This window comes from Tachypleus tridentatus, unplaced genomic scaffold, assembly GCF_004210375.1.
Source record: "Tachypleus tridentatus isolate NWPU-2018 unplaced genomic scaffold, ASM421037v1 Hic_cluster_2, whole genome shotgun sequence".
Lineage (NCBI taxonomy): Eukaryota > Metazoa > Arthropoda > Merostomata > Xiphosura > Limulidae > Tachypleus > Tachypleus tridentatus.
Genome location: NW_027467782.1, coordinates 18821842 through 18893930, shown reverse-complemented (window position 1 = coordinate 18893930; position 72089 = coordinate 18821842). Strand labels below are relative to the sequence as shown.

At 34.1% G+C, this 72089-nt stretch overlaps 2 protein-coding genes and 3 long non-coding RNA genes across 12 annotated transcripts; 3 read left to right on the top strand and 2 right to left on the bottom strand.

Annotated features, from left to right (window-relative positions):
* The first annotated feature begins 280 nt into the window (after positions 1 to 280).
* On the top strand, positions 281 to 3122 carry LOC143242920 (uncharacterized). Its single transcript, XR_013023461.1, has 2 exons — positions 281 to 1453; positions 2023 to 3122. It is a non-coding gene; the product is annotated as an uncharacterized LOC143242920 (long non-coding RNA).
* A 14034-nt stretch (positions 3123 to 17156) lies between these two features.
* LOC143242756 (uncharacterized) lies at positions 17157 to 29959 on the bottom strand. 2 transcript variants are annotated; one of them, XM_076486240.1, is made up of 6 exons: positions 29601 to 29959; positions 22581 to 22646; positions 22335 to 22388; positions 21151 to 21226; positions 20063 to 20276; positions 17157 to 17677 (listed from the first exon to the last, which is right to left on the bottom strand). In XM_076486240.1, the coding sequence occupies exons 1-6, from the start codon at positions 29635 to 29637 to the stop codon at positions 17360 to 17362; spliced, it is 765 nt and encodes a 254-aa protein (XP_076342355.1). In that variant the 5' UTR covers positions 29638 to 29959; the 3' UTR covers positions 17157 to 17359. The 2 variants fall into 2 exon arrangements, with proteins under 2 accessions (XP_076342355.1, XP_076342356.1); XM_076486241.1 differs by lacking the exon at positions 22581 to 22646.
* LOC143242757 (exocyst complex component 6-like) lies at positions 25291 to 69074 on the top strand. Of its 6 annotated transcripts, XR_013023201.1 has the most exons (4): positions 25332 to 25858; positions 28891 to 28964; positions 32879 to 33037; positions 33812 to 34456. XR_013023201.1 is itself a non-coding variant. In XM_076486244.1 (3 exons), the coding sequence occupies exons 1-3, from the start codon at positions 25790 to 25792 to the stop codon at positions 68801 to 68803; spliced, it is 177 nt and encodes a 58-aa protein (XP_076342359.1). In that variant the 5' UTR covers positions 25332 to 25789; the 3' UTR covers positions 68804 to 69074. The 6 variants fall into 6 exon arrangements, 3 of the variants coding, with proteins under 3 accessions (XP_076342359.1, XP_076342357.1, XP_076342358.1); XR_013023202.1 differs by having other exon boundaries at positions 25291 to 25447; positions 32879 to 34456; XR_013023203.1 differs by lacking the exons at positions 32879 to 33037; positions 33812 to 34456 and adding an exon at positions 68770 to 69074 and having other exon boundaries at positions 25292 to 25447.
* On the top strand, positions 39264 to 53061 carry LOC143242759 (uncharacterized). 2 transcript variants are annotated; one of them, XR_013023206.1, is made up of 4 exons: positions 39264 to 41291; positions 44494 to 44559; positions 51341 to 51422; positions 52760 to 53061. It is a non-coding gene; the product is annotated as an uncharacterized LOC143242759 (long non-coding RNA). The 2 variants fall into 2 exon arrangements; XR_013023205.1 differs by having other exon boundaries at positions 39268 to 44559.
* On the bottom strand, positions 44564 to 55343 carry LOC143242758 (uncharacterized). Its single transcript, XR_013023204.1, has 2 exons — positions 55117 to 55343; positions 44564 to 52087 (listed from the first exon to the last, which is right to left on the bottom strand). It is a non-coding gene; the product is annotated as an uncharacterized LOC143242758 (long non-coding RNA).
* Positions 69075 to 72089: the final 3015 nt, after the last annotated feature.

Sequence of the window (72089 nt, the reverse complement as noted above, 5' to 3'; positions counted from 1 at the left end):
TGCGCGAAATTCAAAAACAAACAAACAAAGTAAATGAAGTATCAGTTTCATCTGATATTAGAAGTTTTTTTTCAATTCTTCTCACATCAACATGAGAAAAAAATTCATCAGCTCAGCAACGATGGATATATTTAATGTTGTTGTTTTTTCATATTAACGTCAGCGTAAGAAATAGGAGAAATTAATATTTTGTGGGGAAATATAAGTACTTGTAATTTTATTTGTTTATAATACATTTTACCCTGCCTGCGCGGTACACACAAGAAAACTGGTTGTTGTACCTAATAAAATCTTATCTGCGCTTCTACTGTACAGTTTCAGTTATAATCGGATTACGAATTTCATTTTTTTTGTTGCTCTACGTTTGTTCTACCTCACTAGATTAATTCGGATACGATCCAATTTTTTCTTGGGATGTACTTGTAGAGGGATGGGTGTGGGGGGAACAGAGTGATTAGTTAGTGTCTCAGGCAACATAAGAAACAACACGAAATAGCTGGAGATAAAAGAGAAAGAACGACCCAAGATGGCTGCCACCTGTAAAGTATCCTCTGTCTGATCAATACGACAACGTTACACTCAGATCAGTAGAATGTTCTTGAATGTTTCTACTCATAACAAGAGAAATCTAACATTTAAGTACCGTCATATGCTCTCACTCGACCCATATGAGGTTTATAAGGTTAAAATTATAGTTCCAGTCCCCTCGATGAACACAGAATAGATAGCCTATTGTATAGCTCTGCAATTACCAAGAAATCACTACAATAGTAACAATAATAATACCACTATAATATATTCACGTGTTAACATGAATTTCTGGGTTACAGATTTCTCGTTTTAGTTGGTGCGACCTCTACGCCAAAGTATTTTTTATTGTATTGTTGATATGCGTCTCAGAATAAAGGTCTTGGAGCCTAGTTGTAGTTAGGAGTGAATCATCACAATGGACAATATGCCAAGAGTTACTTTAGTGCCAGAAAAATATCCATAAACATCAGTATATATAAACTATTTTAAACAATCGTATTGTTGAGAACTCAGATTTTGAACGAATTCCCTCAGCTTCAAGTAGGTGGCGCCAGTAAACACATCACGAAGCTTTTCTGTGGGGTAGGTGTATATATATCAGGCTTAGAAGGTGCGAGAAAGACTGTCGAATTGAGAATAACTTTGCACAAACGTCATTACAAGGGTAGGAAATCTGGTGTTCTGTGTCCACCACAACAGGTGATACACGAGTGAGGTTTATTATCAGGTTTATTAATCTCATGGCCTGGCCTGGCATAAATTTTTAAACAAATGATCTTCTTAAATGTTAAGTAACTCCCCTAGTGGCTGTAAGGGTTAGTATATTTGGTGCGACGGGGGATTTGAACCCGTGGTTTACGAGTCGAACGTCTTAACCCACCTGACCATGCCGGACCTTATAGAGATTTTCTTTTCAACTAAAGTAAGTTGATATAAGCCAGTAAGTTTCGTTTGAAAACATTTAGTTAAGTATAATGGTGAAAGTGGAAGAAAGTTTCTTATTCTTGTCATGAATTTGTACTTCGTGTTTTATAACTAATTTATGACTCCACTGTTATCATGCAATACACACCAGTACATGTAAAATGACTCTTTGACATCACATTTGTTTGGAACGAAAATTCACAAGTTGCTACTTGTGGCATAGTTTATCAGGTTACGGAAGATATTTCTTAGCGTAACAATGATTTTGAAGCAAAATGACCACTTACTAGACTTGTTCATTGAGGAAACCAGTCTTCCCAGTAGCACGGTGGTATGTCTCAGGACTTACAATGCTTGAAAACAAGTTTAGATACTTAATGTACGCTAAACACAAATAGCCCCTTTCCGTAGCTTCTCAGTCAATAAGAAGAACAAATTGAACTGTTTTCCCTCTAGTGGCAGTTAACGAAAGTACTAAAATACCAATTTCAACAAGAATAAATTTTATCGTACTTTTAACACATGAGTCTAATAAATAAAATACACGTTTTTTTTTTCTACTTTTAGAATATTTGGAAACCAGCGAAGGTGGAATGGTTTCTCCTGGACGGTATAAATACCCCGTAGCGATGAACGAACGTTAAGGGGACATTTCGAGAACCCACGCTCTCCGCCTTCACCCCAAACTCACTGTGTGTGTTTACAATTGATGACCACATAGCAAAGTCATACAATTAAAAGGAAAGACACTAAACAGATCCTAGGCCATAAAGTATAGGACCACGCATACCTACACAGGTGTTGAGTTCGATCCCACTGAAAACGTTAATTAAAAGAACATCTTAATATATGATTTGCTACTAAAGAACACAGTGGTGTTAACTAAATTTATAGGCCAATTCCTGTTTCACAAACCGTTTTAATTGTCTAAAGTTTCAGGTTATTTGATAAAAATCATTTTAGTTGTTTTATTATTTACTTCTTGTTATTAAAGTCAAGTTGTACATAAATTATTTATCTATTGAAAACACTATATGGGTTACATCATACATCTAAACTGCCCTGACATCCAGTGAAATGTGAATTACAGTCAGTAAATAAGAATAGTAATTATTAGAACATGAGCTGTCAAATTATTGTGTGCACATTTGTTATTTATTTTATTTCTACAAATAACATTAATAATATGATAAAAGTATAATGTTATTATATTTTAATTACAATTTAATGTTTATTTGTCTTTCTGAATTATTTACTATAATATATGAAATATGCTATTAAGCGCAATCTACATTACATAAACTAATTGTGTAAAATCTTACTGATTGAAGTATAATATTTATAATTGGTTAAAAATGTAATACTGAAGACATTTTACAATGTTCTTCATTGTGACCAACACTTGTTTTGAAAAGTACAGTTTTCTTTCATTGTTTCATGTTTAACTATATGGTGTAAGGAAGCAACATTGACCACGATATAATATTTCACATTGTTCGTATGTCACTTGAATAAATGATTAGAGAAACATAGTGTTCTAATAAGTAGTTTTAAAATATAAAACACATTATTATACTTGTATTGTGAATTGTTTGTATATTTCTTTTATCAGCCAGTAATTAAAATTCCACTGGCCTTGTTATTTGAACAATAAACAGAGATGCGCGGAACGTGAGAAAAGTATTACCTCTTGTCTATTGTTGACTTTGTTCTTTCGAGGACTAGCCTGCAATGTGAGAAAGCAGATGAACTGTGCAAAGAGATGGGTCGATATGCAAACAATCAAACGTATTAAAAGATAGAAATAAATACAGTTTCATAATATGTTATTATAAATGGAGCTGAAAGCTCATTCTCAATCCCATATCTAAAGGTTTTCTTGATAATTTGTATGGTAAAACTACTTACACTCATGAAATACTATTCAGTAGTGGTATAGATATGTCTCGTATACAATAATTTTTTAAAGATAAATTTAAGTATGGGATTTGATATAATTAGATTATGAGACATTAAAGTTCTTAATATAATTGTAAAATGATAAAATGGTCCCGGGTGCGTAACAAAAATATTCATCCCTGGATATTAATTACTAAAACAGTGATTTGTTTTGTTGTTGTTTTTTAAATTTTGCGCAAAGCTACATAATGATTATCTGCGCTTGCCGTAGATCAGCGATGTTATCTCTTATGTAACATTTAAGTTATGTCGTAGTAAGTGATGCCATCTCTTGTGTAACATCCAAAGTTATGTCGTAGATAAGTTATGTCATCTCTTGTGTAACATTCAAAGCTACGTCGTAGATAAGTGACGTCATATCTTGTTTAACATTTAAAGTTATGTCGTAGATAAGTAATGTTATCTTTTATGTAACATTTAAAGTTATATGTAATACTTCATATTGTGTAATAACCCTAATGCCTGCTGCTTACATAAGACATATATGGAATAAATTGTTGGAACATTTCCTATAGATAAGCAAGATATAAATGAAAGTACAATGTGTAATGTCGTATTTGTGAAAATATAATATACAAATTTGTTAAAAATATAATATATAATGTCGTTGAAACTTAAAACATGTAAAGTCATTGAAAACATAACGTATTTCTCAGTCTACGAAGTGTATAAACATAGTTTTATGCATATATATGCTTGCTGTCATAGGAGAATATATACCCATTGTTATAATATTTACAAAGTTAAAAATACAAGAGGCTTAGACTGATACAAAAGGTTAATAATTTTCTCGTATCTACCTTTGTTGTAGACACCATAATTTTCCTAATGTTGAATAAAACCTTTAAGGTTTTTTCTCCATTGTATTTTTTAAATTAAAAAATAACTTACCTTATAAGGATCGAAACGAGAAACAACGTTACGGAGACTCGTGACCGCGAGGAACTGCTCAGAAACTCAAATTCGATCTTATATTTCACCAAGAAGAAAGGTGGGAATACTGAAACCTCGTCCAATCGCAGCCCCTGTTGGCAGCTTTCTAGCATTACAGCAGTGTTGCGGGTGATTGTGAGCATCTTGTGACTCTACCCATCATGGTATCAAATTGTACTAAATCTGCCACTCGTGTGATCGAGTCTTCAGTAGAATGATGGTCATAATTATAATTGTATTCATAAACTCAAATAAATATAAAGAACATCTCATGAATCTATATAATTCTTGTATATCATGGAATTATTTTATTGAATATTTTCGCAGATAGCCCTCTCATAGCTTTGCGTGAACTTCATAACAAACAAATCCTTTGAGATCGTATAGCAGGATCTGACTGTCACTCTTATAATACATCCAAAGTTCAAAAGTGCGGAGCGTGTTTTTTATTTTGATTTTGATAATAACTGAACGTGAGCCACGGAACCTCCAATCTAGCACATTAATCTCAGGTCCAAGCTTGACCCATGAACTTAAGTAAAACACGTGTATTGTAAAGCAGTAACTGCAGAAAGTGGGAACATGTGTCACAGAAGCAATTGCCTTTTTTGTGTGTGTGTGTGTGAATTTAATGAACATTTAAGTGGAATATGGCGAGTTTTATTCACCAATAGAAGTTGTCAAGGATGATCTATATTTATTTCCTCCTGATAAAGAAACGTGAAAAGAGTCATAGAAAGTTTCACAAGTAAATAACTGGTGAGAAAAATAATTTCGTGAGTTCACAAGAATCTTTGTTCATAATTACATAAAAATAACACATGGTGGATAAAATGTCGTTCACGGTTCGAATTTAGTTTGTTCTGAATTTCGCGCAATGCTACACGAGGACTATCTACGCCAGCCTCCCTAATTTAGTAGTGTAAGACTAGAAGGAAGGCAGCTTGTTATCATTACCCGCCGCCAACTCTTTGGCTACTCTTTTCCCAACGAATAGAGGGATTTAACGTCACATTATAACGCCTCAATGGCTAAACATGTTTGGTGTGACGGTGATTGGAACCCGCAACCCTCGGATTGCGAGTCGAATATCTTAACCACATAGTCATGCCGGGCCACACGGTTCAAGTATCTTGATCGTATTAATTAATTTGTCTTTGTACTCAACCAATCATCAACATCTAAATAAATACGCGCGTGTCTAGAACTTGATACTGATGTTAAATAGCACTAAAACATAAATATATTAGTATTTATTATTTCAAATAATGGAGTCAGGAAAAAGAACCAGAAGAAAAAAAGTTAATTCGATAAAAAATACAACATTTCAAAGTCATCTTTCTCTATTAATAACCATACTGGGTGTCAAACATCAATAATTATTTTGTCCTTCGCTGGTACAGCAGTAAGTCTACGGATTCACAACGCTAAAATCAGGGTTCGATTTCCCTCGGTGGACTCAGCAGATAGCCCGATGTGGCTTTACCATAAGAAAACACACACACATAATTATTTTTTACTCACTATCCCGTGTCTCCGTTTATGAAGCTGATGGCAGGATATTTATTTATTCCGTTAGACCACGAGAATACATCTGAGGGGATCATAAATTTACATAATCTTCCGCAATATTGATAATATTTGTATGTCGTTGCTGGGGAAGCTGGTATCAGTTTCATAATTCCTACATATTTACCCAAAATAGACGTGATCACCTAGAAGATGAATTAGTGTTTTATTGTAACTAACTATTTGTAGCTACACTAAACGATTGTTTTGTTTGTTTTGGAATTTCGCACAAAGCAACTCGAGGGCTATCTGTGCTAGCCGTCCCTAATTTAGCAGTGTAAGACTAGAGGGAATGCAGCTAGTCATCACCACCCACCGCCAACTCTTGGGCTACTCTTTTACCAACGAATAGTGACATTGACCGTCACATTATAACGCCCCCACGGCTGAATTTTATTTTGGGTTTAAGTTGTTGTATAAGTAAGGTTTCTTTAATTTTGCGTTTGTTTATGTTTGTTTCTTTATTTAGTATTTGAGTGTTTTCTATGGTTATGTTGTGTTTATTTGACTTGCAGTGTTCGAAAACGTGTGAAGGTGACTTTTTATTTTCTTTGAATCTGGTTTCCATTTTTCTACTTGTTTCTCCAATATAGAAGTCGTGGCAGTTATCACATTGTATTTTATAAATAATGTTGATATGGTGTTTGTCAGTGTAAAGGAACGCCATTATACCTATATTAATATAGATATAATTGTATTCAAACATCGTTGTTTTTTGTTTTTGGAATTTCGCACAAAGCTACTCGAGGGCTATCTGTGCTAGCCGTCCCTAATTTAGCAGTGTAAGACTAGAGGGAAGGCAGCTAGTCATCACCACCCACCGCCAACTCTTGGGCTACTCTTTTACCAACGAATAGTGGGATTGACCGTCACATTATAACGCCCCACGGCTGGGAGGGCGAGCATGTTTTGCACGACTCGTGCGCGAACCCACGACCATCAGATTACGAAGCGCACGCCTTAACGCGCTAGGCCATGCCAGGCCTGCACACTAAACGATAGAAGGAATAATATATGAAGTAAACACAACTGGAACAAAAATTCTATAATTCATTGTGTTTGTGATTGCCTAATAACGTTATTATGGACAGAACATAAAAAATGATTTTGTTTTATTTTAAATTGGCCCTCTACGTTTTGCTGATTAAATTTCTGTGATTTACGATAATTTGATATAGTTTATTCATATTTAAATTAGGTGTTTTGAAGTAACTCAAAATTAATTCCCTCATCGTGAACCTTCGAAAAAATATCCAGTTCCAAATGAGATAGAAGATTTACTATTCTTTGTAAGTTTGTAAAACTTTTCTATATAAGTCATCATTTGTAATAACCGTTATTGTAAATTGTATTAATGTCTGAAATTTAAAATATATGTGTTTTGAAAAAGAAAATTGTGTGTATCAATCTTGTCAGCAAATACCGAAATTTGGATACGTATCGACATTTATTTAACGTCTAAATATAAATTATAAATTAATTCAGGTTTAGGCCTATTTGAAATTGTAACACCACACATTTTCAATGATCATAACGAAACGTAAGCGAGGAAAGCAATTGATAAAAATGAAATGGGACACTGATGTTATAGACCCCAAGAAATGATTTGCCACATGTATAAACTGAAACCAACCCAAATTTCTTTGAGGTGTAATTTGATTGTTGTTAAGGTGAAAACTACACAATAGACTATCTGTATTATGCCAATCACAGGTATCGAAACAAAAAGTTAACCTTATAAGCTTGCAAACTTACCGGTGAAAAACTGGCGTTATTTCTGAGATCAAAAGCCAACAAAATCTCATAACTTTAGAAATATACACAAATATGTTGTTTCTAAAGGAAGATTATAAACTTATGAGGTTCGTAACGTTGATTATATCCACAGATAATATAACTATTATTGTTATTATTTGTTTGATTTTTTACATTTTGTTAGGTCCAGTATATTTCATAGAATAGAACTTATGAACTCATTTATACAGATTTCAAAGCATCAGAGTTTTTGTTTTAGGTTCAGTATTTTGTTATCGAATATCATGTAGGTCAGGTTATAAAGCTAACCAAAATTTCAGGTTCATCATGTCGCTCCACTGATAACGTGAAGTTCGCCAAATGTGTTCGCTCTTTCTGCTATGGGGACGTTATAAACCTTCAATCAATCCCACTATTTTCTGGTAAAAGAATAGCTCAAGAGTTGGTGGCGGGTGGTAATGATTAGCTACCTTTCTTCTAGTCTTACATTGCTAAATTAAAGAGGGCTAGCGCAGATAGCCCTCGTGTAGCTTTGCGCACAAATTTAGACCTTGTACTCAGTAACTTTATTACATCATTGAACAGAATATATAAATATATATATGTTTTAAAAAATAACTTTAATGGTAGTCCAGTGGCACAGCGATATGTCTGTAGACTTACAACGTTATAATCTATATTTCGATACCCGTAGTGGTCAGATCATCTGTAGCTTTGTGCTTAACTTCAAACATATAGCGTGTCTATGGAGCGCTAACAAAGGCTGTTTTTTATACTATTTCACAATCATGCTAGAATGGCTTTAAATTTAATGATTCTGAAAACACATTCATTGTCAAGCTAGCGTTCACGTTTTTGTGAAATTGTAATCGTTAATTCATCAGAACGCACCCGATCGTCGGGCTGCGACGATTACAGACTTTTGTAACCGGTTAATCGTACTATATTGCCCAGCCCTCAAAAGTTCGCTCCTGTCTTGGAAAAAGAACGATTTTCTGACACCAACAGAAGAGGAGAGACCCGGATGATCACCCCACCGGAAGTTTCCTGTGTGTTATGCGAAATTGCGAACTGCAGATCCATGAACTTTTTTTGCTGGACTGACCTCAGTGTCCTCACCAGGTGGCAGACTACCGGCAGGTGGTCATTGAAAGCTGTTATTCATGTTCGAAATGATAATACAACAACTATTCAAAAAACACAACATATTTTATTAAAAAACACGATATTCATTATTGCACAATTATATCAACCAAATGAACCAATATGAATTATTTTCAGAAAACTAATGTAGACCTTGTACGGCTGGGAGGGCGAGCATGTTTGGTGCGACCGGGATGCGAACCCGCGACCCTCAGATTACGAGTCGCACGCCTTGAGGCTTGAGGACCTCTACTGCTCCTTCCATCACACTCCACATGGCATCGTCAAACACCAAGCTGGCACGATCTTTTGCTTTTGTTATGCTTTCATCGTGTGGCACTGCCATAACAGACACACGGAGGTGAAGAAGTCGCGTTAACATCTGATATGTGGAATTCCATCTTGTGGCAACTTCTTGTATGAGCATACGAGGTTCAACGCCGATTTTTTTTTTTGTTTGGTGGTCATGCAAGGCTTGGGTAGCTACAGTGGACCGGTTGAAGTGGCTCACACAACGTCTGGCTGGAGCAAGAACTTTGGCGATGTTGGGTTGCTTAAGAGCATCAGTGATAGCCAGCTGTAAGCTATGTGAGAAACAAAACATATGTTCTAATTTGGCCTCCTTCGCAGCGACTTTCATGTTGGACGCATTGTCCGTGACTAGGGCAGAGATAGCATCAAGCCCAAACTCCGCAGCAATATCTGTGACATGTTGTGCTATGTTCACCCTGTATGGCGGTCATCTATTGCCCGAGTAGCAACAACTTTGGTCTTGAGTTCCCACTCCGCAGTCAAAAAATGGCAAGTAAGTGTAATGAACGACTTCATCTTCAAGTTGGTCTACAGGTCAGTTGTTATAGCAACTGTTTTCCCTGACATTTCTTCCACAACTTCTGCTTTGCACTCTTGATATGCTGAGGCTAAGTAGCTATTTCCTGTCGGCATACGAATGTATGCTAGCCTTTTAAAGACGTTTGTCGTTTTCCAACCACAGGCCCATCTTTTTCACTCAAATCTAAATCTGTCAAGTCAAAATGATCCCAGATAATAAATCTCCGACCACTTTCTAAGCCAGATGACATCGTGCGTTCATTAGCCGTTCAAGTAATCAGATATCAAAACAGGAATTTGCGCTTGACGGCCGCACCAAACGTTAACAAAACTCTAAAGGTCAACAACAACAACAACGAAAATTCAACCAAACAAAAAGGCAAGCAGTTCGTAAAATCACGATAGGCAAACATACCGATGTCAAGGTCAAATAATGGAATATTTACATGTCGACAATCGTATTGTTTTCCCTCGTTTATTTTTCTCGGAAAAAAATCTTAGATTAATCGGTTAGGAAATCCGTAACCGGTTAAGAGCAGTAACCGAACCGTAACCGATTAATCGTGTAATCGTCACGGCCCTACCTTTCAGCCGTGGAGGCGTTATAATGCGACGGTCAATTCCACTATTTGTTGGTAAAAGAGTAGCCCAAAAGTTGGCTGTGGGTCGTGATGACCAGCTGCCTTCCCTCTAGTCTTACACTGCTAAATCAGGGACGACTGGCGCAGATAGCCCTCGAGTAGCTTTGTGCGAAATTCAAAAACAAACAAACAAGCATGAGTATTTTTAGTTATTAATAAGTTCATTTAAACAACTTCGACCTACTTTTATGCGGATGAACACACTGTCATCTACAAATGATTGTTTAGTGTGTGCTTTTCTTATAGCAAAATTACATCAGGCTATTTGCTGAGCTCACCGAGGAGAAACAAACCGCTGATTTTAACCTTGTAAATTCACAGACTTACCGCTGTACTAGCGGTGGCGCTCCATTATAGTATGAAAATTGATAGTTACAGTAGATGGAAGCCCGGCATGGCAAGTGTGCTGAGGCGTTCGACACGTAATCCGAGGATCGGGGGTTCGAATCCCGGTCGCACCAAACATGCTCGCCCTCCCAGCCGTGGGGCGTTATAATGTACGGTCAATCCCATTATTCGTTGGTAAAAGAGTAGCCCAAGAGTTGGCAGTGGATGGTGATGACTAGCTACCTTCCCTCTAGTCTTACACTGCTAAATTACGGACGGCTAGCACAGATAGCTCTCGAGTAGATTTGTGCGATATTCAAAACAAACAAACAATACAGTGGATGGTGGTTCAGAGTTATATTAGTTATTTTGAATAACTGGTTGGGTCCCTTCACTCTGATATTACTTGTCTGCTAGGCTACTAATTATTTCCTTACCTTCATATTTGGGGCTGGAATGCCAATTTCATGAGGTAAGTTTATCTTACTTACTCCATATGGTGATATGTTATTATTTTGATTTTTTTTCTTCTTTACTTTGGAGAGCAGTGACTTGCCCACAATTGTTTGCTGGTAGTAAAGGGTGATATAGATGTGGGTCGTTATGGGCTCGAACACCCACATCTCGCTGTCCTAATTTCAACTGATTTTGATTATTTTATTGCTCTTGAATTTCTTCATGTGAGACTGGAGAGTGGAGGTTAAAACTGACACTCAGTGTTTCCAACCACAATGTAGGTTCTACGTCATCAGTCACCTTCAAAATCTAGAGTATAATCACAGTTTATACAGTGGAGCCCCTCACTAACGATCCCCTTACTAACGACTTCCTCTGTCATACGACCGGAAAAATTTTGACGGTACCCTGTTTGCATTAAATTGACCCCTCGTGGACGACTTCCCCTCAAACGCGACTAACGACCTACCAAATTGAACAATTTTGATTATTTTACCTCTCACTAACGACTAAGTGACATTATTATGTGGCATATTCTGTGAAGTTACATAGCGGTCTGCCTTCTCATTTATGGCATATTACAAAGGAGTTTAATTATTCCGTAGTTAAACAGTATTACGTAATCTACTTCAACAATAAATCTATTTCCAGTGCGTCGAATCGAAAAGAAGATTAATTTTCATTGGTAAATTAATCTTATTCTCAATGCGCTCAGTGCGCTTATTCTATAGTACATAATGAATTAGGAACACTAAATCGGATTATTTAACAGACAGGATTAGTGTGCATAATATGAAGATTCCTCATAACACAGACTCATGTTTCACCAGAATGTCGAAGAGAAAGTTGCTTAACTCAGAAGAGAGAGTTTCCGTCATTAAACGACACGACAAAGGGGAAACTGCAATAAAAATCGCCACGGATCTTGGAGTTGGTAAAACCCAAATTCAGACAATCATTAAAGAGAAAGAAACAATTTTGAAAAAGTGGGAAACAGGCGAAAATCCAGAAAAAAGCAGAACAAGAGAAGATGCCTATACGACGAGTTGGATGAGAAGGTGTGGCAGTGGTTTGTGAATACAAGATCCAGGAATCTACCAATTACCGGGAAACTAATTCAAGAAAAAGCATTAACATTGGCGTCTCAGCTTGGCAATGAAGGCTTCTCTGCTAGCAATGGATGGTTAGATAGATTCGTAAAAAGGCATAATATCAAAGCAGCTATTCACTGTGGTGAAAGTGCTGAAGTTTCTCAAGAAGCAGTTGAAGTTTGGACTAATCGTCTCCCATCCATCTGTGAAGGCTATTCCACTAATGACATATTTAACGCTGATGAGACTGGGATACAATACAGATCACTTCCAACGAAATCAATGGTCAAGAAGGGAGAAACGACATCCGGTGTAAAAGTTTCGAAAGAAAGAGTTACAGTAATGCTTTGCTGTAGCATGTCGGGAGAGAAAGTTCGGCCATTTGTTATTGGTCATAGTGCTAAGCCGCGTTGCTTTCGTAATTCTGATATGAATTCAATGGTGTAGATTATTATCACAACCGAAAAGCCTGAATGACAATTACCATATTTACCGAATGGGTAACAAAAATTAACAACAAAATGAAACTTCAGAAACGCAATGTTCTGCTTTTTATCGACAACTGCACTGCTCATGTTGCAATCCCTCTATCTAATGTAAAAATCGTTTTCCTTCCTCCTAATGCAACTTCTAAGCTACAGCCTTGTGACGCCGGAGTTATACAGACCGTCAAACGGCTGTATCGCAAAACATTCTTGAGACAACTTTTGTTTCACATGGATAACGACCAGACGGCTACAGGTCCCGAGTTGTGCAAAAAATCACTCTTCTGAACGCAATTGTGTGGTTACGCGTCGCTTGGCTTCGAGCTAAGACTTCCACAATTAAAAAGTGTTTCTTGAAATGCGGCTTTAACTTCTGTTTAGGCGAAGTGTCAAACGAAAGTGAAGACAATGTTTCAGAAAACCAATCTGACCCCGACTTTAGGCCTGTCTTGAATGTTGTAACTCTTGGCGAATATGTCAACTTCGACAACGAACTCCAGTTTGTGATGATTCAGTTTCTGACAATATTATCGCATGTCCTGAAGAAATCGAGAGTGATGATGGTGAAGAATGTGACGACACAACAGTAGAGTCTTTCGAGCCAATTGACTGTGCCACTGCAATGTCATATGCAGAAAAACTTCTTACAGTTTGGTCTCAAACACGGCAAAATGGACATTGTAGATTGCATGGTAGCAGTGAGCAAAGACATTGAAACTGTACAATTTTCGAAGAAAAACAAACAAAATTAGTGATTTCTTTAAGAAAATGTAGTTTCTTATCGTATTTTAAGTCTGTATTTGATCATTTTTGTGCGTGTGTAGCATTTCTTCTACAGTGATTTCTTTATAAAAATGTATTTTATCATCGCATTTTAAGTCTGCATAAGCATTAGTGATTTAAGAAAATGTCTTTTATGATCGTATTTTAAGTCTGCATGAACATTAGTGATTTCTTTAGTTTACAAACGTATATACAGTCAGTATTTGAACACTTTGCCTATTATAAAAACGTACATAATTTAAATCTTGGTAACGAATTGGGTATCCACCCTCACTAACGACTCCCCTCATTAACGACCTTTTGTCGAGGTATTTTTGAAGTCGTTAGTGAGGGGCTCCACTGTATATCACATTATAGCCTCTATCCTGGGGATCCTTTTAATTGGTGCAGCGTCTTTGATTTTGTTCGGATTTATTTTTGTGTTTATTACAAACATATGTTATGCAATATATTAATTAGAGAAATGTAAACTAATTTGTTATCGATAAGTGTTATACCTATGAAACGTTATAAATGCAAAACTATGCCATGCAAATTAAATGTAGAACTGTTTGTTTATTTTTGTTTAAAGTTAGCTACACAAATACACAATGGGCTATCTGTGGCTGCCCATCACGCTTACCTAAACTTATTTTCTAGCATTATAAGTCCACAGAAATATAGAAGTGAAAGCCATTGAGTCATTGTTTAAGTAACACATATTAACACATACCTGCATAAAAGATAGTGGAGTTTTCATAAGTAAAAAAAAATAACGTATTTAAAATGTAAAATATGCCATATATCTGAAGTCTTATTTTACAATGGAGTAAAACTACATTTACTAAAATCATAGTGTGTTGTTGTTTTCAATCATAAGATACTTTTAAAGTGACTCTAAAAGCGAAAACTATAAATCTAGTGTTATAATATGAAAAGATCAATGTTGACACTTCGTCTTGTGGTGATGGCATCACTTCTAGCAGCTCGCCCTCTGACACTAGTGACATGATCATATTATGCTGCCTGATAACATCTTCGTTTTTGGAAAAACATGGGTTTTCATATTAAGTATTTGAAAAAAAATTGATATTAAATTTGGTTATTACTCCAAGTTGTATATTAATTAATTTAATTTTGCATATCACATGCATATCCATCACCTAATTAATTTATTAATATTTAATTAAATAAAGTATTACTCAGATATTAATTGAGAATTTGCACTTCACCATATATTAATCACATTATTAATTAATCTTTAATCAATAAATGTCCCCCAGTAACACCTCAACCACCCTCCCTCCTGGTATTGTCCTTTGGCAGATTGTACATGGCCGGCAAGATCTGCTCACATGATTCCTGAGCAATGGACATAACTAGTGGATCTATCTGCTATCTTCTTTGCTCTTAGGTGTCCTTGCACAGTCAACTCGTGAATTTGTTCCATCAGGTGAGTCCTGTATTCTGTTGTTATGATTTGCTACACTTTCCCAGTATAATTTCTCTGTTTGATTTGGTACAGCAATTCCTTCTAATACTCTGCTCTATAAGTGCTTTACCCCTTTGTCTTCTGCTCGATTTTTCCCCATATATTGTCACAAAGATGGTGCAGTGAAAAGTGTTTCTTTTACGCTTCCTTCAATTCCTGCAAACCTACATTCGTGATATCATCTTTTGACCTTAGTAAGATCTTCGTGTTTTTTTTAGCTCTTATTTTCTTGAGTTCTGTTTGTGACTTGCCTATACTTCTTCGTTTATATATTTATATGTTTTCATACATATAGTCTTTGGTAGGTCTGATATAGCACTTCCTTTTGTTTCTCTATTCTGTTGGTACCATCTCGTTTGTCTTCTGTTAAATTTTCTCCCAGGTATTGTCCCAACGTTTCTGCAATGGAGGAACTTTCTTTTATGAATTCTTTCAGTTTCTACAAACCTACATTCGGGATGTCATTTTTTTCACACTTGTAAGGTTTTGATGTCTTGCTTGCTCTTCTTTACTTGACCACTAGTGGTGACCACCAATGGTTCATCAATCTTCTTTCGGTCTGGTATCTGAGTTTCTACTAACTGGTATGTTTTAAACAATTTGGTCAAATATGGATGTTTTATACTGTTGTCTCCAGGTCTCCCACATAATATAATGCATTTATCTTTATTTTCTTATGGGACACTTTCTCATTGTCCCATCAATAAGTACACACACACACTCACATGTGCAGTTTGCCTCTCATTTGGTCATAATATAGCAGACTGGTTCTCACTACTGCAAACAATTTCTTGTAGGCAATTCACTCTTTTGTCCCCAACATATTCTTCACTCGCTGGCATGTTGTGATTTGCTGGTACTTCTGAATATCTGTAACACGCTCCAATCACTATTGGCACTGTTGATCCATTTGTTAACTTTAGTTGATTGTTAGTCGTGTACTGATTAACCATGGAAATGGAACTTCCTTCTCATAATAAATCTGGCACCTTTTATTGATTCTCTTTTTTTTGGCAGCAGCTTCTATGCTGACAGTCAAACTTTCTAGTTTGTTAACAACACCATCTATAGAAGTTGCTATACCAAGTTTATACTGAGATTTCTGCTGTTGCTTGTTAGTAATGGACTTCCATTCCTTCGCAACGTTACATATTTTATAAATAATATTTCTTTACCCATTTGTCTGTTAACCCCATGTAACCTTTGGTGGACTCCTGTTTCTAGTCAACTACCAGTTTTTGTTTTAAATAATAATATCTTCAAAATAAGACAAACGTATGTACAAAAATTATTTACACCATGAAATATCACAGTTGTATCCACAACTCTAAATAATTAATCTTTATTTTCAAATATCCACTTGGGCTGATTCAATTACTTAAGACTATAATTGACAATATAAACTATTTTTCACACAGTACTTACTTTTACTCACAGTACTATTAGTAAATTATTTACTCAGTAAGTAACCCATGGGTTACAAGAGTTGTATCATAACTTTAAAAATTGTCTACTTCTCATCAAAATCCACAGAGAATGGTTCAATTAATATAGATCCCCCTTTTACAATACAAATTATTATATTTATTAAACTTTGAAACTAACTTTATCATATCGCCAGATATGGTTAATTATTCTCACACCAGCTAACTTCACGTTTTTTCTCATTGACTAATTTTCTGAGAAAATTCGTAATCCGAGGGTCGCGGGTTCGCATCCCCGTCGCGCCAAATATTCTCGCCCTTTCAGCCGTGGGGCGATATAATATGACGATCAATCCCACTATTCATTGGTAAAAGAGTAGCCCAAGAGTTGGCGGTGATGACTAGCTGCCTTCCCTCTCGTCTTACACTACTATATTAGGGACGGCTAGCACAAAGCTACTCGAGGGCTATCAACGTGGTAAGTTTGTTTGTATAACGTGGTAAGTTTGTTTGTTTGCCACGTCATACAACTGAACTTAATTAATCACTATTATTTTTTTAAATCATTAAATATTAACTCACCAAATAAATTGAATAATAACTCTTAAACTAAACAGTTTTGTATATCCAAAAATATTAATTACTAATTTGAAATCATTCTTTCCCCAACTTGTGTGTCTACAGTGAAGTTATAATTTATAAAGCTTCTGTAATAAATAATCATTTTCTTTGAAACAAACATGGATTTTTAAAGCGATAAAACAGGCAATTTTAAAATACTCTATAACTTTTATTTTCTATTTACATACATTTTATTTTAATTTTTTTATCGATGTGAAGTTTGTGAAAGTCCGGGACAAGAAAACATAAATCGAGAGTCATTGTCTCTTATTAGTGAAGAAAATCGTCCGATCATAGAAGTTATTCTGTTGTTGTCTTGCATCTGGCTTTCTAATTCGGTTAAACACTAGTCAAAAAATTCTTGTGGATCTAACAATGTATCAGGAGCTTACGTTTCTCAATTTGTCTGTCGACTCTAGTCCTCAGAACCCTCTGACTCTGATGATTTCCTTTCGTTAAACAAATCTCGCAGTTCTTTGAAGTAGAGAGGTCTCATTGATTTGTATTTCGTAAATTTGTTGTGACGTCTACAAGGTGAAGGTACCTTCTTCCTTTCAGTTAACGGAGTTTCTGATATATATGAGATAATTGGTTTATATTTATGAGGCTGTCTTGTTATAAAATATTTGGCATGTGATCCTTCAAGACTTGTGATAATGTTTGTTATTTCACTTGAGTCATTGCTATTTTGGATGTCCTTCCTATTGGTGAAAACATTCGCCTTTGTTTCTTTCTAAAAATAACAAGAATCAGGATAGGTTGATGTTAGTTATCATTATATAGAAATTACCTCTTGAAAATTAATACAATGAAACTACCGATAACTTGGCTATATAAATTTAGTGGACATTAATTCAAATACGTTTTCGAACAACACTTTTATTGAAATATCCAAATTCTGAGCAAACTAATTGACTCTATAAATTGATTTCTAATAAGTAAAAAGGGAAGGGAATGTTTATCTTGTGCATGTCGAAATATTTACAACTTTACTTCTGGGAAAAACTCTGTAGGAAGTACGATATGTCTCCAGTACTAAACAGAACAAACTGTAAACAATTACTAACAAGCGTTATTAGAAATTTGAGAACTTCAAAAATAATCAAACTAAAAAAGAAATTGAAATAAAAAACGTTGGTACCAACAACTATACTTTTAAGAATGATAAATTGCGTGATGTATATTTTAATTTAGTTGTTGCAATTATCGAGAATTTTACTCTACGTTGTTTTTGTTGGTTTTTTTTATCAGAAAACTTCAAAACGGACAATCTGTGTCTGCTCACCAAGAGCATTAATACCAGACTTTTAGAGATATTAGTGTTCGGTCCTATTACTGGGCTACACCAGATGTCCTTAATCTATGGATGCCTTTGTATTTAAAATTCGAATATTTTAATATTTGTTTGGAAACAGTTTAACATCGAGATGGCGCTGCGAAATTCATCAATATCGATATGAACTAAAGCGCAAAAAGAATACAAACACGACAATAATAATGCTTCATAAAAAGTAAAATAAAATACATTTTTAACTCTATGTGGTGCGTAAATGAGTCCAGTGTTTTTAATGAGAAAGTTTCTAGCTAGCATAAATGTAAACTTGTTAGAGAATTTCTACTGTTTAAAATTTTGGCATGACGAAAGGGGTGTTTGAACATCAGATAAGATACATCAAAGTTCTACAGTTATCCAAGCAAAGAGAATTTGGCAAATGCCGGTTTGTTAAACAGGAAAAGAAAATAAGCAAATATAAATGTCCCGGCATGGCCTGGTGGTTAAGGCGCTCGGCTCGTAATTCGAAGGTCGTGCGTTCGAATCCTCGTCACACCGAACATGCTCGCCCTTTCAGCCGTGGGAGCATTATAATGTGACGATCAATCCCACTATTCGTTGGCAAAAGAATAGCTCAAGAGTTGGCGGTGGGTGGTGATGACTAGCTGCTGCCTTCCCTCTAGTCTTACACAACTAAATTAGCAGTTGTAGTATATGAAGGATGGAAGTCCTCACATTATACATTATACGTATATATGTCTCTCTACTACTAAATGGAATGAGTACAACCCAACTTTACGAGGTAATGACTCATAAACAGAGTCATGCAGTACAAATCTATAGAATAAACATTTATTAAAGGTTTGGAGACGGCTTGAATGGTAATGAAGAATATAATGGTATTATATATAATGAATATAATAGGATATAATGGTATTATATACTAGCGCAAGTGCTAGTCCCTTGGACGGAATTTACGTAACTTCATAATTAATGAAAAGTTATCTAACGACATGAATAATTGTCTCCCTTATATGTGACCAGATCAATGAAAACCATGAGATAAAATACTGATAAAACGCCTTCCTTTCCCCGTAGCGGGCTTAGAACCATAATTTGAAACAGCTTCTATCCAAGTGGAACCGTTTTAAAATGTTCATATTAGAAGCATCTTTCATATATCTTCCCAAATGTTAATACAGTAGAAAATATGTAATTTTTACAGTTTTGTTGTTCATACATTTCACTTTATACTTTGAGTACACAGATTAACAAGAATATCAGGTTATACTTTTGTTGCTAAGCGACATGGCATAAAGTTGTTGTTGTATACCTATACCAAGTTAAGATTCATCTGTAACTGTGTCAATAACTGTGAAAACACATGACTCATAAACAGAGTCAATAGAGTACAACAATTTCCAAAATGTTTTGAGATGGCTGCAATGATAAAGAAGAAACCTGTATTACATGTATATATCTACACACAACGTCTCTAGAAGCTTGTTATCAAGTATCCATTTAAACCGACTGCAATTTCCTTCTAAAAATCGATACCATTAAATTTAAACGTTTCTTATAAGGTGGAAGATTGGAGTGTGAAGTTTATAGCCTTAATACATTATATTTATAACGGTGTCTAAACTTCACGCAGAACACCAGCATAAAATGTATAGAAAGTAAGTAAATATATGTGACTGAAGGTATATTACATTCTTCTTATGTTCGTCTATTTGTGCTCTACCCACCACGACTATCGATAGCCGGTTTCTAGCGTTGTAAGTCCCAAACACTCAGTATGAAATAGTGAAATGTGATGACATTTCCCGTTATCACAATACTTACTTCAGGAAGATGAAAATTCTGAACGTTTTCGGCCCTCTTCTCTTTTACACTTTTACATTTTCTCTTCTCGTTTGTATTAACAGACTGATCTTCATCTTTTTGTGGTACAAGTGAATATTTATTTTTTTTTCTATCATCTTTATTTGTATGGTCTTCTGTGTTAGCTGATTTTACTCTTTTACATCTACAACAATTGCACTTCCAAATAATGACACTACAAAAGAAAAGCGCTAATAAATAACATGGATGATTTAATTTGACTCTTATTTGTACATCAGTGTTATGTCAATTAAAAATGGAATATAATTATAATCTAGAAATAATAATATTTAACAACGACAGCCACAGGGACGTTCTCTCCCAGTGGAACGTTAGTAAGTATATGAACATATAACACTAAAATAGGCGGGTTCAGTTCCCCACGGTGGACATAGCAAGTTGACCCCTGCTGCATCTCTTTAAAATAAAGTTAACAAATGTAAAAAGGAATAAAATGTTATAGCTTAAGAGGGATAATTGAATAATTATTATACTCGCTGATAAATTTCAATTTTAAGACCATATTGAAATAAACTGAAAATCATTAATTAGTTAAAAAACTTTTTTGAATGAAAATGCCTTTTATATTTATCTCAAGTACTCGAATTGTAATAATTTAGCTTACCCATATTTTACACGTTTCAATTTCAAGTATTTTTACTGACACGCACAGTACCTTATTGTATTTACATATGAAAAACAGGTTGAACAATAACATATTTACAAGGAATGTTTTTCATTAGAAGAACTTGTAATATTGTAAAAAGTGATCCACACTTTAAGCTTTAAGTGAATCTCCACACATAAAATACACTTTATTGTAAACTAATGATGCTAATTTCCCCCTTATATATTTCTTTTTAATGCAAGCGTTTGTATCCTTTTGATTATTTATCATTCTAATTAAAAGAAAGTAACTAATATTTTTTATTTCTCAGTCCCTTTAAATTCATTATTAAGTATATACACACATGGTTCAACTATTAATAACACAGAAATTATATTAAGATCTATCCAACAAAACATAAAAAATACTGTTTTGTTCTTACCTTAGAAAAATTAACAAAAGTGGTATTCCTACTGCAGCAGTTACCAATGGAATCGTATGTTCTGACATGGATGGTGCTGAAATGGAAAAATACAAGTTAAAAAGAAAGTTAGTTAGTCAAGTGCAATTTGTTTTTGTTATATGATAGTATTGGAGGAGGCTACGTTTTATTTGGTATACTTACAGTGAAAATAACAAGATAACCACAGCGTTCTGAGTTACTGGAATCGAAGAAGTTCCACTCTTTATTCAAACACGTATAAGTTTAATGCACATGGATAAAACAGTACAGGTAAAGAAGTGTAAAGTATCACTTTAGATTTACTTTCTTCCTTGATAATCCAAGTAAAGATATTTACTTATCATATCTTATGACAACCAAATACACTGACTGTGTTTTCATATCAAATCAGGATGATCATTTGATACATCACGTGACTGACCACCATTACAGCTGATATATATATTCGTAAGAAGACAAAAGGCAAAAGTAACAAGTTCTCAGACTTCCAAGGATGTATGATTGTCAACACTGACGTACTAGCAATTTGTAAACTGAATACTGTTTATATGTTTCACTATTCAAAGAAATCTGTAATTAGTGTCTGAATGAACTACAAACGAAAGAGAATATATTGGAAAACTATCGGTAACAATTCAAAGGGAAAGTACATGGACTGTCTTTTGTTGTAAACTAATGTAAAACTCTGTTCGAGTCAACCAGTTTTTATAAAATAGTCAAGGTTTAAATAATACAACAATACTAGGAGGAGGAAAATACTTATGGCATACAATTACTGGTCCAAAAACTTACTTCAGACAACAGAAAATCTCAAACTGTGAACAGTGAATTAGTGGGAATGATAGACGTGGTTTGGTGAATCGTGTTTTACCTGAGTTGCTATGAGTGGTGAAATGGTAAGATATTTATTATTTAGAATAGAAAATAATGTCCACAATGTACTGGAATATTATAAGAGATCGGGTCTTCACACATTACTACATTTTTTACCTTCATGAATAAGGGATTGAAGAAATTTAATGGGAAGAAAGAACAACACTCGTCAACACAAACATCGTCACAGTAATATTTTTCCATCACGACATTTTGTCAACAACCTTTCCACACATATTATTTTACGTTAAAGGTACGTTTTACGTAATCTTATATGTAGCATAACTTACTTTTCCTTGGAGAAGGAACGTATGTTTCTTCCTCCGTTCCTGGTTGACTTGGATCTAAGAAAAAGCTTGAAATGTTTACAATGTTAACTTTGACAATTAAAAATAAAATAATAGATGAAGTATATAATAACTAATTTATTGCTTAGTTTGTTGGAAACAGTTTTTCCTTTTTTCGATTTATTTAAAAATTAGAATTCACAAATACTGATCACACATATAAACGCTTTGAAGGAAAGCACAACTTACAACACAGGTTATGTCTCAGTGTGAGTCCTTCAGGACATTGGTAGTTTTCATTAGGTTGTACGCATGCTAAAATAAGGTATAAGATGGTTTGTAGTTCAAGTATTGTTGACATAAGAAATAATATTTTGCACTATTTATTTGTAATTTAGCACAACACTACATCATGGGGTATCTATGCTCTGCCCATCACGGATATCGAAACCCGGTTTCTTGCATTGGAATCACGCAGACAGTTTGCTGGGCCACTAGAGTAATTTTTGACCTGATATGACACTTTAGGCTCATAACAAATTATTAACTACTTTTCTTCGTGAAAGCTCATACATTGGAAATCCTGTAAGGTATAAACAAAATCTAACAAATATAGCTTATCTTGTTCTTTATCTATTGTATCGTAGGTCACAGGAGGTTTCAACTCAATGTATTTTCATAATTAATAATAAATAAGGATTTACAATGGTAAAGTTAAGGGTTCGATTTCCCCTCGGTTGGTACAGTGGATATCCCGTTGTAGCTTTGCTATATGAAAAACGCAAATTTTGGTAATTAAAGGCCCGGAATAGCCAGATGTGTTAAGGCATTCGACGTGTAATCTGAGGGTCGCAGGTTCGAATCCCCATCACACCAAACATGTTCGCCCTTTCAGCCGTGGGGGGCATTATAACGTGACGGTCAATCCCACTATTCGTTGGTAAAAGAGTAGCCCAAGAGTTGGCGGTGGGTGGTGATGACTAGCTGCCTTCCCTCTAGTCTTACACCCAGATCAGAATTAAAGATATGCTCAGTAACAGATACAGTTAATCAAATAAGCTCTTCAAACTTTCTTATTTCAAATGATAAGAATGTATCGTTTCATCGCTTGGATGTGAAAAGTGGCTAAACAATGTCTCTGAATACCAGAACTTACTGTGTGTTTGTAACAAAAGAAACATTTTTCTGCTATAACACTGTAGCATTTTGTAATTTCAATATTTTCACAGACGCTTAAAGAAATCATTCAACACTTTTGATTTTTTAAAATTATTTGTTCTATGACTTGTAAAGAAAACAACAAAACCTTTCTAATTTCTAACATAAGGTTATCTCGTTTTCTGACTTCACGGAATGTCTAATTTCATTAATTGTGTAATGCTATTGATTAAATTTATTCATATCTATGTATGTATTTAGTTATTGTATATAATAATAATAAATCAAAAATTATTTCGTAATGATAAATTTATATCTGCAGACAAAAAATTTGATTTTCAACATTTTAACACTGCAGGCTTAACGCGGAAACAATGGCGGTGAGCTGTATGTTGGTAGTTGGAAAGGTGATTTCATGGATTTTGGAAAATTAATGTACAATCATTAAATATATATCGAACTTATAACACTTTACATAAATTGTAGTAAAAATGGATGGAATCCGATCCATAATTTAAAGTTTTTTTTTACTTCTAAACACTACCAAAATCGATTCTTATAAGCATTTACCTTCCAAGAAATGAGTGATGAAAATTGTTTTTTGTGCTTTTATCTCCCAGTTTCTTGTGTATTCAATAACGCACTTATACACACCGGTATCAGAAAAATCAAATTTATAAATCATCAAATCTCCCGTGGCTTTGTTTACCCGAATTTTATTATCGTCTGTTGATATTCCACCGTAGGGGCCAAACCAATAATACTGGAAAACATCAGAGGTATATCTATTGATTCCAATGCTATCAGGGACACACGGAATCACCTGTGGGGCGCCAAGTACAATATTTTCAGGCTTAAGTTTGATGTGTGCAGGCATTGCTATTATTAGAGCATAGAATGCCATAAAAAATCAATGTTTTGAAAAAGAACTTCACCATCTCTATATCTTAAAGTCTGCTTGCAGTAGTAGATTGAATGTTTTACAAAATGTCTCCCAATTATCTGTGTTGCTAAGATACCGTTTCATTGTTAATATTATAAATATTGTAAGCACGTAACAACAAACAATATGATATAAAAGTTACGGAGTTCCGGATTAAACACTAAAAGCTGATAAAAGTTACGGAGTTACGGATTAAACGCTAAAAGCTGACAAAGTACAGAAACTAAAAGGTGTGAAATTTATGATGAGGCTACAGAAACCACAATTCCATCTTTACACAGCTTTGATTTGAATTTAAAATATATAAATTCAAAAATGTGTGAAAAAAACGTCTAGTGGTTACGTTATTTTTATCACAAAATAAGATATTGTTGTTTCACATCATGCTTAGAGGCAACAAAGAAACACCACAACAATATATCATAAAAGTTACGGAGTTCGGGATTAAACACTAAAGCTGATAAAAGTTACGGAGTAACGGATTAAACGCTAAAAGCTGACAAATTACAGAAACTAAAAGGTGTGAAATTTATGATGAGGCAACAGAAACCACAGTTCCATTTTTAAAGAGCTTTGATTTGAAGTTAAAATATACAAATTGATATATGTGTGAAAAAACATCTAATGTTTACGTTATTTTATTACAAAATAAGACATTGTTGTTTCACAATAATACTTGCTAAATAATCACAATTATTGTTGTGAAAATAGTTCAAACAACTCGCCTGGTAGGTAAATTACATATACGGAATTTAAAAAGTTTCTATTCTTCCCTTAAGTTTCCCAAATTTGAGTTAAAATATTAAAAAATAAAAGCATCATAAACAAACTGTTTACATACTGGTTGGAACAGAATTATAAGAAAAGAAATTTATTTATTTTCTCCCATGAAGATACCTAGGGGGCTGAATATAAAAATCGTATAGTTAATAACATCATAGGCCTAATATCAATGTCTTCTGACAAGTGCAATGAATTGTGATCACACTCTATCAGTTTAGAAAACGTCTTCACCGTAAGATTCGTTGCTTATATAAATATTGTTCTTATTGTGTTTGGTCGTCGGCAATGGATAGGACAAAGTATAGTTGATATAATATTGTACATGTTTGTTTTTGAAAAATTCGTGAGTGCTTACGAAGCACATGAGGTAGATATAGCCCAGAGTGCCGGTTTTGTAACTATGGCTGGAGGTGCAAGCAACCCTGTTAATGGAAATATCTGCAATTATTCAGTGAGAGACTGATCAATCTGTGAGTCAGCCACTTTCTCTTGAAGTTATTCATCTCATGAACAATCTGAACCTGTTCATTCCGAGAAAGATTTTTATAGCCTTTTTCCACCACAGGATTTTCTTATGTTTCCCCGTACACCTCCTCCAGAGTCAGCTCGGTCTAATATTGCGTATTTAGGTATGATTTCTCAGGTATGTGATGTTTTATCCCTTTTTATGAATTCCTACAATCCTCATCCTTTTTTGTTGTATGATAGTTCTCAGTTCTTCCTTACCATATTTAGTTTTCCCACTTTCTTTGGATATTAGGGTTCATACAAAGCAATTTACTTCATAATTGGTTGAGAGTTCCAGCATGTCTTGCTTCCTATGTGCTGTGGATAGTTTGTTTGACGAACCATCAAGTAGCCTATCCGTTTTAAGACTCACAGGTGTTGGAATCTATTTTGCCAATTTGGGAGTACCCCCTGACTTCCAGTGCTTTTAACCCATGCCTCTGTCTTATCCTTACTTTTGTGGTATTTATCTACCATACATTTACTTTCAGATACTCTGTACAAAAGTCCTGAGGTTTATGAGGAACAGCCTCTCCTTTGTTACTTCTAAGATGACTCATTTTTCATTCTCTACTCTCACCTTGCATACATAAATTTTCTGTTGTTGAAACATACTGGGTCAAAATGCAGCCTTCTGTCAGATTTATTTGCTGCCCACTTAGGAAATCATGTGTAGCTCTGTTTCTTAGTATATTTTCAAACGTATTCCAGACCCTTTGGAATTGCATGCTGGGAACACCTGCATCAACACTCTATCCTTTCGTTTTTGGTAGCTCATTTGCCACAGTTGGAATCAAGACAAGCCCCTATTCCTGTTTCCCATCCTAGTGCTTCCCAGCTTTTACCTGTTCCTCTTTCCAGGTGTTTTTTCAGTGTAGATCATCATAGTATCAACAGTACCAGTTGATAACTGGATGGGAGCTCAGTTGTGTGACTTTCTTCCCTTTTGGCAGTGTTTCACCACAGATTGGTGGATTATTTGGACATGTCCTATGCTTCCTTTACCTTCCTCTTTTTATCACAGATATCCATTTCTTTCCTTCCTCAGAATCCCATTAACAGCCAGCTTCTGTTGGAGGTAGTTCAGGACCTTCTGTCCAACAGAACATTGAATCTGGAAATCATCTCTTTCCTAGTTTCTATTCCAGTTTGTTGTTGTCATTAAAATTGAAGACTGACTATCTGTCATAGTCTTTCAATCAATTTCTCAGTCTTTTTTTTTTTTTTTTATAATATAGAGTAAAAGCAAAAAACATAAGTTTTTGCACATTGTAGTGAATATGTTTGACTTCCTCCTTCAATTATACTTTATCTGTATTGTGGAGGCAGGGCTGAATTATTTACTAGGCACGGTGCCTAGGGCCTATGAAAACTATAGGTCCATGAAAAGTTTCCTTAAAAGTTAATTTTTGGTTTAACTTATATGGCTGGTAGGGCCTACAAACAGTAGGTGCCTACGTCCTACAATCGTTTTGATACAGCATGGTGGAGGAACTTGGGATTGTTCTGGTTCTTTCCCTTCAACTGTCTTTTGTGTAGCTTATTCTGAAGATGTTATTTGTCTTAGGTTGGTTCTGGTCAATTTCTCTCTCATACACATTTTTTCAATCCAGGACATCAGGTTTTTAAGTTGATATACCATTTTGAATTCTTAACATACGCTCTCTTCAGGAGTCAGGGGTTTGATATCCCTTCTGGTCTCATTAATTTCAGGTGAAGATGGTATGATCCTCATTCTACACCCACCCTCTCTATCTGTGTCAGTTTCCAGCAGCACAGATTTTGGATGTAGTTGTCAAGTACACTCCATCATGCCCTAGCCACTTTGTGTCTGGGGACACTTCCATTTTCCCCAATACTAATTGGATTTACTTCTCAGTTTTTGTCTACCAGAATATACAACACATTTCCCAGATTGGTGAAGAGTATGGCTGGTTTAGAAGTAGTATAGTCTCCCACATCATATCTACATATCTGATTCTTTAGACTCAAGGTGTGCCTTTGTACTCTTTCAAAGGGTGCTTCTTTTCTTCCCTTGCACCAATTCAGTGTGTGATTCTATCTGATTATATAAGTACAGCTAATGTACCATATCAGAAGTTAATTTTTCTATACATAAAATGTGCTTCCTCTCCACTGAAAATGAGTGCTTCAATTCTCCACTAAAACTCAAAACAGTAATTTGATAGAACTGAAAAGAGGAAGTCGCACGTATAATGAGTGTATAGCACTTTCCTTTGTGGAGGATTATCCACGATAATTTGCATGAGGGACATTAAAATGAGTCATTTTCAAAGGAAGGGAGGAAAAAAGGCTTGTGGCATGTTTTTCTTTCTTTTTTTTCACATAGAGGGCAGCATTAAATGAGACTAGTTATATGAAATACATTTTCTGTATAGGAAACATAACTTTCACTGTTGCCCTGCTTAATATCTTATTTTGTTGAAAATCACCTATATTTTCATGAAAATTGGGATCATCTAGAAATTTTTCCTTCTCTCTAGTATGTTTTCTTGGCCTCCAAATTAACAAGGTGCCTTATATCCAATTTTATATTGTAAGCCTTGATATGGATATATCATCCAGTTGTAAAAGAGACCCAAGGGAACTCTCAGTCCTAACTTGTCAATTTAGAGGTCATTAGATGAAATTCTTATTGTAGTTTTGTTATTTAGGTCATTAGATGAAATTCTTATTGTAGTTTTGTTATTTATTTTTCAGTTGTGTAAATAATCAGATTACTTAATAGTCTTACACAGTATTATTTGTTTAAGGGTTCATTTAACTTTTAAGAACAACTTTCAGGTTTCCTGCTGCCCTTGGAACTATTTCATTGTAAATCATGTTCAGTTTTGATGGCCATAATAATGCATTATTATGAAAATACTTCTTTCATTGTAGTAAGTTTCTACAAACGTTGATGAGGTCAATCTTATTCCACACATTTTGATACACTTTTCACACAATTTCTACTGCATTTGGATGTTGGCTTTCTAGACTATGTTTAAGCAGATCAAAGACAAAAACAAAACAGCATTTTATGCTTCAGTAAAACTGAATTGTGTTGGCAATCCAAATATTTTGTGTTAAAGCCTTCAAAACATATGCAGATAATAATTATTTACTAATGGATATAAACTAAACTGAGTTCTTTTTTGTCTTCAATAGTGTTTGCTAATTCAGAGCCTGTTAGAGGGTTTGAAGAAGGTGCACTCCAGATGTGCTTTGCTGATCTTAGGCAGGTTAGTAAGCCTTTACAAAAGTGTACTATTTAAGTTCATATTAAAAGATATTACAAGTAATGTAAACATTGCTTTTGGACTAAATACATTTTATGTGGTTGCTGTAGAATAGTCATTAATATTGTATACGTATGTAACATGGGCATATATTATGTATATAGATATGTAATTAACAGTTACATTATGGAAGACATTAAACCTTGAAGAATGATATATGCTCATAGGAAGAAAAGTATGCAACTCTCATGAAATGCCTTTCAAAAATGAAACTAGTTAATGAAATTATTTCCTTAAAACTTGATAACAAACTTTCATTAAAGTAAGTAGTTTCAGCAAAAGTTTTATTTTGTAAATATTTTTGGATTTTTCTGATAAAATTCATTATTTAATGTAGTTATTTACACTTGGACTCTGAGTAGTTCACATGCAAAGTAATAATACGTTTTACCTTACTGTTTCTACATTTCATTTGTATAACCTCTAGAACCTCATAAATGAACATCAATTGTTGTTTTTTAAGGTAAATGTTTGTACTTTTTTTTTCTCTTTTATGCACCGTATTACTAACTCTATTTGTCATCATCAACAGAGAGTGCAGGGAAATGATTTTAAAATTAACAAAAAATGTGTACATACCTTTTACATCTTTATAGAAATTTATTAGTATAGTCATCTTTTTCACATATTCATAATTTAACGTCTTTATCTTTTCATTTATAGTTTATTTTTAACTCTCCTTTAAAATTCTTTGTCTCTATTTATTCTGATATGTTAACTGATACCAATAGGCCTTTTATGTAGAAGTTATTTTGAGAAATTCCCCACATAGGTGTGTTGCCAAAACAGGATGGCTGTGATAGATACCATCTTGTTTATAAAGCTTTCACAATCTATGTAACAAGTTAAGCTTATAAAAACAATTAAATCACTCAAATAGGATTTTTAAAACATAAATTATACATAGTCAACTAAAATATAAAAATTAGATTTAAGTACAATTCAACTGTCTCTAACTATAGCATTTTGAGGTAACAAACTACTGTAAGTGCTGTAGACAATAGTACTGCAGGCTGTTACTTCGACTTCAGTACAAAAACTGTACACCAATTTCATATTAACTGTTGGTGGAGTGGAGTGTAAACTGAGCTCTTTATAACATCTTTGTACACTTGTATTAACTAATTACTTGTACGTCATTAATTTGTTTCCAAAGTATAGAAGATTGGCATAGCACCCATAAAAGGCTGTAAAATCTATTTCTCTTTTGCAGTGGATTCAGTTCTAAGATTGCATATATCGTATGTCTCAAAAGGACATGTGAAAATACATTGGCATCTAGACAGTTGTATGCATTGTGAGCTTATGTGTTTACAGTCAGTTTCTGTTAAATTGGAGATTTTTTTTTATATAACTTGGATCATGTGACAAGCAAACTATGTGAGCAAAATATTTATTTTAAATGTTTCTGTTGTAACAAAGAATTAAAACTTGGATAACATAAACATTAAATTATATACTATAATGTTAATTTCATTCACATGCATGGATTGTAAAGATGTTTAATTAAATTTTGCACATAATTCAGTAATTTGCATATAAATTAATTTTAAAATGCTGCTGTTCTGATCAGATAAACAGATATGACTTTCAGTGTTATTTTGTTTATCAACACTACTCATCAGTGAGTTTCTGATGTGAGTACTTAAGACTATGTCATTTAAATGCTTCTGTGTGCATTTTAATCTGGAATTTTTTGCCCGTTAGCTTCAGTCAAGAACACTTTTTTATATGTCTGGGAACCAAATATATGCACGAGATTTACATTCATTGTCAGTGACATCCGTCAATGTATTTATGGCATTTGTACTCGTGATTATAAATGTCACATATATGTTTGTAATTGATACATTTTTTGTTGACTTCGCTCTCTTGAACTTCGAGTAATCCAGTTACATGTCTTATCACAGCTGTATGTGAGAGTGACTTATTTTGTCATGTAATTCTTGGAATTGTGATTTCTTCATGAAGTTATTTGCTTTTATTCTCTTTTTTTATCATTTTTTCTGTTGACTAAATCACTGGACTTTTCTACAGGCTTTAAAAGAATTTCAAAGTAATTGTTAGTCAGATTGTTTACTTCTGCTATAATTATTTTGGTGAACTTTGTATTTGGTCATTCTAATTTGCTTGAGAAACATCTCTAGAATACTTTAGAATCCTCTTTTCTTAGTCTTGCCTGAAACATCAGTCTAGTCTAGTTATCTGAATGGTAAATGGTGAACAAGTTTTTGTATTTGTCTTGTCCATCCCATAGTTCTGATGCTCATGAACTGTCATGGTTGGTAACCTGTATGGTCACTTCAGCCTGATTGTTAATTGAGAACTTTTTATTAACTACTAGATACCAGTTATTCATTACTTTTTATCCTGTGTTTTGACAAATAATCTGCTTCCATATTCTTGGAAATCTCAAAGAACTATTTATTTCGTAGTCGTGGCTGAAAATCAATCATTAGTCTTCTTGATACAGAGACTGGTTGATATATATATACAGTAGTTTAAATATTCAGTGACCATCATGGAGGTCTGTTTTCTCTTTTTTTAACTCAAGGGAGTTTCAAGTTTGTATTATGTGAATTTTGTTGCATATTGCTTTTTCTTTGTATTAGAGGATGTGTGTCTCAGGTTAATAGGCTGGCTTTTATTGGTCACTAGCCATTGTTAGGGAAGGTTGTATAAAGTTTTACTTGTACAGGTCTCATGCTTTTCTAGGTCAGTAAGTTCTTTCTGACTGAGTAGTGTTTTAAAATCACCATTCATCAGCACTTCCCAAATCTGTGGCCCAACAAAGATACCACCTTTTAGTTTTACTTCACTAACTTTTGAAACTTATAAGACAGATGGAGTGGGGAAGAAACATATCTTGATGATTCAGTGAAAGTTGGTACTCAACTTTCTGTTTTCCTGGAACATAATTCTCTCACTGGCCATTCCTTTTTTTTTTTAATGAATTTTATGATATCGGCTATCCCAGACAGACTACAGTGTTTAGTATACTCACTTTATAGACTTAGCAGTAGTGGATATTTGATTGCTTCAGGTATAAGCTGCATGTTCTACTATGTTTACAGCATTAATAACAGGAACCAATGGCTTAGTGTTCCCATTATGTAAAAGCACAGTTTTCACACTAACTTTAGATGAATTGGTAAAATGTTTTCTTTCTTGAGAGTATATTCAGTACTTGATTCTTCAATTAGTGCATCAACATTTGTACAGATACACAAAGTATCTTGCATGCTGTAGTGAGAAGCAAGACTTTTATGATAAATTCCATTGCCGTAAATGAAATTTCCCCATGCTGTTTCAGTATAAAACAAGTCACAGATCTGATCATTTAGCTCATCTTGTGTGATCAGATGAGGCAGTTTATGCTGAGATGCCACAGGGGTAAAATTACTAAATGAAGGAAGTCAAGATGATTCATTGTCTTTTTTTACAGTTTTACTTCTATTTCCCACTTTTCTGCTGGATGTGACACAAGAAAATCATCCCCATGAGATACTGGTTTCATCACAATCTCTGGATATTTAGTGTATTGTTTAGTTTTGTCTGAATATCCAGAAATATTAATGCAAAAATAACAGTAAGTTAGATGATCTTTGGGCTCACACTGTATCATTGAAATTGTCAATGACACAATTGCTCTTCTTTTATTCAGCCACTATGTGAAGCCAGATTTGGAAACTGTATTACACAAATGTAGCATAAACTGTTTAGGTGGTTTTTGGACTTGAAGTGAAAGCAGTCAGCACATGAAATAATTTTCTAAAAAGTATAAAAGAATTATGTTTAGAGAACTAGTTTAAAATATTTTAAAAACAAAATTTTGATTTTATTTGATAATATCACAGGTATGATGTGAGGAAGATGGACTTTGTTTTGAGTTTGCACAGAGCCAGACAAAGTAACCAACTGAGTGAGTGAGTGAAAAGCAGTTGAGAGAGAGGTGTATCACTCTGCCCATTTTAAGCTCAGTTGAAGGACTCCTCAAATATTCCTGGGCAGAAAAGGTGAACATGGAATGAAGCAAAATTGGTGCAAGTCATTATAATTTTATCAAGAACAAGTAGCACATATGAACAATATATATGGAGTTTTACACCAATACAATACAGTTACTGTTTGAAGTTATCAAAAATAAATTCCTTTTGTTCATTAAACTTTCTATGTAAACTTAATTTCACAGTATAAACCTATTGAACTGAGCTGATTGTATGGTATTAGACATATTGTTGATAAAGTAGTGAGATACTACATTATCTTAAAATCTAGAGGTGATGGACAAATTCTGATTACATATCTGAAACCAAAACTATTTAATTACCAAGAATCACTTGAGTTTTCTCTAGTAGCAAATGATTTGTAATGCAGTGTTACCTAAAACATTGTTTAGGGCAAATTTGTGTGTGAAGACTTATAAAAGAATTGATTGATTGATTGATGAATTTGTGTCATAAAGATAAAAAGATTTTTTTGTTTTTTACTTTACAATGGTGTGTTTACACTTTATATTTTATAATGCATGCTTTTGAATCAATTGCAATGTTTATTTATTTATGAAAAGTGTATAACTACCTTTCAAGTTGTTTTAGAAATAAAATTATTGCTAAAAAATACAAGTTTCAAATAATGCAACATTTTTTTAAAGGGTCTTATTTTTTTTAGGTAGGTCTTGTTCAGGCTTGTGAATGAAAAGGATAATATAATTTACTAATTTTTTAAAATATTATTAATTTGACCTGTCCATACTTTTAGTGTGAATTAATGTTCTTTATTCCCTTAAGGGTGAGAGAAGCAGACAAAAAGAAAAATATATTTTCAGCATTAAAAAAGAATCAACGAGACAAAAAGAAGTTGGTAGAAACCGTCCTAAAACAGCTCAGACAGTTAACATCAAACAGTGATTAGTATAATTGTACTTTATTCTTCCCTTTGTTACATATTTTGGTTTCCTATAATTACTGGCTTGATGGAAAGTATCCATTCAGTTTTTTGTGTGTTTAATGAATTAGTAAAATGTGACTGTTCAATGTCAAGAACATTGATATCAATTATTCTGAGAAGTGAGTGAACCAGGCTTTCAGTTAACATTAATAAAATATAAAGATTCTTATTATTATTAAATTATTAAAATTATTTGACCCATGTGTTGCTTTATTTCTCAGTTTTAAATCACTTTTTGTTTAGCCCATTTATTGTGTTATAGAATAGGGAAAGAGTGTGATTCTAAGGGAAGTTTGATATTATAATTAAATTGTGATATTAACACAAATAATAAAAAAACGACATTAAACTTGGGTCAGTGTTATAGTTCTCTTCTAATTTTCCATTTGATTTAATAGCCAGCTCATAACTGTTTGGTCTCAAGGTAATATATAGATAGTAGAAAATGAACTTGAATCATCTAATAAACTGTTGTTGTGACACAACTGAATTCCTTGTGTTTTTCTGAATATAACTTAACAACTAATTGTAAAGTTACATACAGATATTAGAATATAAACAAACCTTGTGGTCTAATAAATAGCAGCTATGATAGATCTAAACTGTCTTCTTTATGATTCAACACACTGATATAGTTGTGTTAAGAGAGTCATCTGTATAAACAATATCTGTAAAGATGTGTTTTCAAAACAAACACCAGGTGCCTTTATGAGATTTTTAGAATAGTAATTAATACAGTTTTTCAAGTGTGGTCCCAGTTAGTACTGGAAGAAACATCATCATGTGGATACAAAGTAAAATTGCCAACCTGGTATGTGGTGAAGTAAAATGGTGAGCAGACAATACAGGAGAGAACAGTTAGTATTATGTACAATAATTTAGGTATAGTTGACTGGTATGCTGTAACATAATAATACATTGTGTTATAATAATCCAAAAATGGTTAAATGATTGTTACTATACCCCAACTGCTGCATCCTAATGGCAGACACGAGAAAAACACAGTACTATGACAATGAAAAAAATGGTAATGTGATTGTTACCCTGCTAATATGGTATACTCTAATATAGTGGGAGATGCTAAAAACAAACAGTACTACAACCATGAAAAAGTGGCTAAATGATAGTCACTGTGCTGTACCTTGATTTTGCTATAAGGTGACTTTTTTGTGGTGCTAAATAATTTGACAAATTTGAGAAGAGCATATGATGTTACTACTATAGAATAATTCAGTTTGTTTGTTATATATACAAAACAAATATGTCTGTAGTAATATTACAAAGTAGTATAATTTGTATAAACAGACTTTTCATCCTCTACTTACATCAGACAGTTATAGAATAATTCAGTTTGTTTGTAACATATACAAAACAAATATGTCTGTAGTAATAATACAAAGTATTATAATTTGTATAAACAGACTTTTCATCCTCTACTTACATCAGACAGTTATAGCTGGTTGTTCAGTTTGTTTGTTATATATACAAAACAAATATGTCTGTAGTAATATTACAAAGTAGTATAATTTGTGTAAACAGACTTTTCATCCTCTACTTACATCAGACAGTTAGAGCTGGTTTTTACTTAATATTAAACATATTTACGTGCTGCGTATCTGAAAGTCAGTGTTCAGTTTATTTTGAAATAAATCTCACACATCTCATGCTTGTAAGAAATGTTTGGTAGAATAGTCTACAAATGGGAAAAGGACTTTTAAAAAAATCTTAAAAATGGGAATTATGTTTGACATGTTTCTCTAATAATTGGACACTGAAAGAAGTTAGTTGTGCTCAACTTTTATGAAACATTTAAAATTGTGCCTTTTACTTGTCATATAAGTATGCTACTGGTTGAATTGTAATTGACTAATTAGATAAAATAATTATTAGTTATGTTGTACTGTACATTTTAGCCTCATAATGAATGACACATCATCAGGTTATTATGGGGTATAATTGTCAACAGTTTTTGTACTTTACATTAAATAAACCTCACTATCTGGTAGATGGTGTAGTTAAATACTTTTCCTTTGCAAAGAGGTTTTAGTGGAATAGTCCATTACAGTTAATAATAGGATAATATAATTTACTTTGTTTGTGTGAATAACACATACTTCATGAAAAATATGTTAAGATCCAATTTTTTTCATAATTACAGTCATTAAGTGTTGCTTTTTTTTATATATCATTCATGCTTTTTCATTTATAAATTTGACTGCTCATGGGAGAGATGTAATTAAACATTTAGGGTTTTTTTTTTCTCTCTAACACTATACTGTTTCTTCTTCTGTTTGTTTAATTTGTTTGTTACATGAAATACCAATTTTGAAGGTCCCAAACTTTTTAGATTATAAAATGTATTTTTAACTTTAATACTTTGGTCTACTTTCATCATTTTTGGAGTAGTGATCAAGTTCACACAGTAGATCGTTCTTTTGTCAATTTTCAAAAGGTTTGTTTGTTTTGTTTTGGAATTTCGCACAAAGCTACTCAAGGGCTATCTGTGCTAGCCGTCCCTAATTTAGCAGTGTAAGACTAGAGGGAAGGCAGCTAGTCATCACCACCCACCGCCAACTCTTGGGCTACTCTTTTACCAACGAATAGTGGGATTGACCGTCACATTATACACCCCCACGGCTGGGAGGGCGAGCATGTTTAGCGCGACGCGGGCGCGAACCCGCGACCCTCGGATTACGAGTCGCACGCCTTACCCGCTAGGCCATGCCGGGCCATTTTCAAAAAGTAATTTAGAGAACTATGCAAGAGTCTGTTGGCTGTGGTTTGTATATTTGTACATAAATTTTCACAATGTACTACGAGAGACTTTGTATGCTGCAGTAATTATTAAGTTTTGTATTGGTTGTATTTTATTTATGTGTTTCAGTCCTATGTTTAACCATAATGGAAATGCATATTCGATAGTAGGTCGTATATATGTTTTGTAGATTTTTATTATGTTGTCTGGTGAGGTTTCTTGGTTTTTGCCGGTTAGACTATTTGCATAATTTCTGCGTTTCCAATTTTTTTTAAATATATTATTTGCATGTTTCACCCACGTTAATTTCGTATTGACGGTTAAATCTAACAGGTTTGTTGTGGTCTGGAGAAGTGTTTCGCTCGTGTGTAATTTGGAAGGATCTCTTTTATGTTTTGTTTGTGAATGTAACTAATTGATTTTTGGTAAGTTTGGTTTAATACAATATTTCTCACAGTATTCTTCTATATTATCTAACAACAGTTGTAGATTTGTCGCTGTTTCGGATGGGGTGGGAGCACTTTTCCAGACCACAACATCCTCCGCGAATTGTAATGCATACTCCAAGTTTGGGTGTTTTAAGGGCATATTGATGAACAGAATAGGGCTAATTACCCCTCTTTGGGGGACACCAACCTCTGGAATAAAGGCGAAGGTTCCCCCGATGAAATAATAATTAGTGATGTCGAGAAAACCCACTTGTAGAGAAATATATGTTAAAACGGCATCGTCAGGTTTACAAAGGATGACCGAAGAAGGTCGAAATGTTGTTCGCTCCTCAACGTAAAATATTTTCTCAACCCAAACGAGCCGTTTTTGCATGTATAAGGTTCCCCTGAATTTATTTTCCAACTTTTATCTTCCAGGAAGTTAGATAGCCAGGTGATCTGTGGTCTGTCTATTTATTTTCTGAATTCATTTTTAATTCTAGTGATTTTCAAGTTATTTCTAAACAATTTGATAGTCTATTACTAATTATTCTTTCGAGAATGTTTCCTACACAGCTGGCCAGGCTGATCGGGGGGTAATTGTTTGGTTTACTTGTTGGTTTTCCTTTTTTTATGGAACACAAAGACTATTGCTTGCTTCCAAAAAACCGGGATGTATCCAGAACTGAGTGATAAGTTAAAGATTGGTGTTATGTGTACACACAGTCCCTGAACGCCTTTTCAAAAAGGAGAATGGCTTGTATGTCATCGTTTCCTGGTGTCTTGTCTTTTGTAGATTTTATTGTTAGTTTCACTTCCTTCCCTGTTATTTGTTTGATTGTTTTTGTAATTTCACGCAAAGCTTCACGAGGGCTATTTGCGCTAGCCGTCCCTAATTCAGCAGTGCAAAACTAGAGGGAAAGCACTAGTCATCACTACTCAACGCCAACTCTTGGACTACTCTTTTTACCAAAGAATAGAGGGATTCATCGTACATTATAATGCCCCATGACTGAAAGGGTGAGCATGTTTGGTGTGACGAGAATTCGAACCCGCGACCCACAGATCACGAGTCGAACGTCTGGACCCACCTGGGTAAATTGGTACATGCTCGAGCAAGTGTTGATTGTCATAGAAGCGCGCGAAGGTACTTTTATTACACATGAGCGCGCAGTAGCTGATTTTCGTACATGTGCGCGCAGGGGCATAAGTTGTTACATGCGCACACAAGTGCGAAAAATAGTACAAGCAAGCATAAGTCCTTATTTTTGTAGATGCGCGAACAGGTGCGAAAATAGGTATATGCTCGCGCAAGTGTTGATTTTCGTAGCAGCGTGCGCATGTGCGAAAATTGGTACATGCTCTCGCAAGTGTTGATTTTGATACATGTGCGCGCATGTGTGTTTCAGATTTTGTTTTCTTTACTATTTTCACGTGTGGATGATTGGAGTGGAGACAGTGATTTCTTCTTTCATTCAACAGATATAGATATACAAGGATTAATTTGCTACATGGTTTAGTAACTGCTTATTTTGCAACAAGATATTCTGATTCTTCGATTGTTTGTGAATGGAGTTTTTCTCCCGCTACGTAACATAGATGAGCGTGTATTTGATTTTAAGAAAACAAATAATAATTTATTGTCTGCAGTATATTAATAAGCAATGTGAAATAGTTTTATACATATGATTCTGTACGCTTTTTTATACAACAAAGTAACAGGTTAAGAAGAATTTTATAAATCAAACGTTTTTCAATCCGCTTTTGACGGTGAGGTATGTAATTCTCTTCAGCGTCGAATAATTCCTGTAACCGATTTAAGTTTTATTTACAATGTAGGTGTCTTATACAAGGGTTCTAATGCAATATCAAAATGAAAGAACACGTGAATTTATGTTGTAACTAGGGTTAACATTTTCTTACTTTATATAAAAAAATTCGAAATAATAGTATGTAGAATGTGATTCATGTAGTGAAATTATCTTGTTGATGTAATGTAAAAGCACTTAATTTTTCATATTATAATCTTACCCTTCCTCTGAAACCATTATTTGGTCTCTTGTTTTCTAATTATAAACAAACTACAATTAATATTCCTTCATACTGCATGTGTATACAAATCTTCTGGCATACCAATTCTCAGGATGTTACACGAAATACAACTTTTGTCAGAAATAAAGTTACAATAATATTGTTCTAAAAACCACTCGGACAGTTTAAATCAAGTTCGTAATGCCAATACATGCTTCAATATCTTTTCGTCAGATCAAGCCAAAAGCAAGCAATCCAAACACCCAAGGAAACATGTTGACCTAATCTGATTTATTGTTGATTTCCTTTCTTTTGAATAGTCTAACAAAACGATTCAAGAGTTGTTTGCTCTATAAATTCCTTAAGTTTGAACGGAAATACTATAATGACAGCAGTCAATCAACAGTATCCATTACCAATTGTAGTTTACTATTGTTTGACTAACAATGAAATTTGACCTTACTCTTATAACACCCATGATCTAAAAGTGTAGACCACATTTTTTTTTGTTTATTTACACAGGTAGAAGAAGACAGATTAAGAAAGATACACGAGAATAAATCGCCCCTCTTATGTGTTCCAAATATTCAAGTCTATGGTGGTGGATTCAAGAGTTGAGGCATATTTTCCTGACATACAATGAACTTTTCGTTCCTTTAGAATGAATATCTCAGTATGATTTGTGATTAACTGTATGCAGCTACTCGGAATACGACAATACTTCCATACGTCATACCTAAGATTTGAAGAAACTTTTGACATCTCCTTAACCACCAATTTCCACGATCTCAATCCTTTTTGATTCTGTTCATTGCAGACAAAATCCGTTGTTTGATTAACATCTTTGCTAGCCTGTACATATTAAAAAATAATTAGAAGCTTATAATAATTTTAATGAAAGCCAAAATAATGAATCCGTATTATTTGCTGAAATATGTGAACACCATTGTACCAAGTCACGCACCTGCGAGCGCATCTACAATTTTACTAACTTCGCGCTCATGAAAAAAATAAGCACCAGCGTGCGCATCTACCAAACAAGCGCCTGATCGCACATGTATGAAAATAAGCAATTGCACGCGCATCTTACAATTTACGTACTAGCACGCGCATGTACCAAAATAAGCTCCTGAACACACATGTAGGAAGATAAACACTTGAGTGTGCATGTACGAAAATGAGCACTTGTGGGCACATGTTCCAAAATAAGCACATGCGTGCGCATCTTTTAATTTATGTACATGTAGGAATATTAATTTGTACACATACAAGAACATGTACGAAAATAAGCTTTTGCGTGTCAATGTACAAATTTATGCACAAAATCAGCATCTTCGCGCTCATGTACGGAAATAAGCATGTGCGTGCGCATCTACCAATGAACGGAAATGGACGCTTATCTGTCAAATTACCTGCTAGCGCGCATGTAATAAAATAACCATTAGCTCGCGCATTTCCCAAAATGACAAACTGCGCGATCATGTACCAAAATCAGCACCCGTGCGCCCATCTACGAAAATAAATACCTGCGGCGTAATGTATAAATATACGCATCTGCGCGCACATATATATGAAAATAATCATCTGCAAGCACATGTGTCAAAATAAGCATCGATTAATTTATGCGCATGCTCGCTCATGTACGAAAATAAGCACCTGCGTGCTCAGTTGTATTTTATTTTTGTATTCACTTGTGGATGAATTTTAGATTAATGTATTAAAACACAGATATTTGTTCCAGTTAAAAAACGCTATTGACTTCAGTTTTATCTGCAGAAGAGGTACAGATGTAAATTCATTGGGCTCTAGATTCACATGCACATCTAGTGATCGTTTTTATCTCCAACATGACACTGTTCAAAGGAACAATACAACCAGTGATAAATAAATTTGGACAGTTTTTCTGACATCTTCCACCAGTGTCATTTCATTCACTTTGGTGGAAAATTGTTCTTTCCCTCCTTTCTTCCTGTTATTTCCAGTTCTTCCAGTTTGTCAACATACACAGAGTTGATATATCCACAGTTAAGATGCCCTGCTTATAGCTTTGTCCTTATTCAAACATGGGGAAATTATATATTTCCTGTCACCAGTGCTCATACTTTGGTAAGTTAGATATTTATGTCCTCTGTCATCTGAGTTACTTTAGATGAATTGAAAGTTAGTTACTGATTGCTGCTTTGTTTTTTCTGGGTAAACTTAATTGTCTTGGATGTTCATTACTATTACTATTATAATCCTAATTTTTAGAAGTGCAGGACTTAATTATGTGTCCTTCATTGTCCTTGTTAATTTAGATATCTGTTAAGTTAGACATTAATTATTAATGTGTTTTTTAAAGGTAATTCTGGTCAATTTGCACATTCTTTATTATTCCATACTTTGTGGGCTAGATACAATTAGATGGTTTGCCCATAAGATATTTATCATTATTTTGTTAACTGATTATGCTTTAATAGTTTCTACGTTACACAGCTTTACTACTTGTAATATTTCAGTTATTCTGTCTGATTGTTTTCATTATTGTTAACTGTATATCTTATTATCCTAATTTTCATCAGTGGGACTTCAAATCTTTCGACTTGTTATGTATTCATTTATTTCCCATGGCTAAACTTGATTTTGGCTACTTCAACGTGACAGAAACCGAATAGAAACCTGTGATACCAGAAACCTAATTTAATCCCAGTAATCTACACTTTATTGTTCTGCCCCATGGTGTCCACTTTATTGATAGCTGTTTGCAACTTTAAGTCCAATTCTCAAATTCAAGACCCTACCATTCAGACTAACCTTGGCTCTAAGTTGTGTGGAGGTACAAACTTTTTATGACTCTGAGTCTCTGCACACTTCATTCTGTGGATTATTGGCTCCTGCTTGCTTCCATCCATTTGAAGTCCAGAGACCACACTACTCTGCTCTAACAAGATGCACTATTGAATAGGATTCCTAATGATGGAGAGAAGTCTCTTCTTACCCTTCTCAATACCTCATTCAGTGATTAGTTCTTCTTTTCCACCTCAGTAAAGTTTAGCTTCCTCCTTCATCTTCACGTTTGGAATGAATAATTCACACATCCATCACCTTCCAATCTCTGGTCTACCATGGAGTGTTCACTCCATACCACCTTTATTGAGGTTCTTAAGCTTTGTCCCACTTCCCTCTACTTCTGCTGGGATGGTGGTTGTTATGGTTCAATACAACATCTTCAAAGTAGTCACTTATATCATAGAGCCAGTGGTACCAATTCCAGGTCTCTGTGCTCATGGTCACCACATTATGATTGTAGCTTTACATTTTCCTGGCTCCCTAAATTTGGTTTTAAATTGATTATATTCTCCCAAGTTTCTCCTCATGGAGTGGCCCCTCATTTTGTGGGTGTCAACACTTCACACCTATATGTATGGCTTTAGTCAGTTCCATTGTCTCAGCCCAGTCTCTGGTTGAATGTGTTACATTTTTCCTTTCCTGATTCATCAAGCCTCTGTCCATGTCTATTACCACAGATAATCTTTTGATTATCATTTGAATTTTGTCTCTTTCTCATTGTTTCTGCACTTCTCATCTTTCCCTATTATTCACCCAGTTGTTAAATAAAGACTTCTCCACTTCGATTGTGTCTGGCTATTGGGCGGCTTTACTGATTACCCAACATTTCATCTGGATTTATTTTTCTTTCTTTCCCTCCTTTTATACATCTTTGAATTGTTTATTGTGATATCAGATATGTGTTAGTAAATCCATCACAGTGGTCACATACTTAATAAAATAATTCAATATGAACGATCATATGGCGTCGCTACACGGGCGTCGTGTGGCTAAATGTAGGAGTTACTGCCGTCTGTGATAGGTTTCTAAAAATACCGTATTGTAGGTGTGATTGGTTACGAGAATGTTAGTGTGGTCACTAGAGTTATCGTTCTTAGTAAAATAATTTTTTCTCTGTCAATCATGGGTTTCAGCAATTGGAAGTATATAATGTCAGGCTGTCACTCGAACGCATGGACGGGATTACTGGTTTGTTTGTTTGGTTTGTCTTGAATTTCGCGCAAAGGTACTCGAGGGCTATCTGCGCTAGCCGTCCCTAATTTAGCAGTGTAAGACTAGACGGAAGACAGATTGGGTCTGTTAAAATCAGACCCAAAATCCAGTAGGCTTAGGTGACATTGTTCATCATACGTGGGAAAACAAAATTAAATGTTGTAATGAAGTTCATATTTTTAATTTCAGATCTCAATTCTTCAGAAAACGCATGCACCGCCCTCTGTTGCACGTGGTTTAATGAAGGATTTGCTCATACCTGTTACTGGGTTTTAAAAATAACACATACGCTTTAGAAGTACTTGCTGCTTTTTGTTACAGAGCAAAATCACAGTGAGTGATATGCTGTGCCTAACACCAGGAATTTAATCCGTAATTATAGCATTGTAAGTCTTTAAATTTACCATTGTTCCACCGGGAAACAATTCCGGGCGATAATCTGACTTGATGTATCTCCGGGTGTTGGGGGAGAGGGAAGAAACAGGACAAACAGTGGTATATTTTTAGTGAATGTCGTGGGTATACTTTAACCCACAGTAAAAAGATGGAGAAAGTACTCACCTTATCTGTTTCTCTTTTGTCCCCCGCTAATACAGCGGTATGTTTACGGATTTACAATGCTAAAATCAGGGGTTCGATTCCCCTCGGTGGGATCAGCAGATAGCCCGATGTGGCTTTGCTATAAGAAAAAAACACACACAGTAATCGCTTAGGCCCGGTATGGCCAAGTGGTTAAGGTAATCCCGAGAGTGGCGGGGTCGAATCCCCGTCACACCAAACATGCTCGACCTTTCAGCTATGTGGGCGTTATAATGTGAAGGTCAATCCCACTATTCGTTGGTAAAAGAGTAGCCCAAGAGTTGGCGGTCAGCGATGGTGACTAGTTGCCTTCCCTCTAGCCTTACACTGTTAAATTAGGACGGCTAGCACAGATAATCCTCATGTAGCTTTGCGCGAAATTTAAAAACAAAAACAAATCACTGTTTTAGTAATTAATATCCAGGGGTGAATATTTTTGTTATGCATCCATGATGATATCAAAAATTTATTTTTAAAAAATTATTGTATACGAGACATATCTATACCACTACTGAATAGTATTTCATAGTGTAAGTAGATTTACTATACAAATTATCAAGAAAACTTTTAGATATGGGATTTAGAATGAACTTTCAGCTCCATTTATAATAAGATATTATGAAAATGTATTTATTTCTATCTTTTAATACGTTTAATTATTTGCATATTGACCCATCTCTTTGCACAGTTCATCTGTGTCTTTCTCACATTGCAGGCTAGTCCTCGAAAGAACAAAGTCAACAATAGACAAGAGGTAATACTTTTCTCACATTCCTCGCATATCTGTTTATTGTTCAAATAACAAGCCCAGTGGTATTTTAATTACTGGCTGATAACAGAAATATACAAACAATTCACAACACAAGTATAATAATGTGTTTTATATTTTAAAACTACTAATTAGAACACTGTGTTTCTCTTCCCATTTATTCAAATGACATACGAACAATGTGAAATATTATATCGTGGTCAATGTTGCTTACTTACACCATATAGTTAAACATGAAACAATGAAAGAAAACTTTACTTTTCAAAACAAGTGTTGGTCACAATGAAGAACATTGTAAAATGTCTTCAGTATTACATCTTTAACCAATTATAAATATTATACTTCAACTAGTACGATTTTACATAATTAGTTTATGTAATGTAGATTGCGCTTAATAGCATATTTCATATATTATAGTAAATAATTCAGAAAGACAAACATTAAATTGTAATTAAAATATAATAACATTATACTTTTATCATATTATTAAAGTTATTTGTAGAAATAAAAGAAATAACAAATGTGCACACAATAACTTCACAGCTCATGTTCTAATAATTACTAATCTTATTTACTGACTGTAATTCACATTTCACTGGATGTCAGAGCAGTTTAGATATATGATGTAACCCATATAGTGTTTTCAATAGATAAATAATTTATGTACAACTTGACTTTAATAACAAGAAGTAAATAATAAAACAACTAAAATGATTTTTATCAAATAACCTGGAACTTTAGACAATTAAAAAGGTTTGTGAAACAGGAATTGGCCTATAAATTTAGTTAACACAACTGTGTTCTTTAGTAGCAAATCATATATTAAGAAGTTCTTTTAATTAACGTTTTCAGTGGGGTCGAACCCAACAGCTGTGTGGGTATGCGTCGTACTATACTTTATGGCCTAGGAAATTGTTGTACTCTATTTACTCTGTTTGTTTCGTAGTAGAGAGACATATATACGTATGAGGCATAATGTGAGTACTTCCATCCTTCATATACTACAACTTCTTTTTAAGTGAGTCGGTTGTTAGCCCACTGCACCTAGCCGTCCCTAATTTAGTAGTGTAAGACTAGAGGGAAGGCAGCTAGTCATCACCACCCACCGCCAACTCTTGAGCTATTCTTTCTGCCAACGAATAGTGGTATTGACCGTCACATTATAATGCTCCCACGGCTGAAAGGGCGAGCATGTTCGAAGTGACGGGGATTCGAACCCACGACCTTCGGATTACGAGCCGAGCACCTTAACCACCTGGCCATGCGGGACATTTATATTTGCTTATTTTCTTCAGCTGTTTAACAAACCGGCATTAGCAAAATTTTCTTTGCTTGGATAACTATAGAACTTTGATGTATCCTATCTGATGATCAAACATCCCTTTCGTCATGCCAAAATTTTAAACAGTAGAAATTCTCTAACAAGTTTACATTTATGCTAGCTAGAAACTTCCTAATTAAAAACATTGGACTCATTTACGCACCACATAAAGTCAAAATGTGTTTTATTTTACTTTTTATGAAGCATCGATACTGTCATGTTTGTATTGTTTTTGCGCTTTAGTTCAAATCGATAATGATGAATTTCGCAGCGCCATCTCGATGTTAAACTCCTTGCAAACAAATATTAAAATATTCGAATTTTAAATACAAAGGCACCCATAGATTAAGGACATCTGGTGGAGCCCAGTAATACGAACGAACACTTATAACTCTAAAAGTCTGGTATTAAAGTGTATAAAGGTGTTTGGTTTGAGTTTTAAGTGTAAAAAGGAGTTTGGTTTTTCTTTAAAGTGTAAAAAGATGTTTTTTTATACCTTTAAGTGTAAAGAGGTGTTTGATTTTAGTTTTAAATGTAAAACATTGTTTGGTTTTAGTTTTATGTGTAAAAGATGTGTTGTTATAGTTTTAAGTGTAAAAAGGTGATTGGTTTTAGTTTTAAGTGTAAAACATTGTTTTGTTGTAGTTTTAAGTGTTTGTTTGTTTGTTTTGGAATTTCGCACAAAGCTACTCGAGCGCTATCTGTGCTAGCCGTCCCTAATTTAGCAGTGTAAGACTAGAGGGAAGGCATCTAGTCATCACCACCCACCGCCAACTCTTGGGCTACTCTTTTACCAACGAATAGTGGGATTGACCGTAACATTATACACCCCCACGGCTGGGAGGGCGAGCATGTTTAGCGCGACGGGGGCGCGAACCCGCGACCCTCGGATTACGAGTCGCCCGCCTTACGCGCTAGGCCATGCCGGGCCGGTTTTAAGTGTAAAAAGTTGTTTGGTTTTAGTTTTACGTGTAAAAAGATGTTTTGTTGTAGTTTTACGTGTAAAAAAGTGTTTGGTTTTAGTTTTAAGTGTAAAAAGGTTTTTGGTTTTAGTTTTAAGTGTAAAAAGATGTTTTGTTATACTTTTAAGTGTAAAGAGGTGTTTGATTTTAGTTTTAAATGTAAAACATTGTTTGGTTTTAGTTTTATGTGTAAAAAGGTGATTGGTTATAGTTTTAAATGTAAAAAGGTGTTTGGTTTTAGTTTTAAGTGTAAAAATGTGTTTGGTTTTAGTTTTAAGTGTAAAACATTGTTTTGTTGTAGTTTTAAGTGTAAAAAGTTGTTTGGTTTTAGTTTTACGTGTAAAAAAATGTTTTGTTGTAGTTTTACGTGTAAAAAGGTGTTTGGTTTTAGTTTTAAGTTTAAAAAGGTTTTTGGTTTTAGTTTTAAGTGTAAAGAAGTGTTTGGTTTTAGTTTTATCTGTAAAAGATGTTTTGTTATAGTTTTAAGTGTAAAAAGGTGATTGGTTATAGTTTTAAATGTAAAAAGGTGTTTGGTTTTAGTTTTAAGTGTAAAAAGGTGTTTGGTTTTAGTTTTACATGTAAAAAGATGTTTTGTTGTAGTTTTACGTGTAAAAAGGTGTTTGGTTTTGGTTTTAAGTGTAAAAAGGTTTTTGGTTTTAGTTTTAAGTGTAAAAAGGTTTTTGGTTTTAGTTTTAAGTGTAAAAAGGTTTTTGGTTTTAGTTTTAAGTGTAAAAAGATGTTTTCTTATAGTTTTATCTGTAAATATGTGTTTGGTTTAAGATTTAAGTGTAAAACTTTGTTTGCAAACGTTGTTCGCACTTCTATGTAAAATATTTTCTCAACCCAAACGAGCCGTTTTTGCATATAAACTAAATAATATTTTTCTAATTATATTTACTGATTATCATATTGCACAACATATATTTTTATTTTGGTCATTATGCCATAATTAATGCACACAATGAAAATTTTAATTTAGATTTAAAAAAATGCAGCACTGACTGCACAATTTTTATAAACTATCATTAGCTCCAGAAAAAGAAAAAAAGCAACATACATGCTTAATAACTTTATACTAGATTCTTTAGTCAAGAACTGTAACTGAGCCATAAGTAAACTAAAACCAAATATCCAGCAACCGCTAATATCAGAGCTTCACCGAGTTAAAATAATTCATGTCACTTAGTGGATAAGAGAGTATTCATTGCTTAATTAACTATTTATATAATTTTACGTCATCATTTTACATGAATACTGACCTTTGGACACAGAAAGCTACATCATAGAAATATTCTCAACTTATCATATTCCTTTCTTGGAATTAGTCTTGCTCTATTTGGTCCTTTAACAAGGTATTTTATTTATCATAAAAATATGATCTCCTTTCACTTTAATAAAGGTTTCATTTATTTATCACACTGACCTACTATGATACAAAATAATACTCTTTGCATGATTTAGACAGAGAAAATGTGAAGAGTGAATTTAAAAAAAAAATTAAACCAGGGATTTGGTTCCCAACTTATAGCCCACGCGAGTAATCAGATCATTTTACTGATGTAATCATGTTAGGTTCAGGAAAGTTCTTGTACATAAAGATATGTTTCTGTTTTACTGTGTTCAGTTTTGCGACTTGAAAACTGCCACTTAAAAAGCATGTTAGTGAAGCATGGTGGGTAATGTTTTAGTTATTTGACTTTTTGGCCTCAATATTTGAAACGTATTTAAGTGCTGATTTTAAGTAAAAGTTATGCACTACGTCTTTAATTCCAAATTTATTGGCCCGGCATGGCCAAACGCGTTAAGGCGTGCGACTCGTAATCCGAAGTTCGCATCCCCGTCGCGCAAAACAAACAAACCAAATTCATTTTGTGCATTAACGAAACTTTTGTGCTCATTCGTAGTTCTAACGGTAATTAGGAAAAATGAGAGTTAGTTCCAATGACAATAAAAGAAAAACATGTAATTCACCACCTCATGTCAATAATAATAACTTAGAGAATGTGATGAAATGTGGTATTTATAAGTTTTCTATTGAGTAACTGGCAGAATAAAAGGAGGTTCACCAGGAAATGTACCATGGTACAGAGTCGAAAAAAACAACAACAACATGGAAGCATATATGAAAAATATTGCCATTCTTTTTAGGATTAACATTACTGTATAAAAGAACAACATGAATACCAATACAAAGGAATACCTTTATACATAAACAATATTAATAAATATAATCAAACATCAAGCACACCCTCTACATTCGTACACTCAATTACACAAACCCCTTCAAACATGTGGTCATCTGTCGGTCAGTTACCTCTTTCTTTCTTTATGAACCTGACAGAGACAGAAGAAGGTCAAAACGTTGTTTGCCCCTCTACATAAAAATTTTCTCAACCCATACCAGCCGTTTTTAAATATATAAAAATACATCATGTTTTACTTTGAAGGAATTTTTTCTAAAAACAACCAAGCTGATTGTTGTCTTAAATTAAAGCTACACAAATAACATATTGAAAAAAGTTTTAAAAATGTATATTAAACAAGGCTGAAGGAAATGTTTCAACACCCAGACAAACAGTAAGTTTTAGCGTTATTAACTGAAGACAGGGCCCAACATGGCCAGGTGGGTTAAGGCGATCGACTTGTAACCTGATGGTCACGGGTTTGAATCCCAGTTGCACAAATATGTTCACCCTTTCAGCTGTGTGGGCATTATAAAGTGATGGTCAATTCCACTATTCGTTGGTAAAAGAGTAGCCCAAGAGTTGGCGGTGGGTGGTGATGACTAGCTGCCTTCCCTCTAGTCTTACATTGCTAAATTAGGGACGGCTAGCAGAGATAGCCCTCGAGTAGCTTTGTGCGAAATTTCAAAACAAACTTATCACGATGAAACAAAAAAGAAAATTTAATGAAAGATAAAATCTGGGTGCTTCCTATAGTATATAGAAATTTCTTTGCTTGTATATAAACATAAAGCTGCACAATGGGCCATCTGTGGTCAGCCCACCACAAGTATCGAAAGTATCAATCCTGTTCAAACGTTTCCATTTCTTCCAGTGTTTCCCACTGAGATCCTGTTCTGAAATGGTCGATGGTCAGGGTTCAGGCAGAGATTGGGACTGTACTTGTGGTGGAATTCCTGAACTGTTTCCTCGGGCCCTTTGTCGAACCATGGTGGTTCTTCCCCTTGTAGTGGAACAACGCCCCCTCGTGGTTTTAACTGTCTCTACTATCTTGGTTACTTTCAATTTGCTTTGTGTGCTTAATGTACTTTCTTCACCATTGTTTTCCGAGTCTTCTTCTGAGCTTTCGTACTCAAAGCAGTCACTCCTTGAGTCTGAATCTTGCTGAGTTATTTACAAAACTTGAGCTGCAGTGAATGACGAACACCTACACGAAGCCATCTTGGAAACTTTATTGACAACATTCTTCCCTTTTTCTGCATCCCTGAAACAATACTAATCACGTGATCAGGTTCATGAACAAGTAAATATTCCAAGATAAACATCTAATGCTTATTAAGTGGAAGCTATGCATTTGCCCTAAAGTGCTACTACCTGATGAATAAAAAAGACAATATAAAAATTTGACGATAGTCGCAAATGTCAAAAAGTCGTAGGATCGACTGCAGTCGGACTTTGCAGTGAAAGAGTTAATCACTGAAGTTGGTTTTTCTGATTTTCTATTGTTATATGTTTGAATAAACATAATACATGACAGTCTCTCAAACATATACATTAATCGATAATCCACAGGTAACACACCGTTTAACAAACAGAAATTTACATAAACCGCCAACCAACATAATACGGTAGCCACTGTTAATCTCGCTCAGAGAAGTCACAACAAATACCTTACTGAAATCAAAGTTGTCAACTGTTAATGTAGTGGCTTCATAACAAATACCATAAAGAAGCCATAGTTACAACGGTAACACGTACAATGATGAAGAAAGATACTTAAGTTATGCAAGAATAACAAATATTGTATGAAAGCAGAATACTTCAGTTATACTATGCAAGATAATCAATTATGCATTTTAAACAAATACTAAAACATTTTATGCTGAACAGTGTTTCAAAATTTCAGTTGGCATTGGACTTTTCATACTTGTTAACACAATGTTATTAGCAATCCCATTATGTCTTACATATACGATTTTCTTGGCTGTGGAAATTCATTACAATTACACCTCCATGTCAAACCTGTGTTATAGTTATTAGTAACAGGTATTCTGGTTCATTCATGAAGTAAGCAACAATTAAGTATAACATTAAACCAATCTTTAAGTACAGTTTTACTAAAACATTCTCTAATTGAAATTGATACTCAAGACTCTACAATTTGATCTTTAGCTATATTTAACTGTTGTGAAATGTATCTATTGTGTGATTGGTAAAAAAAAACTGAGCCAGGCTAGTACAGATATTTATGTACATTTCTGTATTTTTGAACTTTACACCATCACTGACATCATTGTTAGATATGACTGTACATGCACTGGACATCAGCAGCTGAACTTATCAGAAGAAAACAAATACGACTACACATTGTAGAAAATGAAGGTGAGGAAGTGGTAATTGTTTATGTTTATAAAATGTCTTTATGGATTTTGTATAAAGTAGCAGCTTATAAGTCACTTACTTTAAGTGTAAACCAAACCTTTACTCAAAGATAAACAATCATTAACAGTATTTTGTATTTATGGCAAAAGCTACTGAAACTATCTGCCACAATCTTTAATTTTGAGCTACTTATCAGAGAGAAGATAGCAAACCACTACTTCTCCCACCTCCTGTGCTAAAGGATTGACTACTTCTTTTGTAACACACCCACAGCTTAAAGAAGAGGAGACACCTTGTGGTATTGTAATGGATTTCATTTGATTGAAACACAGGAAGAAAGATTACTAGTAACTTGTAGTATAAGTTATTACATACTCATGTAGAAAGTAAACTAAATATACATCCTTACGCATACATGAAGTCAGACAGATGCTTCAGATATTTTGTCACTTCTGGATTGTGGTAACTAATTAAACACCCTTGAAAGAGGTACAGATAGTCCTGAAGTACATTCCTATCTTGGTATCTTCTTGTGTCTGTTAACCAGTTTGAAGGACTATTAACAGTTTCACTTTATTTATTTTCACCATGAAACTTCAGTTCTCTTCTTTAACTCTGTCAGAATTCGAAATATGTTCCAAAGTGATGCACTTGTTTCAAAGTTCCTGTAAAAATTAAATAAATTGAAAGACAAAGTAACTGAATAATTCTATATCCAGAGTCTAGCACATTACCCTAAAACAAAACAATCCCATCAAAGATAGGAATAATGAAATTACCGAGACTTTAAATAAAAAAACATAAACCATGAAGCTACGAAGCTGAACAGATAAAATGGTCCCAGAAATATCAGATTTTGTTACAAATTACTGTTACTTATGCTGAAAATATTTTCTGAGCCAATATGTTACTTGTAAACAGAAATTATGTTATGTAGCTACCAAATAATGCTTAATAACTAAACAACTACATATTATTTGAAATTTCATTCTTAATTAAGACTATAACTGACTTTATTAAAACCAGTATTTGAAAAACAGTCTTGTATTTGGGTATCACTTACTCCTGTTATTTGTTGCCATGAGATTTTAGTCTTCTTTGACCAAAAATGCATCTACGAGATTATTTGTTTTGTACTTTAATGTAGTGTTAAACTTTAATGGTATCTTATGAGGGCTTATTACACTTGTATAATTCAAATGATCAAATAAAGGTCTTAAAATGTTTTCCTTAACTTATGTAAGCAGGTACTAGTGTTACTATCAGAAAAGTTAACTGTGGCTAGTGTAAAAGAAATTGGAGTTGTGATGGGAAAGTAACATAATTTTCCTTTCCAGGATAAATTTATAAAGGCCACAAAAAAAAAGTGGAACAAGTGCGTGAACGTGTAGAAAATTCTTATACACTACTTTCAAGAAGGTTCATAAAGAAAGGTGGAACAAGTGCGAACACTTTTAACAATAAAACACTATTTCATAGAAGGAAATGAAATGTGTACCTATGTTTAAACAGTTCAAACATCTTTTGATAGGAAGAAAATACTGATGAGAGAATTATTAACAATCAGTTATGTGGATGAACCATGTATTTTGAAAATGGAAAAACCAGGATTAAACAGCACATTCTCTTTAAACAAAAAGCAACTGGAAACAGAGTTTATTAAATGTTTTGATTTTTTTAAAATATTCAAGAGGATAGTGTACAAGGGAAAAATTCAAAGAATTCAAGTCTACCGATATATTACGATAACCTCCCAACTACTCCTGAAGAGAATGATGCATCTAGAAAATTTTGTTTTCTCCGTGACAAGAGTAACTTCTACAAGAAAATGAAGACAAAGAACCTGCCTCCCAATGGTACAGAGGATTTACAATGCTAAAATTAGGGTTTCGATTCCTCTCGGTTGGCTCAGCAGATAGCTCGATGTGGCTTTGCTAATAGAAAACACACATACACAAAGAACCTTCCAATAGTAAGTTGAAAGAAATCTGTGTCAAGAATTTAACAGGAGGAAGAATGTAAGGGTGTACACAAAGTAATTCTATTTTATTATTGGTAAGTCATCTAATTATTAGATTCAAAGAGGTCTGGGAACTAGAAGGTTACAGAATAAGGATGTACAGTCGTTTTTTCCAAAAACACAGTTTTACTTATCCATAGAAAACAAAACAAAAACAACAACAATAAAAAAACATGTAATTCACCACCTAATGTCAATAATAATAACTTAGAGAATGTGATGAAATGTGGTATTTTACCAGTTTTCTATTGAGTAACTGGCAGAATAACAGGAGGTTCACCAGGAAATGTACTGAAGAGCAAAATTCTAAATTCTCTAACCTTGACTGAAGTTGAAGCAAAGAGAGAGATTGGCTTCAAGTAAAATCTTTATCTCAAACATTCATTAAACAGTCAAAGACAATAACAAGTATATCACTTAGGTGCCTTTACTGGAAAGCTTAAATATCAATTATATTTGTAGCAAAATATAATCATATCTCTCATCATTACTGATGGTACAGACTCAAAAACAACAACAACATGGAAGCATATATGAAAAATATTGCCATTCTTTTCAGGGTTAACATTACTGTATAAAAGTACAACATGAATACCAATACAAAGGAACACCTTTATACATAAACTATATTAATAAATATAATCAAACATCAAGCACATCCTCTACATTCCTACACTCAATTACACAACCCCCTTAGAACATGTGGTCAGCTATCGGTCAGTTACCTCTTTCTTTCTTTGTGAACCTAACAGAGACATAAGAAGGTCAAAACGTTGTTTGCCCTCTACATAAAAAATCTTCTCAACCCATACCAGCCGTTTTTAAATATATAAAAATACATCATGTTTTACTTTAAAGGAATTTTTCCTAAAAACAACCAAGCTGATTGTTGTCTTAAATTAAAGCTACACAAATAACATATTGAAAAAAGTTTTAAAAATGTATATTAAACAAGGTTGTAGGAAATGTTTCAACACCCAGACAAACAGTAAGTTTTAGCGTTATTAACTGAAGACAGGGCCCAACATGGCCGGGTGGGTTAAGGCGTTCGACTTGTAACCTGAGGGTCGCAGGTTTGAATCCCAGTTGCACCAAATATGCTCACCCTTTCAGCTATGGGGCATTATAAAGTGATGGTCAATACCACTATTCTTTGGTAAAAGAGTAGCCCAATAGTTGGCAGTGGGTGGTAATGACTAGCTGACTTCCCTCTAGTCTTATAATGCTAAATTAGGGACGGCTAGCACAGGTAGTTCTTGAATAGCTTAGTTCGAAATTCAAAACAGACAAACTGAAGACAGAACAGAATGACAGAAAGTTGCAGGCCTGTTACCTTAGGTATAAATATGTAAGTTTCAATACTTTATAAAAAAAAAAGACAAAAATTATCTTGTATGTCATTTTCATTATCTTAATGATTTTCACGAGTTCAGTATTTGTTAACAAAAGAAGATGCGTTGTTTTATCTTAAGAATATGACACTTAGAAAATCTACAGAAATGTACTGTTACTTCATGCACTTGACTACTGTGAATGTAAATTATTAAAGCTTATTTACGTTCAGTGCAGTTTCCTTGCTGTTATGTTTTAGATCCGTAGAAAACAAATGTGGTATGTATAAGTTAACAACAGGACAACACAAGGAGTACCAAATAACAACAAATGCTGACTTACAATATCTGCTAGAGAGGTCATCTCTTACTGTGTACTGATCTATGAGACAGGAACTTCTTTCTAACATCTGCAGCTTTGTCAATATCCTATAAACAGATCAAAATCTTATGTTATCTAGATTCTAATCTCTTAATGCAAAAGACCTGTCATTAAACGTAACAATACAGAAATACCTAAATTATAAAAACAATAAACAAAGTCCCTTTCTTGTGAACATGACATGGAGAAAAAGCTACACAAGAGAAATAAAGTAATTTAAGATTTCGTTTTGGTATGGTCTTAAACTTTTGACCAGCTAGTATTTAGGAATTTAGGCTAATTTCATAGTGTCACATTTTCCTTGTTAAATGCTAAAACGTTTTAAATTTTATTTTCCCTTTTCTTATGTTCATCTTTCGAACCTCTAATCAAATAAGTGGTTGAGTCTAGCAACGCAAAATGCATATTTTTTCTTTATGTTCATTGGCCTTGAGATTTTGGCCAGCAATGTGTGTGTATATATATATATTATCTTATTATGGTTAATAAGCGTCATGGTTATTATGGTTGCATCATACAACGCTTATCATGAGCTAGTTAATAGTTGTTTTTTTTATCCACTATTTGTTCTGTCATGTATTTCTTTTAAACTATAATAATTATTAATGCACGTTCTTTTTGGTTGTCGTCGTTTTTTCATGATACTTATTATTTGTACATTCTTTTGCCATATATTGCAAATTATATATTGATTATGGTTTTGTGTAGTCTGGTCTGCAGTTTTAGTAAAACAGAAGTTATTTGAAAATATTCATATATAACTGTTGGTCTTTCTGTGTTTTATTTCTTACTGATTCAGAATATTTGCACCATGTTTCCATCAGCTTTTAAAAAAATAAATTTTAATTTTACTTTGTGTATATTCTAATGGAGGTTCGTGATCGAAGACACACCAGATAGGTATATAATCACTGTCAAAACCGAAGCTTGCATTAAAATGTGAGCGTTTAGTACTAATTTCAGATTAACATATACATAAATGTGCAATATCACCAGCACCGTGCAGAGAACATATCTGTGTCAATTTTAAATAATTAACACCACACAGTTACAATGTTCTACAAATTCGTATGGTTTTCTTATCTTAGTCGTTGTGCTATTATATCCAAAGTTCTTACTTTTAGCATTTAGATCTCCTATTATAATCAGTCTTTGGTCATGTTAATTTAATTTATTTAATAGGTTCACATCTCTAGTCTTAGAGGACGAGCAGTGAATTCTTGCTTCTGTGATACCTTCATTATTTGTTGGGTTTATATCTATTGCAGTACATTCACGTGTTGTTTCAGTCACTATTTGTGGCCGTAAATATTAATTTATATGATAATACTATTCTTATGTTAAGGTCTTTTTCGTTTAATCGGTCTTTTATGATCAATATTAATATATTGAGCTGTGTGTTTTAAGTTATGAATTATTGGATGGAACGATCGATGCGAAACGTTTACTTGTTATTGTAACGAATAATGTGATACAATCTTGCTGGTTGTATGGGTTTAAATTTTTTGAACACCCCCAAAAAGCTTTATTTTTACTGCTTCAATTACTTGGTTATTTTCAGTGCTAATATTAGTATTGTTTGATGTTTTCGATATCTCAGGTTGCGGTATATTTTGTGGTTGTTTATGTACTTGTTTTGTGTTTTTATTTGGTTTTGCTTCTATGTTTGTCTTTACTAGAGGTTAACATTGGTTGTTATATAACATTGTTTGTTACCTGCTGTGGACATCAGTGGTGTTTTAATTGATCTTTGTCTTTTGTTTCTGTCTCTAATTTCTGCTGTCGTTTGTGTAATGTAATTTACTGTATACTTTGTAGTTTACCGTATGTATTTACTTAAAATTACAACAGTACAGATCTTCATGTTCCCTTGGATATAATGTATTATGATGGTTTTTACCACAACCTACACAGCGTGGGAGAGATTTACAGGTTGCGGTGATGTGTCCGTTGTGCTGTCAAATAAGTTACATATGGAAGTGTCAGGTATCATTTGGACCTCTTCCTCCTTCCTGTACTGTATTTTAAACTGAAAAACGCGAGAGAAAAATAGTGTTATCTGGCTTGAAGGCATCACAGCCTTTAGCAAGACATTTGATTCCCGCAATTTTTCACTTGATTTACGTCTACGGATTTCTGTTGCTAATTGCTATTCTCCATATATTTCTGTTATACCTTCAATAATGTTTGTGTGCTTGTGATGGTTGTGTTTGTATTGTTTTATTTTTAATGTTGTATTTCTATTTTATTTCTCTGTGTTCTGTGACGATAACAGTCATTACTCTAAAGTTATCTATTGTTGTAGGTGTTTCCTATGTTTTGAATGTGTGTTTTAGTATCTATACTTTTCCGATGTATTTGTGTGTTTTTAGTGGATGTTTTTCCACAATTTCAATTTCTTTCTCAGTATTCATATTGAACTAGTACCTTCTTCATATTTTTCTTGTTAGGGGAATTTTATTTTTATCTATTTGTTTTTAGTTTCCAAAAACGTGTATAACCTTTGTTGGTAAGTAAAACTAAAGAGTTTTGTTGCGGACATATCCTGAGCCGATCTTTGAATTCAGCAATACTCTACGTTCCTGGGTGTTTTGAGGAAGCGATCTTGGGTGTATACTCAAAGCTCTTCTGCATGTCGGCCTGGCATGGCCAGATGGCTAGGACGCTCGGCTCATAATTATAATCTGAGGGTCGAGTCACACTAAACATGCAGATTGAACGTCGAGCGCTCTAAACACCAAAAATGTCTTTCAAAATCGTTACAAGTACTTTTACTATTAAATTATACATAACGATGATTATTAGTAAATATAAATAAATCGATATGACTAAAATGAGTATACAACATGCTATCTTTTCATATAATACTCACAACTTATAGGCAGGATTATATTTGAAACCTAAAAATAATAATAAGTAGGTATAATTGTATCTCGAGACTGATTTAGATTAAACCTAGTTGATATTAATTCTATTTCCATCATTCTTTATCATATCATAATGATATATTAATTATTTATTAATTGCAAATTGATTGTGTTTTTAGAACTATATGATTAGAATGAAAATTCTTCAAACAAATGATATAATAAAACAAAGGTGCGCTGACGTTCACTGAATCTATATCATAAAATTTATTGTATATGAAAATATATGTCATAACGAAAGATGTAATTCACAATAAATATTTCACACAGCAAACTTCACTAACTTTATTCACATTTGTGTAGGAGCAGGGGATCTGTCTCTCAAACTCCAGGTCGTACTGATGTGCTGTACTTCGAGATGCATCGATTTTTACATTATTGTAAGCTTTGATAGTGGTACTATCAACAAATTTTGGTGCAAGTGATTCCAATTATCACACATATATTAGTAGTAAAAAGTAAACACTATTTAAAAAAAAAAATTTTTTTGTACAGTGCTTGTGGTGTATGAATTTATGTCACATAAAATGAACTAATTCGGGTACATCACTTACCTTCTTACACAAGATAACCTATTCTCATTCAGTGCTGGCCTGTAAGTGTGTACATTTTTCTTTAGGCATTCCATAAACAATAATTTCTCCCCTATTGGAATTGGAAGATTTCAATATCTATCTCTCATGCACATCATCTATTAATCAATCGTGACATTGTATGAACACGTGATTCATATGGCTTCCTATACACTTCTCTATTAAACTATTACTTCTCAATTGACAGCATTTATTTTAATAAACTCTTTTGTGTGTCTAGTGCTTCTAGTGTTACAATATTTTTTCATGAAGTGGTTACTTTATGACATTAGTTCATTCATTCCAATAATTCATACGTCGACATTTATCAGTTTATTCTCGTCGCTATAATTCTGCATTTTAATTTCATGAACCTTGTTTTGTGCATTGAATTCCCAATTCACATCACCATTTCATAGATCACACCACTGACATGCATTTTTCCCTCAGGCCTCATGAGCAAGCAACCAAACAATGGCTCTATCGACTTTAGTGCTTTAAGTGATTGGTTTGGTTTGCTTTGAATTTTGCGCAAAGCAACACGTGGAATATTGCATTAGCCCACTCTAATTTAACAGTGTAAGACTAGAGGGAAGGCAGCTAGTCATCACTACCCACCGCCAACTCTTGGGCTACTCTTTTACCAACGAATAGTGGGATTGGCCGTAACATTATAAAGACCCCACGGCGCAAAGGGCGAGCATGTTTGGTGAGACGGTGATTCGAACCCGTGACCCTCAGATTACGAGTCGAATGCCTTAACCACCTTTGAGTGATTGATTGTTACGTGAGTAAAACTAAATCCAGAAAAATTGCCCAGGCAACTCGACGGTGAATCTGTTGGCTTTACTTGTTGGGAGATTGAAAGTTACGAGTCATCCTTTGTCCCCAGACATTTTCAATGCTCCTCCTGAGTTGGTTGAATCTGTGCTGCATAACAATGACTTCGTCCGTCTTTTCTCCCACTTCCAGAGTTTACCATTCCCTGCCATTCACAGTCTGGGGAATACCCTAAGACTAATTTGGGCTGTATGTATCTTGTGATGTTTTATGCTTTTCCACTACCTTTTATTCACCTTCACCAAATATTCGGGTACATTTTGATCAATTTGTCTCATAATTAAATGAGATCAGCATGCCATATCTCTGAGGACTTCTGATTAATTTTCCCTTTCTGAATATCAGGTATACTATTTCTTTTTAGATCAACAGTTGTTAGGTTTTTTGCTACCTATTTGGAGGGCATTTTATATCAAATGTTCATCTAATTCATGCTCTACATTTTTGCTTAGGTCTTACCCTAACAACCCTTTTACAGTTAGTTTTTCATACATTTTGGAGAGGTTTCGGCAGATATTTATTCTCCTTTCTTCCACTTTAGCCTGCATTTAATCTTTGGCTCTGGTATTATATACGTAGTTTCTTTGTTATTAGGACCTCTTAGATAAAGATGTAGTTTTGCCTCGGGCCAATTTCCCTTCGTTTTTTGGAGATATACGTGTGGCACATTTTCTGAGATATTAAATATTTGGCACAGTCTCTGAAACTGTAGAGTCTTAACTATTTGTAATGATCGTTATAATAAATTGTAATTTTTGTATATTAAATAAGAAAAAAAGTTGGATGTATCAATGTTTTGTCAAATATCATAAATTAATACTTATCAATATTTGATTAATTTCTCAACTAAAATTAAAATTTCCGGTTACGTTAAATCCTAATACGTTACGACAGAAAGTGTTCCCACCCCTGCGTCCCGAGTGGTTTTTTGCTCATAACTTAAAAAGTATCACGATTAGGCTAATAGAAGTAAAATATGTTATAAATATTATACTAACACATATTTACATAAGTGTTTATATAAATTAAACGACAAATAAACAGTTTATAAACAAATAACCAAAAATAGGAGAAGCAGAAAGTGTTCGTAATTTCAGAACGTGTGAAAAAACTGATATTCCCGTAAAAATTTTGTTTAGTTTGGCGAATAAACTACATTATACCATTCCAGAACTAGACATTGGGTTGATAATTATTGGAATTTAGGCAGTAAAAAATGTACTTCGGGCAATTTAGCGCCGTCTCCGTCATTATCTGCTTTAAAAAAACCGAATTATTGTAAAATACAAGTCTCGTGTGTCTCTTTCCGGTATTGCTACACAACTTAATGTGCTGAAATCTACTGTTCAAAGCATAATTGTCAAGTTTAAGCTTACAGGGTCAACTGCTGATCTCCCTCGTTCCAGACGCCCCACTAAACATCGAGAGAGAACCAAGAGGAGTGTGTGTGTATTGTTTTACAGCAAAGCCACAAAGGGCTATCTGCTCAGCCCACCGAGGTGTATCGAACCCCTGATTTTAGCGTTGTAAATCTGGAGACATACCGCTGTACTAGCGGGGGGCAGAACCAAGAGGAAGGTAACTGGTAAGGAAAACTGGGGTTGAAGTAAGCACCGCTATAGTTACGAAGCATGCCGTTCTCATAGAACTCCATATTTAAAGCATATTCATTTAGAAGCACCATTCAGGTATGCAAGAAAGCATATAAACCCTTTACCTATTGGAAGAGTATTCTTTGGTCAGACGAGACTAAAATCGAGCTTTTCGGCCACAATGATGTTTGCTATATTTTCCGTAAGAAGGGGGAACGAAATCTTCCAAAGAACACCATCCCTACAGTTAAACACGGAAGTGGCTCGATCATGCTATGGGGTTCCTTCAGCTCTTCTGGTATAGGCAGCCTTCATCGCGCCAACGGAATCATGAAAAAGAGAAGAGTACGCTGATATATTAGCAACTTATATCAAGAATGATGCTCGGAACTTGCGGCTTGGGCGTCGTTGGATCTTCCAGCATGACAATGTCCCTAAGCACACATCGAAATATGTGCAATCCTGGTTGCAGAGAGACCACATAACCGTTCTAGAGTGGCCATCGCAGTCACCCGATCTCAACCCAATTGAAAATGTTTGGCATGAGTTGAAGACCAGAGTTCATCAGCGTCATCCGAAAAACTTGCAAGACTTGGAGGCCTTCTGTAAAGAAGAATGGAAGAAAATACCAGTCGTGTACTGTCAAACAATCATGGAGGGCTATGAGGAAAGATTGTGCCAAGTTATTCACCTGAAAGGCTACACAACTAACCATTAAAGTAGACGTACGAACACTTTCTGCTCCTCCTATGTTTGGTTATTTGTTTATAAACAGTTTATTTGTCGTTCAATTTACATAAAAGTGTATGTATATGTGTGTTAGTATAGTATTTACAATATATTACACTTTCATTACCCTAACCGTGATACTTTTTTAAGTTACGAGGAAAACACTAATCACGATGCAGAGGTACGAACACTTTCTGTCGTAACTATAATGCTTTGGGGCTTGGCTGCGATAAATTGTAATATGTAATAATTCTAAAACCCTGCCCCCTTTAAAATTGACAAAAACTGCTAATTGCGGTATTGATTTGGGCACCCTCTGCAGAGCAAACATCGCCCACCTAAAGCAATTCAGACTAATGCTGTTTAACGTGTCAGCTGAGTTTTTGTTTCTTTTTCTAGTTTTCAATTTTATTCATTTTAAAAATTGCGTAATATATTATTTAAAAACCATATTAAATATCTGAAAATATTTTACTCATAGATAATATGTGATTCTTTTCGTTTCTGTTTTTGTCTATTAATGAAAGTAGTTGCTTCTTTTACATAAAACATTGTCAAATTATTCTGTTCCTTAGTAAATCCTTATAATATCAGTAAAATCTAATAATGTTTATCCAAATCACTTCTTATTAAACATTTCTAAGCACTGTTTGTAGGAATATTTTCGAAACACCTTTGTAATTTATATGCCGTAATAAAAAGTATTAAATTAATATTTCTAAAGTTTATACGCCATAGTGATATATGTTAAGTTGGTGTATATTGTATACTTTATGGTAACAGCTATTCAATTGGTATTTTATGACATGTATATTGTACTAATGTTTTTTTATTGGTGCCTTTATAGTTTATATGCCGATTTAATAGAGACACGCAAAATGTGTCGTAGAGAAAGGCTCCAGATAATTTGGAGAGGGGAGCTTATATGAAGCCAGCCTACCTTTATACACACAATATTACTTGAAATGATGCTCTTGTTTGTTAGAAGTTCTTCTGATTCAGTTTTGATGTTCTGGTATATACGAGAGCTGTTCAAAAAATACGCGGACTGACGTCATAAAACAAAATGTACTTTATTTAGAAGTTACAGGTCTGGGACCCCTTCAAGGTACTCTCCTCCCCAACGCACACACTTATCCTAACGGTGTTTCCACTTGTTGAAACAGTCCTGGTACGCTTCTTTTGTAATGTCCTCCAGCTCCTTCGTCGCATTTTCCTTAATCTCGGGAATCGTCTTAAATATTCTTCCTTTCAAAGGTCTTTTGAGTTTGGGGAACAAGAAAACATCGCAAGGAGCAAGGTCAGGTGAGTAGGGGGGTGGGGAAGAACAGTGATCGAGTGTTTGGCCAAAAACGCGCGAGTTCTGAGGCACAAATTTCGCAGCAACGCGGTGCATCTTCAATTTTTCTGTCAAAATCTCGTAACAAGATCCAACTGATATCCCAAACTCTTCAGCAAGCTCCCTAACAGTCAGACGTCGATTTGTCCGCACCAGGGTGTTGATTTTGTCGACGTGTGGGTCGTCAGTTGACGTGGAAAGACGTCCAGGACGCTCATCATCTTCAATGGACTGTCGACCATCCTTAAAACGTTCATGCCACTTGAAACATGCCGTACGCTTCATAGCAACATCACCGTAAGCCGTATTAAGCATGGCAAAGGTTTCAGTCGCAGATTTTCTAAGTTTAACACAAAATTTCACAGCAAGTCGTTGCTCCTTCAGGTCATTCATTTTGAAATCCGCCAAACGAAAAAATCGCACTTCACTTAAAACCGCGTAGCTAATACACAAATGAAGATATCTGCAATCGGGAAATGGCGTCGTAATCAGCTGATCTGTGCGAACCTAGAAACACCAAGCGGATTCCACTGGAACCAACTGGAGCCGCGCAATTCAAACAGTCCGCGTATTTTTTGAACAGACCTCGTAATGGACTCAAAGTAACACTAAGGGATCCCAAACTGTTAACAAAAGACATGAAGTTTGTAGCTTACTCTACTGAGATATTAATATACGTGTTTATGTTGACTGGATAAAGTCCAAAAAGAAGGCCAAAGGATATCACCGAAAATTTCGGCTTACGAAAGACAAAAATTCTTAAACTATACTTGAACTTCAAACATACCATTAAAGCTTTAACCAGTGATTGTATCATATAGACTTTACGTGTTGTCTTCGTTCCGTTATTCATTGTGCAGCTATAAAATGTGAAAATAATCACCTAAACGGTATATCCCTACACCTTGTCTTTCAGAGGATAAGTAACTGGTCTCTATCTGACATGTGTTTAATAAGCATGCAATATATCAACATTATGAGTGAATGATGTCACTTCATGCCTGACATACAGTATACCTACTTCTGTACTGTGATAAAATACACATTAATACCTTTATTAAATATTTTGTTTTTAAGTGCGATGTATCATCTAAGAACATATGTATATAATCCAAAGAAATTTGTCATCTGTGATAATAATTTGATTACATATTAAACTTGCCCTAACAGTTGATTCAAATAACAGTTTCCCGATCATTATTTACTTGATTCGCCTTACGCTTTCTTTCTTGCTTCGTATTGCTTTTTTCCACATCCTTTGTCACTTTATTTGTTGACGTCTTCAAGAAAAGTTTCTTTAAGAGAAATATTTTCTGTGTTGCTGCAGTCAGAACTCAATCTCGAGTCTTCTGGTAAGATAGTTTTATGTTCTATCCGCTATTCCAGTGCTTTACCCATTATGGCTTAAAGCAACAAAGTGTATGCATATCAGTTTTAAAGAAGGGTGTCTAGACTCCGGTGATTTTTATGCTAGGTTGAATGAGTGGAAGGCTTCTGTTTCTTTTTTTCGTTATTTCTCACATCCTATTGTTTTAATATTTTTACAGTTTTCTGCTAATGCAATATTTGTATCCGTATGTTTTTCTTTCTCTTTTAATATCTAATGTTTTACAAATCTCATTCATAGATTAGGTAGTCTATAATGTTGATGTTTACACATTTAAGGTGATCTGCCATATCTATGGGTATAACTTTCAGACTACATTTAACAACATTTTGACAGGATCTCAAGTTGTTTTCATGTAAAACAGGTTTAAGTATTCACACATCACCTTCTATATTGCATTGTATAGCTTGTGTGATATTCTTTTCTTTTTATTATACGGGTAAAATACATACATACTTTACGAGATATATCATTATAAGACAAATTCAGATACCTATTCATGTATAATGACTGAATGTTGGAAGTACATTATGCTTACCCACAGAGTTATTATTGAACTTTTTTTTTTTAATCAGGGCCTCAAGTTAATATTGTACTAAAAATAAAGAGTAAATATTGGTTATTAAAGTCAATAATAAATCAGATAGAGTTTTACTTGTAACGTTTAAAATATTTAATATACTTACAATATTTAATTTTAATTGAAAGTGTTGGTTTAATTATGGTTCAGTGAGAAAAAGTTAAATGTTTGGATAAATACTTGTTTAGTGACTGAAAATAAAGAACTGTGTCCAGTGTTTATGTCTTCTTGTTCTTAATTTATATGTAGGCTGCTTGAAGGTTTGGATTTATGTTTGTTATTTTTTATTACTCGCTTTTTTAAATATTATATTTCTTATTGTTAAGAAGTACAAACAGCTTAGTAATGAACGTTAATACGAGTTCAATATCAAATGTTCTTTCTTTTGTTAATATCACACGTAGCTACCGTTATTTTATTGCAACAGCATTGTGACTGTAAAACAAATAACAATCAACTGTCATTTTTAATTTTTAGGTAAGACTGACACTAAAGTTTCAATTAACCTCTAAAATGTGTTTCGTACACGAGTTTCTGCTTTCTTTAGCTGAAAAGTTAGTGTTACAATCCCTTATTATACCACAGTAAAAACAAAAAATGACAACTCTGAATTTCTCTGTTTGTTTGTTATTAAACACAAAATGTTATCTGTGTTCTGCCTACCATAGGTTTCTAAACGAGGTTTTTAGCGGTATTCATCCCCAGACATACCGCTGTGACACTAGAGTGCTGCAATGTTTTGGAGCACTTCAGGTGCTAATTCATCATCAGCGATTTTCATGCAGATGTACATGGTGGCGCTCATATGTTTTCCAAGTAGCCGTCCCTAACTTAACAATGAAAGTCCAGGGGGAAGACAACTAGTCGAAACCATACATCACCAAGTCCTAGAATATTCTTTTACTAAGAAACAATGGGGTTGGCTATCACATTAAAAATCCCACACAGCTGTTTGTAAGTCAGTCACCCTAACACCTGGTCATGCTAAACCTGTATAAGTATATATTCTAAGTGTAAGTTCAACAAGAGAAAGCAAACCGTTTTAAAAGTCACTTTCACAAATATTACAGAACATTTAAATGCAGAATTGTTTTATTTCTTTATGATTTTGCTCCTCCATTACAGTCCAACAGTATGATTGACGGATTAGAACACTAAAACCTAGGGTTCAGTCTTTGTGATGGAGATGTGAGAACAGGACAGATAGGCTGTTGAAGCTTTGTATTTAACAGTTATATTATTTTGGGTTGTATTTTAAGGTTTTCTTGTTATTATTGTTCTTCGTCTGATATCTGATGGTTTTATACATGCGTGCTCAAATATATTCATTGCTATAAATTATGTAATAAAGAGGGCTGAGTTAGTTATATTAAAACGATTTGAATATGCAAATCAGCAAGCCACTTGACAATCATAATTGATACAAGTGGAGCAGAGAGTATCCGAACTGCATTTTTAACGTTAATTGGCATGTTACGTAGTGTAATACCACCGGAAATTAATCGCGTTTGTGAATATTATTTAAAGAAAACCTCTTTTAAATGCAAACTATCAATACATTCAGATCATAAAGATAACTGTTGCACTTAAGAGCATTGGAAAATAAAGGAAATAATATTAATCAATTTGAGATATTAAGACCATCCAGAAAGAGACATGTAAAAAGTCGTATACTCCTATTGTAAGCATAGTATGAAGTATTGCCACAGGTGAAAATTCACGAACAAAATACCTGTTAACATGTCCCAAGTGAAACGTTTCTCTAATCTGTAACCACTTTATCAATGATTTTTGTCTCTCAGCATTATTGCTGAAATGCTATTTCCATTAAAAAGAATTATCATAAAAATTAAGTTTGGTAAATATTTCTAGCTTGAAAAGCATAAAAACATATTTTTATTACACTTGATTTTAAAACAGTTCAAATGTGTGTTATATTCTTGCTATTTGAAAATAAGTTTTACAGCATGTATGTTTTTATACAGCTTTGGTCAGATATCACAGTTTAATAGTATTCATCTTAATTAATTTCTTTGCACTTTTTGATATACATTGATGGGTGCAAATGAAAGTAATGTTTCTGAATCATTATACAACAGATAATATTTTGTGTGTTCTCACAGTTTGACTTGTTTCAGAATTCTCATGTTAATGTTAACATAATGAACAAATAACTCATTAGGGGAAAATCACAAAACTCATTTTTATACAAGCCACTTCTCGAGAATGAAATGGACATTAATGTTATTCATTACGAAGGAATACAAGTCAAATTTCTAGATATAGCTCTTACGGATTTCTGTGCAATCAGACTGCAGAAACAAACACTGGTATATAATAATCTTCCTACATTACGTAGATTATGGAAAACTGTCGAGATGATGGAGTGATGTAATTTGCATATAATAGCTTTACAACAACGTTTTTTTTTCAAAACACTATGCTACAGGACTATTCTTACGAGGCACTTCAGTGGCGACATGGACTTCAAGAACATTGTAAGGGTCGAAAATAATTTTAATATAATGTAATCAAGGCTATTTTACAACTCACCAAGAGGTAAAATATACGTTGTACGTTGTTCAGTTACGTTCATACACAGCTGATGTTGTGGATTAAAAAGGCTTTAGTGAACCATTTAATGCAAACCTCTGAGTCATATTTTAATTTGTGTTATATTCTGTAAAGTAGTGCCCATGCAGATGTGTAAAGTGGAAGACTTGTAGTTAGCTCTTTGCACAGGCCAAATTTGTTGTAGATTAAATTTTTTTGACACCTGACATAACATCTGATTGAACAAAAAATGGCAGTTCTGAATAGTAGCATCCAAATCAAATGTGCTACTCTGACAATGATGATATACGGCTCAGCCATTGAAAGGTGAGTTCCTTTCAACATACAGTAGCTCAAAATACAAAACGTAGTTCGTGACAGATGGTGTTCTTTTAATTATTTAACAGATTTTAATCAGTTTTATTGCAGCTTATTCCACACTCATTGTTACATTTCTCTGAATTACGTTTGAATGTGTGTTGCGTTTGAAAATAATGAATTATGGACGAAGGAATTCGAAGCACTACTGTTACCAGGGTATAAAGATTCTTTCATCTGACGGTCAGTATCGAATATCTGATAATACTTAGATTCTTTAAACACTGGTGCAGTGTGCATACTTTGATATTTGAGAACGACCCGGGTTGTATGAATATTGAAAGATATATTCAGTCAACTTGTAATGTGAAAGCGTCGTTTCTTCTTGTTCTTTTTCTGAGACCACAGACAATCGCAAATACACTTTGGTCATGTAGAGCACCAAGACAGAATCTCTATCTTGCAACTCGGGATTATCACTTTAATGACAGGTTGATAAAACAAACGTAAGTCTAAAATTTCATTATTATCTTGATCGAGATAAAGGGAAGTATGCAAAGAAGAAATCCTCACGGTACGTAAATTGGTTTCACTTTTTAAAGTTGTACAACTTTGCTTCTAAATAAAAAGGCCATGGAAAGCCCTTGAACTTTTTCAGGTTTATACATGTTTATACATTTTAATTGTAACTAGACTCCGAAACTTTCATGTTTGCTACTGTTAGACGGTTCGTGAAGACTCTATCATTTCCAACCAATAATCTATTATTTATTGCAGTCTTACCTGGATATTTTTCCTTGAACAAATTTGAATCGACAGTATCAGGCATTCCGCAAGACGTATAAAGGAATATCCAGATCCAGAACTTAAGACTACAGTTTACTGAGCATACAGGAAAGCGAAGAACTTTCGGCGATGAAAGTGAATATTGTGTTGAGTAAGGTGAAGATGTTTTATCAAATCTGACAAAAGGTAAAGGTAAATCATTATGCGTTGAATAATGTTCAACCAAAAGCATGATCTGTAACGAAAAAAAATATTCCCAAGAAATTCTGTGAATAAAAAATAAACTTTTATTCGAATTTAGAAAGACTATATAATTTACTTTTGTACTTCAACTAAAGAGTAACACTACATTCTTCAGAATACCCTAACAAAAACATATTCTTATGAACCTTCACTAGAAATAAAATGAAGTCTCATCAGACAATGAAGTGTAGAAGAACAACTTGATAAACGAACGTGACGAGTACAGACATAAAAAATGTTTATAAATGATAAAGAAATGCAAGTAAAGCGGAACATCGAAAAGTATTCTACCACAAACAGTGTTAAAAATCACCGCTAAGTGTTCTCGTCCTGAAATTAAGTTCGAAAATACTGAATAAACAAATAAACACAAAAATGAAATATACACAGAGAATCTCCATGTTTTTTGTTATTTATACACACAGTAAATTTACATATGTTTGTCTTTCAAGAATTAAGAAACATATATCATTGAAAATAAATCTCAATTTCAGACCAAACTCTCTCGAATATAAATAGACATAGTTTCAAACTTAGTATGTAAACCCAAAAATAATGATTTTTATACATATATACATGCGTGTGAGTGTTACTTCAGAATTTGTGTACAAATGGTTTACAACAATAAATTCCAAGACACTACAAACTACAAAACCTCATATTGCTACAAACCATATGTTCTCGACATCAGCGAAAAAATAATCAACATTTGGAAAAAAAACTTATAACAAAACACAACATTCCAGTAAACAACAAACTTATTCAAAAAACAGGTACAAAACTAAACTCCTTACTATGTAAAAACTACAGTGACAAACACAACACCAACATAATATATAAAATATAATACAACAACTGCCACGACTTCTATATTGGAGAAACAAGCAGAAAGAATAGAAACAAGATTCAAAGAACGTAAAAACATCTTCACAAGTTTTTGAACACTGCAAATCAAATAAACACAACATAACCAAAGAAAACAACCAGATATAAAGTAGGGAAACAAACATAAACAAACGCAAAATCAAAGAGGCCTTACTTATACAGCAACTAATCAAAATTTAACCAATATAAAGGAACACCTTTATACCTATACTGATTAATAACCCAACAGCTACCTGCAACGACCCCTACAGTCCCGTACCCAGTTATACTCTCGTCCCGTACCCATTTATACTCTCGTCCCTAAGATATGTGTCCAGCAAGGGTCACATTCAAACTCTCTCCTTCTTAACCTGAAGATGACCCAGGAAGATCGAAACGTTGTTCTCGCTTTATCAATAAAAGTATTAATACCCATACCAACCGTTCTGAGATACACTCTTATTTCAAGTGAGTTTCTCGTCATCAAGAAACCATGTATCTGTCGAAATGGTTCAGTCGAAAATCTGAAGACTTATAACACTAAAAGCCTGTTTATGAAACAGGCGGTGAGCAAAGCACAGATAGCCCATTCTATAGTTTTGTGCTTATAAAAACAAGACTAATCACGTGACCTTTGAGTTTACCGTTAGAGGCGTATAAATGTACAGACGTATTGATATCAGTAAGCGTGTTACTAGTTACCCCTTCATCAGACACACCGTAGAGAAAGTTCGTGTATGGTGCACAAATTTCAACATACGAGTTAAAAATGAATTATACGTGTGATCCTTGTTATTTATTTAGTGTCATAGCTGTACTACGTTTACGTATATAGTGTCTATTTCTAAGCCTATAGCGACTAAGTTACAACATTCACTTTCCAGAATTCTGTTTCTTACACAAACTTTCAAAAATAAAATCCGGTGTATTCCAGGTCACTACAATCAAAGTATCTGAGCCTTTTCAAATTGATTATAATTTCCCCTGAACTCGTAAGAACAACACTGTACATTTTAAGCATACAACAGTTCTGCTCAGTAAGAAAACCATGGTCACATAATAACAAGAACAGCGTGGACTGGCTGGTAAACTAAATTGCTTTTTTCTTTCTTTGTTTCTTTTATGGTTGTACATAAACTCATATTGACGAAAAAGGACTTGAGGTATTATGTGTGTGTAGGTGGTAAGGTGTTATAACGTAGATTTTCTCAGAATGTTGTCTTCAGTATAGTCTGCTTAATTGGAAAGCACATGCCTTTTCTCCTGCTAGTGCCCGGCATGGCCGAGCGCTTAGGCGTGCGACTCGTAATCCGAGGGTCGCGGGTTCGCATCCCAGTCGCGCTAAACATGCTCGCCCTCCCAGCCGTGGAGGCATTATAATGTTACGGTCAATCCTACTATTCGTTGGTAAAAGAGTAGCCCAATAGTTGCCGATGGGTGGTGATGACTAGCTGCCTTCCCTCTAGTCTTACACTGCTAAATTAGGGACGGCTAGCGCAGATAGCCCTCGAGTAGCTTTGCGCGAAATTCATAAACAAACAATAAAAGATAATCCACAGTGAAATTTACAATAAAAATATAACGAAGTTAAAATTGTATTAATGTGAGTGGTGGTTTTACGCGTGATGACAGTTTATTCATCTTTTTGTTGATTATAAACATCAAACATAAATCACGAGTGAATTAATTTATGGATCAAGCTTGCGAAACGTGATTATAATTAATGTACTTGCCGTCAGATATAAATGATGGACCTATTACATTTGCAGTACTCTATTCTACATCTAGAACATTGTATAATAATAGTATTGAAATCACATTAATTTCGACAAATCTATTGTATACGACGCGTTTCACTCATCAATAAAGTGCATTATTAAAAGATATATCAGGTCATCCCTTATGTATTGTCTGATTTTAGGTTCAGAAAAAGAGAACTAATTTAAAACAGCTTTAATGTGATTTAATCAATAATGTATGTTCCATTATTATTTATTACTTCCTGTCAACGATTCATAAGCTTCTGAATGCTACTTCTATAAAATTCCTGGGGTTTGAAGGAAGAGAATACAGAAAGGTTAGTTTTGACATCTTCATGTTTTCAAAGATCTTTTCTATCAAGATAGTTCTACAAATTTCGGAATAGATGATAATCAGATGGGACAAGGTCTGGATAATAAGGAGGATGCGGAAATTTTTCCCAG

Excerpts from the sequence above, each read along its gene's own strand:
- LOC143242756 (XM_076486240.1), bottom strand. The coding sequence starts at position 29,637 with ATGACTATACTAATAAATTTCTATAAAGATGTAAAAG. Across the intron at positions 22,647-29,600 it reads TTTCTATAAAGATGTAAAAG|CATGCGTACAACCTAATGAA; the intron begins GTATGTACACAT and ends ACCTTATTTTAG. Across the intron at positions 17,678-20,062 it reads AGAATTTTCATCTTCCTGAA|AAAGAAACAAAGGCGAATGT; the intron begins GTAAGTATTGTG and ends TGTTATTTTTAG.
- LOC143242757 (XM_076486242.1), top strand. The coding sequence starts at position 25,790 with ATGTTTCCCCGTACACCTCCTCCAGAGTCAGCTCGGTCTAATATTGCG. Across the intron at positions 25,859-28,890 it reads ATTTAGGTATGATTTCTCAG|TGTTTGCTAATTCAGAGCCT; the intron begins GTATGTGATGTT and ends TGTCTTCAATAG. Across the intron at positions 28,965-33,811 it reads GCTTTGCTGATCTTAGGCAG|GGTGAGAGAAGCAGACAAAA; the intron begins GTTAGTAAGCCT and ends TATTCCCTTAAG.